Below are 72089 nucleotides of genomic sequence, written 5' to 3'. Positions count from 1 at the left end.
GTTCATATCAGCGCACACTCCGCTGCAGAGTGAAAATCTCATTCTAGCACCTATAAGAATTTTTGCACGTTGAGGTGTCATCATGAAATGCTTAGGTGTACGCAACACTTGTTCGTTCATACAACTTTCTGCGTAGTTCTTGTGAATGGTGAACAGTTAATTACATGGCGATGCAGTACTAAAGAATAAGCTATGGTGCCAGATAAGGAATTCCTTGAAGATTCGAATTCTACGTGAACATCTGTCTGTCCTGCTTCAGTTATTTCGTTCTATTTTGAACAATCTATCACGATGTTTGACGCCAAATTTCCGAGGGATGAATAGTGAAACCTTGCAGACATATTGTACGGTAGACTGTACACCTTCTCATTCCAGTGTAGCATACACTGGATAAAAATTTGAATTAAGATAGACTTTTGCATTAGTTAGATTACAATTGTTGAATATGGTAGAAACTTTTACGGAGTTTCCCTTCCTCTCAGTTTGGAAAGTTAGTATAATGATCTGAGATGTTCCTGTTTCAATCAAAGTTTTAACAAATCTGGTGTGCTTGGAGGTTGTGGTAGCATGGGATATTCAAAACCATCCCATGAACAGTGAAACGTCCCCTTAGAAAAATTATACATGACTGTGCTTAACCTGACACACAATATTTTTAGTGCAACGCAATCTGACTTTCAAAAATCCCTGCAAAATAATGGCCCTGACTAACATTAACTTATACCTTTCACAAATCACTTACCTCACCAAAAATCTTCGTTACTCGAACTACTGCAAAGCAGCGAGCGTCACTACTGCCAGCTAAATAAAAGATTCAAACTATGGAAGGCACTAACTACTGATAGGCAATAGTTAGGAAATGAAAGATTTTAGTAGAGGACAATCAATGTATTTACCTTAATAGTGTTGAAAAATCATAATATACATAACAGTTCATGACATCCAGTCTTACAAATTTCCAAATTCCGCCATCTCTCTCCCCACATCCACCACTGCTGGCGGTTCACCTCCAACTGCGCAACGCTATGCGCTGTTCACATCCAGCTGCCGCTGCCCAACACTACAATGGCAGACAACAATGCAAACTAGCCACAGACTGCACACAGCACAGCCAGTGATTTTCATACAGTGCGCTACGTAACGTTGCCAATAAGAAAACATACGTAACGTTGCCAATAAGGAAACATAAACAGCCTACTGACATAGCCCCCACGCTCCCCACAAAAAATTTTACAAATTGTTTTGGGCAGTGGCCAATAATGATTTGATAAAATTTTTCATAATTACAATAACAAATATATCAAATACACACTCTCATTGATACAATGTTGGTCGAAAGCTAAAATTTTCTCACAGTCCATAAAGACAGTCCTGATCATTCATCACAGTAAAATTGCAGTTTTTTGTTTCTCAAAGTCTGAGCAGTGAAAGAAAATGCACACGGAAGTAGTGGATTTCCATGCAGTCTTGAAGAAGTATTGTTGCCCTTCCAACGGAAAGACAGTGCTGACTCTTGTCATGCAGACAGGTAATGGTCCACAACAGAGCAAACCCACCACAGAGTCAGTCGAAGTTTTGAAGAATATTGGTAGGTAGGTCGTCACAGAGCAGACCCATTGCAGTCCTGGTAGAGATTACGGTATTGGTGGGCCACCAGAGGTGCAGACCCACTGTAGTCCTTGTAGAGATAATGGTATTGGTGGGCCATCAAAGACACAGCCCCAATGTAGTCCTTGTAGAGACGGCTAGCAGCCATCCGTTGCGACTGTGCAGGTGCACAATCACCATCGAAGAGTCTTGCAGAGAATATAGCAAGTCCATAAACCACCACTAGTGCACTCACAAAGTTTTTTTCTAATTGTCCTTAGAACCAGCAATGCTGTTATCCAGTCCCTTGCTGAATGATTAACACACGTGCAAACACTAACAGTCCCTACTTCTCACATATTGTCCATATACTATGACCAACAGAGACGTGTGCAGTGAAATGATGCTTAATATGAAGAACTGGTGTCAATTACAATATTATAACGTGAGAATACAATAACAAAGGTACAAAATACACCATTAAAAAACATAACAATACAGATAACATTTGTAGTAATACAGGCTTTACAAAAGAATAAAAATATATACATCAGTGTTACAAAAATAATGACATAAGTACATACATAAAAGATCAGAATAACTTTTGAAACATCAACTTCACACATGAGCATTAAAACAAAACAGAATAAATAATATTTAAACATCTTTACAAAGTAAATAACATATTATTAATGCCAATTATATTTGAGGATAACAGTATTCCTCATCATAGTGAATGTAGCTTAGTATTAGAAGAGAAAAAAATTCTATGAAACAGTACACAGAGACAGGAAGAAAACAAATACACAAGGGTACACAAACTCATAGGGGGATAACACAATGGAAAGGACAGGGATCGTTTTCAGTGTAACATTTGGTACTGCAGTATTTTGTGAACAAAACCTTTTTTGTTCTTCGAGATCTCCCTTCATTCATCATTATTCCCAAAAAGTCCTATCTATACCTCTTTTCTGTATTCTAACCATATTTCTTTCAAAATAATTATGGCTCATTGTACAATACTCATGTTGGCCCAAATCGTTTTCATATAACTTCTCAACGCATTCTTTCCCTATTCTCCATAGTTAGGTTCTTATATAGTCTAACTATAGTATAACTATATAGTCTAACTATAACTATATAGTCTATATACTATAGACTATAACTATATAGTCTAACTATGGTATAACTATATAGTCTAACTATAACTATATAGTCTATATACTATAGACTATAACTATATAGTCTATATACTATAGACTATAACTATATAGTCTAACTATAGTATAACTACTGGGAGATGAAGAAGCTTGCACAGGATAGAGTAGCATGGAGAGCTGCATCAAACCAGTCTCAGGACTGAAGACCACAACAACAACAATAGTCTAACTTAAATCTACTGAGCTCAGATGCTAAACTAAGGGACGAGGCAATGCAGCAGCACAAAACAATTAACACAAACAGCAATGACAAAAAATACAAATGGCAAAGCAAGCAGCATAAATTAGCAAATGCAACATTACAACTAATATAAGGCAATGTGCAGCAAACAAGAAAAATAGATCCGTAGTAAAACTGGCTTAACAGAGGAAAACAAAGTCAAATACAGTAGCACTATGCCTGGCAAACAGCAGCAGCAAATGCAATAACTTATATCTAAACGTGACATAGCTCAAGCAGAAAAAATAGTACACCTAAGACAACAACGCAGCTAAGGGAAATGTATATTCACATCTTAATATCTATGTCATTAAAGTGGTGCACCACAGCTTATTCTACGAAAAATATTACCAAGTAGTTGAAAAGAAAATTATGAATGCAGTTCCTGTGAAGGTAAATGTCTTTTTGTGCTCCCTCATTTTTTTGAAAAAAATTATTATTTACTCGATCTGTAGACAGAAAATATTAATATTAGTACATCTATAAAATTTTATTTTAACCAATGCTGGAGTGTCGCTAGAAACTAGATATTAAACAAAATGAGCAATCTCTCAACTAGAAAGACAATGGATGTAAAATGTTTCTCATCATTTCATTAGGCATTTTAGTAAATATCATAAATTAAGAGCTCCACAGTTTAATCATATGTTTTCAAGTTCGAGCATGTCGTATTTGCGATGCTTTCTACAAAGGAATGTCAATAGCGAGGATAATGGCCTCTTTTTTTTTTTTTTTTTTGCACCTAATGGCTTTCTTTTGTCAGACGTCTACCTCTCAGCTGGGAGCCCAAAACGCATTACGCCAAGGTCAGTTACCTTTCTTGCTGAAATATTTACGACAGCAGTTTCCGCTACAGTGACAGTCTCATATAAAAATATTTCACAGGTCAAGAATTTGGGTTACAAATCTGTAGAAACAAAATCCTATTGATATAACAGTGTCCAAAAAATTTTCGTCGGCATTGTAATACATTCACGCATTTACATACATTTCATAACTCTTACAGTACGATTCTTGGTTTCCAACAGCCTTTTTCACAAACCAGAGTCCCTAACCACTACTCATTATTCCTTACCTTATTTGTCGACACTTCTTCAATATTTCATCATAACATATGTAGCATAATCAAATAACTCATATAGCATCAGCTTATTGATCATAAACATACCGCAACAGCATAATACACATAGTCATCGTAATAATAACATCATAACACCTCAGTCAACTCTGAAAATCGTCGTAGCTTCCTCCAATAATTTCAAAACCTAAAAAAAATTCTCTGCTCATGTCAAAAGTGTCATCTGCATCAAACGTCCTTTAAAAATCGTGATCCCATACCAAATATATCATTCAAAGCTCTCATAATATCACAATGGGTCCAAAAAAATATGAACAGTTCACAAAGTACAGACAAAATACAATTTCGTAAGTGTGAAGTTATCCAGCGGTGTAATTACGTAAACATCTGTCACTGCCGTAGTAAAAAAGTTTGTCTCTCTCAGTTAAATGATCAGATAGCTGTGTAATTATGTGTTAGAGAAATATGGTACTGATGTGTAAAGTTGTGTAAGCAAATACCATATTAGCTAGGGCTCCTTGTGCTTGCCAAACACATGATACACAAGGCAAGCGTGTACCCACCTGACGATTAATGTAATTATACCCTCAGGTGTTTATGTAAGTAGGCTGTTTGTGTTTTCTTATTGGCAACGTTACGTATGTTTTCTTATTGGCAACGTTACGTAGCGCACTGTATGAAAATCACTGGCTGTGATGTGTGCAGTCTGTGGCTAGTTTGCATTGTTGTCTGCCATTGTAGTGTTGGGCAGCGGCAGCTGGATGTGAACAGCGCGTAGCGTTGTGCAGTTGGAGGTGAACCGCCAGCAGTGGTGGATGTGGGGAGAGAGATGGCGGAGTTTGGAAATTTGTAAGACTGGATGTCATGATCTGTTATGTATATTATGATTTTTCAACACTATTAAGGTAAATACATTGTCTGTTCTCTACTAAAATCTTTCATTTCCTAACTATTGCCTATCAGTAGTTAGTGTCTTCCATAGTTTGAATCTTTTATTTAGCTGGCAGTAGTGACGCTCGCTGTTTTGCAGTAGTTCGAGTAACGAAGATTTTTGGTGAGGTAAGTGATTTGTGAAAGGTATAGGTTAATGTTAGTCAGGGCCATTATTTTGCAGGGATTTTTGAAAGTCAGATTGCGTTGCGCTAAAAATATTGTGTGTCAGGTTAAGCACAGTCACATATAATTTTTCTAAGGGGACATTTCATAAGTACGTTTTGTGGCTGCCAGCGGTATGAGTCATTGTCTATTGTGTCTTTGTTGGCGCGCGTCGTTATTGGGATTTGGAGACCTAACTTCTACAAATTCACGTTGTCGAGAGGGCTCTGCTCTGTTTGAATCCCACCAGTTCTGATGCAATTCAGGTCTGTCACTATGATCATATCGTCTTTCGTCATGTCGGTAGATTCCATAGTTTCTTTCTTGTCGGTCACATGGTGGAGAATTTCTCCCTGAATCGTAACTGCGCGCTGGACCATTGCATCTGAAGTTATTCTGTCTCCCTTGATAATAATTATTTTAGTTCCCATATTGCCTGTTTCTCTGATTGTCTCTGTGATAGTCATTACCAAGGAGAGGTGATCTTTCCCTGTAATTATTACTACTCTGCCAACGGTTGTCATACGGGTGGTGTCTGTTTCGGTCACGATTTACATTGAAAGAATAGCCTTGTTGTATATTATTTCTGTCATTGCGGAATTGTGACGGATGTGATCTGTAATTGTTGTGCTCCTGTTTCCGCGTTCCCCGATTGTCAGTGTCAATTTCCAGTTCTTGTAACAGTCCCTGAAAAGCTTCAATGTCTTCTTTGCGACGTCCTGCTAAAATAATATGTCGTAAATGTTCAGGCAGTTTGATAAGCAAATGCGGATGAGTTCTGAGGGGCTGTATGGGTTTGACAGGTACTGATTCTTGTGCAACATGTCTTCAAAATATTTCACAAGACTGGAAAATTCAGATTGTTCGAAATGTTTCATCATTATGATGCTATGTTTTACTCGGTCTTGTGTAGCTTGAGACTAATATGCTGAGAGGAAGGCATGATAAAAATCTCCTTCACTGTGACAATCGTGAATGAGCGATCGCATTCTTACAGCTGGTTCATTCTCCAAGTAGCCACACATAAATTCTAAGCTGGGCTCCAATGACCAGTTGGGAGGAAAACAATGAGAGAATTGATGGAGCCACGCTTGTGGATGAATGTCGTTGGCAGAATTCTTAAACGTTTTGAATTTACGTGTAGTAATGAACAGCTTATAGTCAAAATCATCGTGTCGGAGAGTAGCATATCGGTCATTGTTACATCGAGTCTGTAGTGACGTAACAAGACTGTTACGCCACACGGTAGTAGCCAAAAGAAAGGCACGCTAGACTAATGCTGTGGCCGATAGTGCACGAACGGCAAATAGCAGACGGGCGTGAAGTCTGGAACATGAGAACTTATGAATGAATAAGAAGAAAAGTATGTAGATACTTTTTACTTATCTTTTATTGATTCCTTGGAATACATCTCTCTTGAATACTCGAAGCTATAGGCACTGATACAAATGGCTCCTTGCTAGTTCGTAGCCATTAACTTCTGATGGCTATTATGTCTCTCGGCTAATGAGAGAGAAAGGCTTCGTACAACTGGGCGATAGCTAGGTTCGCGTACAACTGGGCGGTAGCTTGGTTCTCGTACAACTGGGGCGAGTCCACTCTCGTATCACGAGACCTGCCTTGGTGGTGGCGCTAGGTCTGCGATCACAGTGGCGACACGCGGGTCCGACATGTACTACATGGACCGCGGCCGATTTAAACTACCACCTAGCAAGTGTGGTGTCTGGCGGTGACACCACAGAGTCGGCAGCTCCATCTCAAAATTCGGTGCACCTTGCCAATTTCTTTCATAATTTCCGAAATGCCCTGTGTTATTATTTTGTGGCTTTTCCGTATTTCTAAGTTCCTCTTCCCGTGTTGGAGCGCAAGTGTCCTCTGAAATATGAAATTTTTGTATTACTTGTGCCAACTGATCTTGTACTTCCCGGATTTCTCTTTTGTATTGCGTATTAATTTGATTCTGATTTTGTTTGAATTTCTTAATTTGTTCACACTCTTCTGTGTCAGTGATGGCTACAGGTCTCGTGTCATTCAGATCATCATCTACCTTTGCAGATAAGTTAGTGAACTGATCCGAAAGTTCGGCTACTTTCTCCAATAGTGTACTTATTTCCTCAGTGTGTTTTTCTGAACCAAGTTTCAGAGTGTCCATTTGTGTTGAAATCGTATCTACTGTGTCCTTTAAGTTTTCTTGAGTTTTAGCAAGTTGCGTAACCGAATCGGTAGATGCAACTGAGTCAATTTTAGCTTGCAAGGTGTCGTGATTTTCATGAGGAATAGTTTGTAGTTCTTTTATGGCTGCTTCGTGATTCTGTAATGCATTTTCATGACGCGAAAAAATAGGTTGGAAATGCTCACAAATTTGTGTTTTTACGTCATTACAGACTTTTTGACATTTCGATTCGATGGTATGTAACTCAGTAGTTAAATCTTCACGAGTTTGTTCAAGCGTGGTGTCTAACTTTTGAAGATTTTGTTCCATTGTGTCTAACTTTTTAAGATTTTGTTCCACTGTGTCTAACTTTTTAAGATTTTGTTCCACTGTGTCTAACTTTTGAAGATTTTGTTCCATTGTGTCTAACTGTTGCTGTGTTTGTCTCTGGTGTTGTTCCATTGTGTCTAACTTTTGAAGATTTTGTCCCATTTGTTTCTGATTTTGTTCGAGCGTTGTGTCTAACTTTTGTAGCCTTTGTCCCATTTGTTGCATTAACTGTAATAACAATGCATTAGTGTCTGGAATCTGTTCCTCTACGCTTTTCGGCAGTGCATTTGCACCGGCAACATTCACATTTTGACAAGCAGAAAATGTGTCTTGACTTATTTGAGAAAACGGTCAGAACGCAAAACCTGAATCTACAGTATTTGCAAAATTGTGTCCTGTCATTTCGGATTCCTGAGGCGAGCGGCTGCCGAGCGATCGATCGATAATGCTTCCCCGTTCACTAATTGTTTCACTGCCTACACCATTGTTTGCCGCCCGCTCCATTTCTCTATGCACTATTACCAAATTACTACGTTGAATGTCTATTACTTCATTACACAGTGGTGCTGATAAGCTACGCTCGTCGTCACTATTGTTTCTCAGTTTACTTTGGAGCCTAGTGTTACGTTTTTCACACGCCATTATTACAATATTTCACACGATAACACAGAAAGCACAATTTGAAGAGCAAAAATAAGAGAACACATTAAAATTGCACTGAAAATAATATCTCGTTGATGCAAGCGCAGCTGCGAAATACTTGGTGCAAATCTACATTCATGCCACAACTGTTTTACTGTACAAGAATGAAAAACTACAACTACAAAGGAAATTCTCTCTACAATTACGCGCTAGCAATAAACAAAGGCTGCACTAATTGCACAAACTACAAGAAAAAGTCAGAAGATTCCAGTAAGGTATCCTCGGCTAAGGGTCGACATATGAAACGTCCCCTTAGAAAAATTATACATGACTGTGCTTAACCTAACACACAATATTTTTAGCGCAACGCAATCTGACTTTCAAAAATCCCTGCAAAATAATGGCCCTGACTAACATTAACCTACACCTTTCACAAATCACTTACCTCACCAAAAATCTTCGTTACTCGAACTACTGCAAAACAGCGAGCGCCACTTCTGCCAGCTAAATAAAGGATTCAAACTACGGAAGGCACTAACTACTGATAGGCAATAGTTAGGAAATGAAAGATTTTAGTAGAGAATGTATTTACCTTAATAGTGTTGAAAAATCATAATATATATAATAGATCACGACATCCAGTCTTACAAATTTCCAAACTCCGCCATCTCTCTCCCCACATCCACCACTGCTGGCGGTTCACCTCCAACTGCGTAACGCTACGCGCTGTTCACATCCAGCTGCCGCTGCCCAACACTACAATGGCAGACAACAATGCAAACTAGCCACAGACTGCACACAGCACAGCCAGTGATTTTCATACATTGCGCTACGTAACGTTGCCAATAAGGAAACATACGTAACGTTGCCAATAAGAAAACATATGTAACGTTGTCAATAAGAAAACATAAACAGCCTACTTACAACAGGAAGATAACGACTGATGAATACCCACATTCAGGATCAGTGGAGCGAGTCATTCTCCAAATTGTTTTATCGATGATAATTTAGGGATCTTCAGGGCCTCCTTATCAGGAGAATATTAAAATGGCTGTACAAACCTTTTGCAGAAGTTGTTTGTGTCATGTATAAGCGGTTCATTTAATGTACTTCTGATTTTTTGCGCCCTCCAAATATTGTAGTAGATTAAGTTTCCTACGGTTCAGTTGTATATGCATAATTGTGAGATCCTCATCAATTCACAATATAGAGTGCCAATTTTCATTAATGTACAATGCTACTCTTCGAAATTATCAATCCGAAAGCATCCCTTTATTCCTTTTACCTCAACTTTAATGACTTGTCACTGGTGGATGAAGTGACGATGCAAGTGCTACACAGGAATATATAGATATCAGCTCTACCATATTTGTCGACATCGTTTTCCAGTGAATTCCTCAATTTAAACTGTAGCATGTTGGTTGTAAATGCGGCTTATGTATCACCTTTACTTTTTTTATATGTCTTTGAACTCGTGTTTTCAATCACTAAGTGCTCACTCACATTACATTTGTGATTCTCTTTCTGATGTACATACGAATACCTGTTTCTATGATGCTTCCAATATGCAGGACATGTACGTCATTCATTACAGTCTATTTCATCAGCTGATAGTGATGAGAATGCACATTTTAAGAGGACACGGTTTTATTGTAAATGCCATCTCATTTTACCGTTGTTATTTATATTTCATCTCGATCTGTTTCAGACGTTCTTGTATAACAGTTTTGATCATGAAGACTTGACCTTCGAAACGAGTAAAGATGAGTGTTTCTCGCATTGTAAATAGGTCTGAAAATTGGTTTTAACAAGAATAACCTCATATTCATTGTGAATGAAATCAAATATCCTTACATGGTTTCAATATCTGTAGTGGATTTAATAAACTTCATAGCCACTAGACATGTGTGATAAAGTTGGATGCTTTTCTTTATGATCCCATAAATATTTCACGTTTAATTTTGAGAAATCGTCTGAAAACTAAATTCTTCTTGCAAAACTCAATTTGTCCCTTCCATACCCATAAAAATGTAGAAGAGAAATCTGAATACTACCCAGTGTTGTAGAAAGCGGGGGCTCCACTGTAGAAAATGTAATTCCGGCATATTTTAATAGTATGCTCACTAAGGACTGAAAGTTTTAAACTTCGTTTGCCTCACTTCCGCGTGGCCTTTGTTAAAGTGACAACTTTTAGAAGTTCCGGAGCAATTATATTAATTGTAGTACTGTAGGTGTGATATCAACAGAATAAGACGCTCAGTTGGTAAAATCAACTATAAATGAGAAATATGTAATTCTTAAGTTCATATCATTTAGCATGTAATGGCTTTGTGGGTTTTAAACCTCAGTGCATCAGAGATATGGATGTGTATGGACTATTTGTATAATGGCTGAAGTAAACGACCAATTGTATCTTTCTTCATTTGTCACTTCTTTGTAAAGGGCGCTGTTAGATTCAGGGTGGACAAGGTTATTACATTAACTTTTTCTTACACACACGTAGTGAATTTACCTTACAATCAATGCATAAACAGTGTTAATTGCAACATAACATTTAACAAATTATATATTACATTTGACTGTGATTTTTACATTATTATTTCTGGAACTATGACTGACTTTAACCACAAACGTGTTACGTAACAAACATGAACACCTTATCTAAGTAGGTTAACAAACTGACAAAATCGATGTTATAAATTAGTTAACGCTACCCTTCTATGAACAGCATTACCAAGGTTCTGGTCTATCTTGTTAGAAATGGTTCAAATGGCTCTGAGCACTATGGGAGTTAACATCTGAGGTCATCAGTCCCCTAGAATTTAGAACTACTTAAACCTAACTGACCTAAGGACATCATACGCATTCATGCCCGAGGCAGGATTCGAACCTGTGACCATAGCGGTCGCACTGTTCCAGACTGAAGCGCCTAGAACCGCTCGGCACACCGGCCAGCTATCTTGTTAGACTAATGTAACAACGGTGATACCAGTATGGCTATACTAATACTCTGTTACAAGACATTGATACATATATAACTAAACGACAACCTGTAACAATGAACGATGGCAGTGTCTTGCGGGCAGGCCACTGCCGTGGTAATTCCCAGCAGGCAGCTCCCCTTTCATTTTGTTTCGATGATTATGATACAATTTCATTCATATTTGGTGTATCGAAATTTTCCCTGACTGATATTAATCTGATGGACTATTAGGGTTCATATAAACCACTGACTGACCTCACAGTACCTGCATGACTTGAGTAGCAGTAGTAAAATTAAACTCGGCTATAGAGATAGATTTTTGGACGCTGGAGGTGACCATTGTGTGAGAGGCAACTTTAGCACTTTCCCCGAGCAGCAAGCCAGTTTGTAGATTCGTTTGGAGTCACCGAAATTGGCTGTTGGCCTGGTAGGCTAGGAGTTTATGGGCCGCCATTCTGGCAGCCGGCCTTGTTCCACTAGTGGTCAAGCAAGAGGGTTGGAACGCCGTGGCTGAATGTGAAATGTCACTTCTTTAGAAACTGGCAGCGTCGGGCATCCTGGTGCCAGCCTAACTGCTATATTAGTGAGTGGACGTGATTTGGGAGCCTGGTCTCTTATCCTGTGTGCGGGTCCAGGTAAAGCGGCATCAGGCCGGCGCACGGCTAATGTGTTTATTTCAAGAACAGCGTACCCTCTGAGACGGGATGACGGATTTCTCCGGATGTCGCTTTTCTTAGATGCCGCAGCGCCCCGTCAAAACGGCACCCACTAAATCGTTTTATGGACGAGACAGCTTGTTTTCACTAGGAAGCTTCCCTCATATTGTGAAATGCTCCGGTGGTTTGGCTGCAGAACCTCCAGGCATTGTGTGCTGTTTTTTCGGAGAACAGAATGTATACAGCACTACAGTGATTGGTAGAGGAAGATCGGATCTCCTTGCTAGAAAACAGGATTGGCACAGTAACCACGTACTGGGCCATGATAGGTTTATTCTAGAACATTGGGGGAAATGGCTGTTTTTCTGAAAGTTTTGAGCAAAGGGGAGAGGGGAGGACTTGCTTCTCGATCGTCGCGGAGTACAATCGTGAGAGCTCTTCTGTTTCTAAGGAGAGCAGTTAATTGTAAAGACGTCCAGACACCCGGGCGAAACTTTATATTTGTGCAGACATGAGACAATCACCGGCAGACGTGGTATCATCTCCCACAGAACGACACTTCGGCAGTGCCTGTTCGCAGACGACAGCATCTCGTCTTTCACCAGCTATATCAGTAACGTTGCGTAGCTTCGGCAAATTCAGAAACATATCAGTCGTTTTCACGACCATCTTTCTTCATGGTAGCCTTGTGCTTGCAGTAGTCACTCGGAGTGTCCATTGCACGCTAAATTGTATCTTGGTGAGAGAGACAAATCAGTGGAACGATCGATACAGTAGCTAGTCTCATTTACACGTAAATTCCAGTTAGCTTCCCCAAGCTTATTGCCAACCAACCAGAGCTGGTTTTCAAAGAAATGTTACACAGTTGATGTTTCTGTTTATGTGTTTGTTCTCTCTTGACCCTGATATTACTTAATAAATCTTTCTTGTGATACCATAGGTCCTTGTTATTAATTTTTCAACGACACACATTCTCCTTCTCTACGATGTAATTTATTTTGTTGTGAGTTTAAAGTAATTAAATAAATTTTATGTCTAGTTAGCTAACTCAGGGTAATCCACACAGGGGTCACTGTTTAATGTCAGATTTCCTTGAGCTATTGTTAAATATGGCACCTCTTGGGTATGGTGGCTACGACTTTTTAGTCAAAAAAATATTGAAATGTGTGTGAAATCTTATGGGAGGTCAGCAGTCCCTAAGCTTACACACTACTTAACCTAAATTATCCTAAGGACAAACACACACACCCATGCCGGAGGGAGGTCTCGAACCTCCGCCGGGATCAGCCGCACAGTCCATGACTGCAGTGCCTTAACTTTTTAGTCGTTTGGCAGACGGAGAACTGCCGACACCGTAGGCTAGCTTGCAATAACTCTATTTGTTTGATTTCTTATAGTAAAAGGATTCAGCTATTATATACTGAGATTGTTGCCAGTAGCAGTTGTAATGTCTGGGAAAATGAAGAACTTACATATCAATCGTCATTTATGTCCACCCCCGGTAGCTGCAGTTCCGCTTGGGACGCGACAGCGACCGGACGTGCGGGTACTTCCGCGTGGTCGTAGCGTCGCTAGCCGTGTTTATGGAAATTCTTGGATTGTGACCTGTGATATTCTCTGCGCTTCTTCACTACCGTCGTACACACGCTTCTTAGTTAACTCACAGCGGTCTCGGCTGCTCGTATAGTGCAGTTATGGCTCCCAGTGTACCTCGTAAGAATACCCTGTGTTTTGAATTTGAGAAATCTTCCAGGAATGTGCAACCGAGTTCTCTAGAAGTCCGTGACTGAATAGTAGATATTATTGGAATCACGTCCGACCAGGTCCACACAGCATATGACAAAGCGAAATACTGTTTCTTTGTGAAGTTTTTAGATCAGATACAACTGGAGAAAAATTTGGTGAATACTGGTGGGAAAGCGGAGTTCCGACATCGTGATCAGTCGGTGAGTTCAGTTTCAATTACTAACGCTGACATAGAATACAAACAAGTGTGAGAGTTCAATTTGCCACCTAAGGATGAGAATTGTTTTCTTAGAGATTTCCTCGCAAAATACGGTGACATCTGACAGATTAGAAACGAAAAATGTTCGAGCCGTCACAAACTCCCATGTTATAGTGGAGTTCGTTCAGTTGGCATGGCCGTTAAAGTCAATATCCTATCCTATGTAATGGTTTGTGGTTATAAGGCTAATGTCATTTACGATGGACAAGTAGGCACTTGTTTTATCTGTAACAGGAGTTGCCATTTACGAGATGATTGCCCACGGCGCGTTGTCTTACATCGAAACAATTTGCAACAACGACAGAGATTAACATTGGCTGATGTTCTAACTCAAAATTAGACGCCTTCTGTGATTGACTCCCAACCCAGTTCATCTGTGTCAGAGGACAACGACCTCGGTAACGGCACCTTCCCACCCTTGCCTCAGAAACCTGTGGCCATCCATCCCTTAGCCGCCGGTGTTGCATCATCTGTCGGCAACAAACGACGCCGTACTAGTGACGGTAGTGGCTCCGGTAACCACGTCGTAAAAAATCAAACCGATGACGCGGAGTCACGGGCCTCCACACGGGACACGCATATGTCGGATGGCTCAGTTACAATCTGCCAACTTCACATTGAAGCTCCCAACGCAGAAACTGTCAATACGAGGGCAGTCGAGTGTTTACAGCAGTCCGTTCCGATGCCGCTTACCGACTCGCCACAGGTGGTCAACACACAAGAGGCGGAAGTCAGTCAACTCATCATCATCATCATTATCATTCAAGACTGATTATGCCTTTCAGCGTTCAGTCTGGAGTAAAGTCCCCCTTATAAAATTCCTCCTTGATCCCCTATTCAGTGCTAACATTGGTGCCTCTTCTGATGTTAAGCCTATTACTTCAAAATCGTTCTTAACCGAATCCAGGTACCTTCTCCTTGGTCTGCCCCGACTCCTCCTACCCTCTACTGCTGAACCCATGAGTCTCTTGGATAACCTTGCTTCTCTCATGCGTGTAACATGACCCCACCATCTAAGCCTGTTCGACTTGACTGCTACATCTATAGAGTTCATTCCCAGTTTTCCTTTGATTTCCTCATTGTGGACACCCTCCTGCCATTGTTCCCATCTACTAGTACCTGCAATCATCCTAGCTACTTTCATATCCGTAACCTCAACCTTATTGATAAGGTAACCTGAATCCACCCAGATTTCCCTCCCATACAACAAAGTTGGTCGAAAGATTGAACGGTGCACAGATAACTTAGTCTTGGTACTGACTTCCTTCTTGCAGAAGAGAGTGGTTCGTATCTGAGCACTCACTGCATTAGCTTTGCTACACCTTGCTTCCAGTTCTTTCACTATGTTGCCATCCTGTGAGAATATGTATCCTAAGTACTTGAAACTGTCCACCTGTTCTAACTTGGTTCCTCCTATTTGGCACTCAATCCGTTTATATCTCTTTTCCACTGACATTACGTTCGTTTTGGAGATGCTAATCTTCATACCATAGTCCTTACATTTCTGATCTAGCTTTGAAATATTACTTTGCAAACTTTCAATCGAATCTGCCATCCCAACTAAGTCATCCGCATATGCAAGACTGCTTATTTTGTTTTCACACATCTTAATCTCACCCAGCCAGTCTATTGTCTTCAACATATGATCCATAAATAATATGAACAACAGTGGAGACAGGTTGCAGCCTTGTCTCACCCCTCACACTACTCTAAACCATGAACTCAATTTACCGTCAACTCTAACTGCTGCCTGACTATCCATGTAAAGACCTTTAATTGCTTGCAAAAGTTTGCCTCCTATTCCATAATCTCGTAGAACAGACAATAACATCCTCCTAGGAACCCGGCCATATGCCTTTTCTAGATCTATAAAGCATAGATACAATTAACTGTTCCACTCATAACACTTCTCCATTATTTGCCGTAAGCTAAAGATCTGGTCCTGACAACCTCTAAGAGGACTAAACCCACACTGATTTTCATCCAACTGGTCCTCAACTAATACTCGCACTTTCCTTTCAACAATACCTGAGAAGATTTTACCCACAACGCTGATTAAAGAGATACCTCTGCAGTTATTACAATCTTTTCTGTTTCCATGTTTAAAGATTGGTGTGATTACTGCTTTTGTCCAGTCAGATGGAACCTGTCCCGACTCCCAGGTCATTTCAATTATCCTGTGTAGCCATTTAAGACCTGACATTCCACTGTATTTGATGAGTTCCGACTTAATTTCATCCACCCCAGCTGCTTTATTGCACTGCAATCTATTGACCATTTTCTCCACTTCCTCAAATGTGATCCTATTTCCATCATCATTCCTATCTCATTGTACATCGAAATCTGAAACATTACTGATCGTATTTTTACCTACATTGAGCAACTCTTCAAAATATTCCCTCCATCTGCCCAAGGAACCCACAGGATTCACCAGCAGTTTTCCTGACCTGTCCAAAATACTTGTCATTTCCTTCTTACCTCCCTTTCGAAGACTGCTAATTACACTCCAGAATGGTTTTCCAGCAGCTTGACCCAAAGTCTGCAACCTGTTTCCAAAGTCTTCCCAAGATTACTTCTTGGATGCTGCAATTATCTGTTTGGCTTTGTATCTTTCTTCAACATAACTTTCTCTGTCTACCTGAGTTCTAGCATGTAGCCATTTTTGATAAGCCTTCTTTTTCCTTTTACAGGCTGCCTTGACTGTGTCATTCCACCAAGCTGTTTGCTTCATCCTACCTCTACACACTACTGTTCCAAGACATTCTTTAGCCACTTCTAGTACTGTGTCCCTGTACCTTGTCCATTCCTTTTCCAATGACTGTAAATGACCACATTCAACTAACTGGTACCTTTCTGAGATCACTGTTATGTACTTGTGCCTTATTTCCTTATCCTGAATTTTCTCCACTCTTATCCTCCTACATATGGACCTGACCTCCTGCACTTTCGGCCTCACAATACCAATATCACTGCAGATTAAATAATGATCAGTGTCATCAAAGAATCCCCTGAATACACGTGTGTCCCTCACAGCCTTCCTGAATTCCTTATCTGTTATTATATAGTCAATGACAGATCTGATTCCCCAGCCTTCCCAAGCACACCGGTGAATGTTCTTGTGTTTAAAAAAGGAGTTTGTGATTACTATGCCCATACTGGCACAGAAATCCAAGAGTTGTTTCCCGTTCCTGTTGGTCTCCATATCCTCTCCATATTTACCAATAACCTTTTCATACCCTTCTGTTCGATTTCCAATCCTGGCAATAAAATCACCCATGAGCAGAACACTGTCCTTGTCCTTTACTCTAACAACTACATCACTGAGTGCTTCATAAAAACTATCCATCTTATCTTGATCTGTCCCTTCACAATGCTAATATACTGACACAATCCTGAGTTTCTTACTAGACACTTTCAAATCTATCCACATCAGTCGTTCGTTTACATACCTTATTGCAATTAGGCTGGGTTCCATTTCTTTCCTGATGTAAAGCCCTACACCCCATTGTGCTATTCCTGCTTTGACTCCTGACATGTAGCCCTTGTATTCTCCCACTTCCTCTTCTTTCTCACCCCTTACCCGAATGTCACTAACAGCTAAACCGTCCAGTCCCATCTTACTTGCAGCCTCTTCCAGCTCTACCTTCTTCCCAGAGTAGCCCCCATCGATATTAATAGCTCCCCATCTCATTACCATTTGTTTGCCAAGTCGTATCTTAGGAGTCCCTGGTTTGACAGTTAGAAGTGGGACTCCGTCACCTCCAAAGGTCCGAGGCATTTTGCTCTGATTGTTGCCAGCATCATATTTAAAGTACCAGGGAGGCAGGTTGCTAGCCTTACTTGCCCGAGTCCTATTGAGTTTTACCCCTAACGGTTGAGGGACTAACCGGTGGATTTGGTAGTCTTTGCCGTATGAGCACAAAGGCGACCACGACTCAGAATATGTCCGAGATGCCCAGTCTTATTCCAAAGTAACTGGTATCCCGACTGTCGGGACCACTTACGTGGCCACTCATACGTTGCCCGTGGTTCATGAACTAGGACACGACTACAGGAACCCACACCATGAACCAGGCAACTGCACATCGTATACACAGAGGATGATCCACTCGGTGTAGAGCATAACATTAACACTCACCACCTCGGAACTGCTACCAAACAACGCGAGGAACCTGAAAGCTGTATACAAACAGCCAGTGCGGCTCAAAAGAAACACAGTGAGCCGAATGAAGCCGCGTCTTCGGTCTTACCGTCACCCGTTCCGAAGCAAGGACTTTCACATAGTGCTTACAGCTATGACTCTCCGACTGCGCCGTCTTCTATGACACTTCGGACGACTGTGCGACAGCAGAATAAATTTAAACCAAATAACTCCGTGGCTGGAAGTAAGTCAAAGAGTAAAGTCAGCACACAACATGCTACGAAACCTGCGGATGTAGGTTCGAAGTCCGACGGTGAGATGGACTGGGCTTTCTACGCTTCCCAACACCCACACGTCTCTGATGATCATGAGTCGAGCTTATAAGTTTATGACCCTGAACATGAATAAAGTTAGGACAGATCTGAAAGTAGCAATGCTACGGCAGTTTATCTATGAGTCCGAAGCTGATACAGTTCTGTTACAGGAAGTGTCTATCTTAAGTTTTCATGTATCAGGATTTGCATCAATTGTAAACACCGTCGCGGACGGGTGTACAGGTACGGTCATTCTATCACGAGACGGAATCCCAGTGAGCAATATCGAAATGTTGGACTCCGGTAGAGGCATAGCTTGCGAAATTTTTGACGTCACCCTCGTCAATATCTATGCTCCATCTGGAACGACTCTAAAATCAGAAAGACCGACCTTCTTTAAACAAGATATCATCTACTTGTTACGCCACAACCCCACCTATTTGATAATTAGTGATGATTTTAACTGTGTGACCCACAGGAAAGATTAATCACCAAACTTTAAATACTGTAGGGGAACTACATGATCTGGTGCGTCACCTGCAACTGAAGGATGCGTGGGAACTAAAATTTCCTACCCTGGTAAAGTACGCGTACCTGACCTCCACCACATGTAGCCGTCTAGACCGTTTGTATATCTCTGAGAACATTTGCTAACATGTTCTGGACGCCGATGTCATTCCGGCTAGTTTCTCCGATCACTGCGCCCTCTGTGTCACGATAAATCTGGCCAAACAGCATACTAAATGGCATAGGATTCCTTGGAGCCTAAATGTTTCTATTCTCGCCGAAGCCGCGCTACAAGATGTCATCTCCACGACATAGGCGGATTGCCTCAGGCAATGTTGCATATATCCGAGCAACATAGCCTGGTGGAATGTTGTGGTCAAACGGAAAATGCGATTAGCCTTAAAAAACTACAGTTGGCAACGGGCGCAAGATGTCAAACGCACGATTGATTTTTACCAGACAGTGCTGCGAGATTTGCATGCGACTACGTCACCAATCAACACGCAGCTGACGACTATCAAATAAATAAAGGCGAAGCTTATAGGCATAAATCGAACGCAGCTTGAAGGCCTGAAGATCAGATCTAAAGCAAAATCGCTTCAAGAGGACGAACTTGCATCGCTGTATCACCTCATAAAACATCGTGCCCATCGCAAGTGAGCTTTTATCGGGGAGCTGGACACAGATGATGGACTCCGTTTGACCCGACAGAGTGATATTCTTACTGCAGATTACCGGTACTTCACGGATCTGTACTCGCAATGCGATACATATGGTGATGACGGCGGCGATATCGTGCGTGCTCTGCCCACCGTGGTCACGCCTGCGGAGAACTCGGCGGTCGTACACGACTTTGCTCCAGACGAAGTCCTTGAACTGATTTCTGGCTCGCCATCCGATAAATCCCCTGGCCATGATGGTCTGCCACGGGAATTTTATGTGCGTTTTTGGCCCAAAATCGGACACGCTCTTACAGATGTTCTCAATGAAGTGATGCGAAGGAGTGACGTACCGGCCGAAATTAAGGAAGGTCGAATTATATTGATACCTAAAGGAAATAACCGAAAAACCTTAGATAACTTTCGACCGATTACTTTACTCAATTTTGATTACAAAACCTTTGACAGAGCACTCAACAGCAGATTGTCTCCATTAATGAAGCAAGTGATTCACAACCATCAATCATGTTTCCCTGGTCGCACTATTATGACGCCCCTTTTGGAATATAGAGATGTAATAGCCATAGCGTCAGTCACTAACGTGAATCTCGAATTGGTGTTTTTCGACTTTTGCGAGGCATTTGATCGCGTCCACCACGAGTACCTCCTACAGCTACTGCAGTGGTGTGGTTTTGATCAACATTTCGTCACCGGCGTTACAACCATAGTCAGCGTAAGTGGACAACTTACTCAGACCATCGAGGTCCAAAGAGGAGTGCCGCAGGGGAGCCCTCTCTCCATGGTTTGTTTTATCACTCGAGCCGCTCTCATCAACCCTCCATACCGCGGTAGACGAGTACTGTCGTGCTGCCGGTGCTAAAATCAACGCCGATAAATGCACCTTTGTCAATATTTGAGGATTCAACGCCGTTATTGTACCTTGGGTGAAGCGTGTCGAAGCCCACACCACTCTGGGGATGATTATCGACAAATGCCCGCCAAAAATGAATGCAAAAAATTGGAAGCAGATCACCAACAAAATTCAAAGTGCCATCTATGAAAACAATTGGCGGCCCGTTGACATTTTCCAACGCATACGATTGCTCAGCAGTTGTATATTCAGTAAAGCGTACTATATAGCCCAAATATTTCCAGTCCCCAAGACGCAGGCCAAACACGTGATGAAACTCTCTAATAGGTTTATCTGCAAGGGCATGTTTAAAGTGAAATTCACCACGCTGACGTCTTCCAGACAGGGCGGCGGACTCAATATGCCTGATATCAACAGAAAGTGTACTGCGTTATATATTAAACGAATCACCCAGTTATTGGACAGGGAAGCTCTCAGCGTAACCAGTTGACTCATCCGAACCATACAACCCACTGACATGCCCCCACCCATTGATGTAGGTAAAATGCATTACAAACTACGACATGTCAAGCAGTTTTTTCTTGAAGTAAGCCATACAGATGGAAACTATCTCACGCAGGATTTACCGACGACACACCTGTTATTAAAAAGAAGGACATCTCTAATAGTCCGGAATCCCATTGAACTTAAACACCCGAGTGTTCATTGGAAGGCAGTTTGAGACAACGTAAGTTTAACCGTCCACACTGCTGAGGTGACGTCCACATGGTATAAAGTGCTAAATGACGTTATACCCACTAATGAAAGGTTGCATAGAATCGGCTTATGTGACAGTGACAAATGCGTCCGCTGTGGTCTGGTCGACACATTACGCATCACTTCACTTGTGGTGGTCATCTCATTAACTGGAAATGGGTGCAGCAGAGGCTGGGCCTCATTACCCGCAGCAGCCCAGACAGCCACTGCACCGACATCCTGCTCTGGCCGGACACGATAACATCTTCCTGCAACCAAGAACAACAACACGATGTGGCTGTTAGGACAGTGTGTGACACATACCATCATCCACAATAGTGAAGATACTATCATTAATTTCGAGTCTTATATGAGAACGGCACGTTGGGAGATGAAACCTTACCCAAACTTCAGGCCGACGTTTGGTAACATGTTAGACGTAATTTTTGAAAAACAAGGCGTAGGGTAATTGTTGACGCCGGTAAGAACACAAATCACATGCACGACGATGTAGCGGACAAAATACACAACGAATAAGGGGTTACACCTGTTCTCAGGACTGCTACCGACTTCTCAACGGTGTTATTAACTTCATTTGACGTTTAATTTATGTTGCCTGTGCATGTCTTTGTTATTCGTTTGTATGCTCCAAATGACTTTCTGTGAAGAGTTTGGACGGTTGTGGATCAAATGAACTGCAATTATAGTTAAGACAATCGTTTATATGTATATTTTGTAATTATCTTTAATGTGATTGTGTTTTGGTTCTATGTCTCTGTTTGGACTGGAGGTGGTATTGTCAGTTTAAAATTTTTGTTGTGTTTTGTAAGATTAAAAATGGCACTGTTCTTCAGTCTACGGTTGGAAACAATTTGTTTTGAAACAGTTCCAGTAGTTCATTATTTTGTTTTTGTGCTTATGTGCTTATATGATTGTTTAACAAAGGAAAAAAAATGTGGCGAGCGAGCGAGACTCCCGTCCGGGTGACCCTTGTTCGAGATCCTTCTATGCTACTTTTGTTTCCTTTTATTTTTCAAATGTTTTAATTTGTAATTAATCAAGAAAATTCCGCAAGGAATTGATTGGAAGGAATTGCAGGATTCTATAAATCAGAATTACACATTGAATGCCAAATTTTTGTTTCAATCTTTTGCGTTTTCTATTTGAACAGAAAATTAACCGCAATGTAATTTCAGGAAACATTTTATTATTGTTCAATTTTTTTTTAAAGAAAGTGGTCAGCGCGACAGAATGTCAATCCTAAGGGCCAGGGTTCGATTCCCGGCTGGTCGGAGATTTTCTCCGCTTAGGGTCTGAGTGTTGTATTGTCCTAATCATCACCATTTCATCCCCATCGACGTGCAAGTCGCCGAAGTGGCGTCAAATCGAAAGACTTGCAGCCGGCGAACAGTCTACCCGACGGGACTTTTACATTGATTTTTATCGTCATTTATGCCAAATATATCACATTTGGTCTAATTGCTGTGGTTTTCTGACTTTTTTTCAGAGAGGTAAAATGAGATTTTCCTGCACGGTTGTTGAGATGGACGTCATCTTTTGGAAACCCTTGACAATTTGGTGGTTTAGCTTCAGTTTCCTATTCATACGAGCTTTATCGGTATTGCTAATGATACTACCTGACAAGACTATCCGGCAATATCTTTTTTCAATAACATATCGGTTTATGTTTCGCTGCTGTTGGTAATCGCTGCTTATAAGCACAACAAACGTTCTATGAAAATGACCATCGATTCTTCAACTTTTGAAGTCCTGTCTTCCTCAGTTGGGTGTAATATTACGGTATAGTGCCCCAAAATGTAAACTAGATAGTGACAATACGTATATATTCATTGCCACCGAAGATGCTTTACAGCGAATAAAGGCGAAACGCGTATGGCACAGAAATTGTGTTTGATTCAGTTGCATTCAGACGGTCCAAAAAGTAAGAATTATCAATATACCGTAAATGACCATCGATTGTTTGTAGTAGGGGACAAAGGGAACGATGAATTCCCTCAATTTACCGTAAATGACCATCGATTGTTTGTAATAGGGGACAAAGGGAACGATGAATTCATTTTTGGGGAATCTGCAATCCGTAAGAGGCAAGTAGTTCGCTTTCACCTGTAGGTTTGCAAGTAAAACAGATATTTATGATGAGACAAAGTTTGTTCTGTCGTCACCTGTAATGAGGCGTCACACAAGGAAGTGAAAGAGAGAAAACCTCGCACAATATGTATCAATACAGGCGCGCAATTCACATCACCTGTGCAGGCACATTCTTAGGCAACCACAGGGACCCTGTCCTTGAATATAACACACAAGCTGCACTCAGCGAAGAATCAGACCATATGCACTACTCAAACTCCCCAAGAATAGCAGAGGCTCTGTAGGTTTCGCTGAGTTATCATTTTCTGAAAAAAGTAGTTTAATTATTTGCCTTACCAGCATTGATGACATCTAAAGAAAGAAAATATAGTTGATTGGAGATGTAAATAAAAACACAGAAGCGCTCATATAGGGATTTCGAGAATCAATATTTATGTATGTTGCCCAAATTGATCAACTTGTAGAACGGATCTTAAACACAGAATTTCAGCATTTACCAGGAATTTTTTTCAATGGAGAGAAACTCTAATTCATAGCATCCTTTACGTTACAGTCTACGCTATCTGACCTGTTCCAGTTTAACAAACCACCTTCTCCAGGGACATCCCATACTACATTTTTAAAAGGAACAGTAGCGCAGAGCTGGTTTTGGTACGCGATTTTTATCCATTCACAGCATTTAATGTTCGCAGCGTATTTCCATGCCAAACCATTTATTTATTTGTCCGTTAGTTTTAGATCCTGTGAAACTAAAGGGTCAGGCAAATGAAAGGGGGACAGTTGAAAAAAATTAGTAAGCAGTTTATCATTTCAAAAGTAATAGGTCATATTGTTAATACATTTATCCCACTGTGAGACAAGATGGTCAATGCCTGTATTGGAAAAATGTTTCGGGTTGCCAATGGAACTATGATTGAACCCAAGCGCGCACCTCTACGTCCTAAGCAACTCGCAGGCCGCGAATGTCTTTCTTCAAGGGTCAAGAATATGGAATCGCATAAGGAGAAATCGGGACTGAATGATGAGATGTGTAAGGATTTCCCAGTGAAACTTCTGCAAGCAGGAGTTACATCATCTCTGGGAAAGCCATGATGATTTTCCTCGGTCTGTAAAGGCCGACTTCTTATTCACCTTCTGGAATACAGCACTATAGTTCACACACAGCATGTTAGTAACGGTGGGATGCGAGAAACAGTCATCAGCACCCTGAACCCGTGACAGATTATTTTGGAATGGATACCAAGATATAGATTGTTGGTCAGAATTTGGTGTTTATTATCATAATAGTTTGCAAAATGAGCACTGATACCTAAGGGTTTGCGTGGTTGTTAATCTACACTCTCGCAGCAAATACGAACATTGCCCATGTTACCTCATTTCAAAAGTACATAAACTGTTTGTTATTTGAAGAGTAATCGGCATAACTTTTAATACTTTTATCCCACTGTGAAGCAAAACGGCCATTCCCTTCACGAAAAAATGTTTGTGGTTGGTTATGGAACCATGATTGTATCGTGACGCGCGTCTCTTCGTCTGAAGCAAATCGACGGCCGCGAAAGCCTTTCACCAAGGCTCCAAAAATATCTAAATCGCATGCGGGAAGACTGGAACAGTATGGAAGATGTATGAGGGATTTCAAGTGAAACTTCTGACCCGTAGTCGAAACTTCTCGGAAACATGTGGGCAGGCATTATGCTGCACCCGCGTACGGCAATCCTGATTTACATTTTCTGTGATTTCCCTAAATCGCTCCTGGCAAATGCTGGGATGGTTCCTTTGAAAGGGCACGGCCGACTTCCTTCCCCGTCCTTGCCAAATCCGATGAGACCGATGACTTTGCTGTCTAGTCTCCACCTCCAAACAACCCAACCCAATTATGCTGCAAGAGAATAATGCGAACACGTAAAATGGAAGGTAGGCCATCGGTACATACACAACCAACTTCGACCAATGGATTTCTTTTGCTCAACGAAATTCTTCACTAACCCGAAAAATCTTCACCGCATGTATTAATTTTGAGAACAGATATTCTACTTTGAGGCCGTCATCTTTTACGCATAGAATGTAGACTGGCAACCAGGAACAAGCTGCAACATATGTCGATTCATCTAACTATGGTGCAAAGAAATGACTTCATCTTATTTCGTTGAGTACTGTGTCCAAAATATCCAGACTCATGTCTTCGAAACGTTTTCTGGTCGTTATGAACAGATATCTTGTTTATATTCTCGACATCTAGCTCTCCTTGAACTCGCTTCATAGCATCTATTAAGCAAAACCTATGAAATCGTTTCCTATTATATGAAGTTTCTTGGTTTCAGTGATTCCGAGAGCGATTCGCTATGAACGTTCAAGACCAACTTACATTGACAAGAAAAGGTAGACGGGTGTATCTTTACGTGAACTTTCCTGTATAGCTTCTTTGCTTTTGAGAATTCGATGTTCTTTCCACAGAACTCTATATAACTTCTTTTGAAAGGTGTCTTTTGATTTGCTTGATTTCATACTCTCTGCTCTTACCAATGTACTGCGCGGAACACAGTGGGGCTTTCCGTTAGTTTCATTAACTATCATGGCTGTCAACATTGCACTATGTATTTATTACCTGTCAAAGGAAAGAGAAGATCTAGTCAAGGTAGCAACACGCTACTCACGTAGAAGAAAGAAGAGACTGATATAGTGAAAGGGTACGCTGCAGTAGTCTTCTGCGTAGTACGATCTCTGACGCATAAACTGCAACTCATTACAGTCCCTCGGTATGCACGTATTATATTCTGGTGCCGCAGAACACAGTCTTCGAGGGTGTTATATTTTTTTCCAGCAGCGTATGTACTCCGTCCGGGTTTCAGTAAAGACAGTTGCTGCGATAGTGTTTACGCCGAAAAATACACGTAGAAAATAGTGTATCAATTGTTTGCATATGTTGTTAGTACTCATTACATATATAAGAATGAGCAGGCATCCTGATGAAATGCTGTTGTAGGAAATGGTTGGCGGACGAGAAGGTTGGAGAAGTGTTGGTCTAAGACAGGGATGCACAGTAGCGGCCCGCCACTGATACGATGGCGAATCGCAGCTCACCGTTCGTTAATTTAATCTTTTTTTACTTGTCTTTGATTTCTTTCAGCAAATGAGAGAGCGACCCTGGTAGAACTTACCTCGTTCGATAATAAATTGTTGTAATTATTTTTAAATAAAGTGAACATTGGTGAAAAAAGTTATTTTAACTAATTATAGTGTGTTGCAATATGGAATTGTGGGTCCGACTTCATGCACAACACGTTTGTTTATTTTCGTCCCGTAACCAGTTTCAGCGACAATATAGCATCATCAGTAGCTCTTTTGTCTTTATTCTAAAAGCATGAAAAATCATACGGCTACAAAACAGTATTAAACGTTGTTTCATGTGTACTGTTTGGTTCTAGATCATAAATTGTGTGATTGGTTTTATAATGTCTTCTTACTGTTGAGCTGCTGCATGGTTTCCATGTTTGTTGCCATTTTCTGCATGCAGTATCTCATCAGCAACGGAATGTGAGGCTGTTATTAACAATTATGGAAATGTGAATTTACATATCGGTCAGTCAATGTTATACTATTGGGAATTACGGTAGTCTTGTGGAAACAGTTTTGGTTCAAAACTGCTCTGAGCGCTATGGGACTTAACATCTGAGGTCATCAGTCCCCTAGAACTTAGAACTACTTAAACCTAACTAACCTAAGGACATCACACACATCCATGCCCGAGGCAGGATTCGAACCTGCGACCGTAGCAGTCGCGCGGTTCCGGACAGTTTTGGTGGGCACTGGGCTGTAACGTAATCTGTCATGAACTCACGTTCGTTGGTCGGGTTGTAGTGGCTTTAGAAACACACAGAAAGATGAATTCACGTTTTGTCAGTAATTCAGAACATTATATTTGTGCAGAAAGATATAGTGAATTGAAAGATAATTTGAAAGTTGCCTATAAGTACATAGTTCCTTTTAGTATTGTTCCCAATAGCAGAAAATCCAACAAGTCAATTAATACAGAACCACCCAATACATGACGGAGTTGTAATCTTCACAATTTTTTGAAGCCAACAGGTTGTTATTTTCTCATTAGCATTTTGAATAATGCATCTTGAGATACATTTTATCACTGTTAATGTTCCTTTCACTATCTTCGTTATGTGATATGTATGAAAATTTCAATTACTTTGTGGTAAATTTCTTCTTTCGAATAAAATCACATTGTTTATGTATGACAATCCACAGCTTTGATTATCTGTGTATTACTGCAGTGTCAATTTTCACTGGTTTATGGTTCATGTATTGTGGACAAGCATGGGTGCGATGTGGCGATGTGCATACATCCGTTACCTTGAAAGGAGGACTTGTATGGCCATAATAAATACTGAAACATAATTTCAAATTCTGCTAGACTACACGAGGGATCAGAGGTGTCTAGCAGGGGCACAATGTCAGGTGCAATATTCTGTTGTTGGCTAGCCACTTCACTAGCTGTGCTTTCAGCGAAAGTATACCAGTCCTAAGTTCGGAACTTAAGGTGAAGTACTGGTGAGAATGGATTATGGAGGAGCAGACACTGCTGTTATCTCATTGATATTGGATATTTGACCACACATTTTCATACTTCTGTTCAGCTGTGACTGCATGAATCAGCTAATAGTGTGTCCTCTAGAAAAAATAATATGTTCAGTAACACGTGTGTTTTATGTGACGTTTCTAATGAGTTAAACTTTGAATGACTGTGTCCTATATGTATTTTGTCCTTCGGTTTTAGCAAGACAGTTTATACCTTACAAGACATTTAATTCTCTACTATTGGGGAGCAAGGAAGGTGTCTCCACGTGTTTATATCTTACAAGGCATTTAATTCTCTGCTATTAACATGTTGCTAAATTCTTAATTAATTCAGTTCATTTCTTTTCTCAATATTTACAATTTCTTACTATTGTTCCACATTTTATGTCAATACTCTGCATTCTAAGCAGTGTTCACACTGTACTATTTTATGTAAGTCATTCACTTTTGGAATTCATGTTGTTAAACTGCTCACAAACACAACAGTTTCAGTTCTGTTTTCAGTTATTTGTTACATTACAGATCTTGGTTGTCTACATTATGTTACCACTACTTATTCGTTATGTTTCATATGTCTACTACTTTAATAAGAAATGATTTTTTGTTCTGCTCTGTGATTATTGAATGTATAGCCTTTTGTATTTCTTTCCTTCTCTTTTGACATTTATTTACATTTCAGTACATCTATTTCTGTTGCGTATACTTGTAAAATAGTTTCTTAAACATTTCTTGCTGTATTTCTAAGCAAAATTCTTCGTAGTGAAATTCTTGACTGGTAGTTAGGAGGTGACGTAAGGTTTCTACACTATTAGAAGTGATAGATTTATTTGTTATATTCGCCAGAGAGATCGTCTTTGGATACCTAAACACGTAGATAATATACCACTCTATGGTTACTAGAAGTTCTTTTGGAAGCAGATGGTCTCACTGTGGTTCGGTCACAACCTTTTATTGTTGTATTAAACATATCATTTAATACTACAACAACACATTGTTCTTTGCCTCTGTTGAATCGGGAGATATGCGATCTGTTAATTTAAAATATGTTGATAAAATTCCTATATCATGATCGCTGAAAGTCCTTCGTTTAATAACTAGTTCCAGGTCATTGACGAGCCATCTTCAGTGTAATGAATTTCTTTTTATTATTTGATTCCATGTATACCAGCCCCCCGGCATTACACATCGTCAGAATCTGTTCAGCTGAATCGCTCTCATTTTCATGTACAAAATAAAGTATGTCGTCGTGGTTAGCCACGTTTGTCACTCGCAGTGCTACAAGAACAAGGAAGTAGCTGCATGACGGCTGTCAGAGACCTGTATGTAACCATGACGGCCTACTCTAGTCTGTACATGACAAGAAGAGCCATTCAGGTACACAGTTTATGACTATGTGTATTGCCTGGTGCCTTGTATACACGGAATCAAATAATTAACAGATTTTTTATTCAATTGAAGATGGCTCATCTATGAGCCGAAACTAATTATCTAATAAAGGAGTTTTAGAGGTCTTGACCTAGGATTTTTTATCCAAATATTTTAACTGCAATAACATATTAAAACTTAACAAACATACATGTGTATAATTACAGTATATGGACACCCTTCGCCTTTGTGATGGCTTGAACGCTGGGGACACTTTCAATGAGGTGTCAGATTGGCAGTGGAGGAATAACAGCCTATTCGGTCTCAAGAGCCAAAACGAAAGAAGGTGATAGTGATGGACGCTGGGGTCTGCGCGAAGATGACGTTCTAACTCATCATAAAGTGATTCCACTAAGTTCAGGTCAAGACTCTGAGCAGGCCAATCCCTGTCAGGAATGTTATACGATTGTCGCATAGATGCTGCTTTAGGACAGGGAGCATCGTCATACAGTCGTGGTCTAAGAACTGTTCCTCCAGTGTCCACAGTATAAAACGCTGTAAAATGTGTTCATATCCTTCTCCAATTAGCGTTTCCTTAAGTGCAATAAGGGAGTCACACCCCTATACCACAACAGCATCTCCTCCTTATTTCACTGTTGAACTATACATCGTAGGTATCGTTCTCCAGGGATTCGAGGAACTCAAACTATTTCCTTTAATTGACACAGGTTATAGCATCATTCGTCATTCCAAATCACTCGTTTCCAGTTATAGACTGTCCAGTGGCGTCACTGTTTGCATCACTTTATGTACTACTTAGCTTTAACTACAGCAGTGTGTGGTTTGTGAGGAGCTTACTCAACCGTTGCACTCTTTTTAACTCGCTATGCACAGTCATTGTCCTAATCGACTGCTGGTTGCACTGAGGAACTCTCGAGTGTTTCATTCCGCTGATTTCATGCGATTTTTGACAACCTCGCCCTCCCTCTCCCCCCGCCCACACCTCCCTAGTGATCTACGGTCCCTGTCCATCAGTACGTCAGATCTTCGTGGACTTGGTTCAGCTGTAGTTGTTTCTTCGCGCTGCCGCTTCAGTTTCACATAAGAAAAAATGGATGTGGGCAGATCTAGTGGGGTTTAAATGTCCCTGAGGGATATGTTACTCAGGTGACATCCAAAGACTAGTCTGCGTTGGAGGTCATTGAGGTCTCCCAGCTGTCTCATTCTGCCGTTACCACTTCTCTACCCGCAACACGGAGAGGCTTGTCAGATGGGTTCTGGACCCCAATGTCTGTCGAAGGACTGTTGAAGCGCATGACTTCTGTCTGAGATTGGGGGGTTGAAATGATGGGTTCAAAGGCGTAATGAGTAGTGTGTCGTGGTTGCGTGTCAGGATGATTGATTTGGTTTAGACTTGAAATTGACGTGTGACAGTCTTTTTCGGAAGTTTTGTTGTGGTGTGGTCAGGGGTGATTCCTAAGCTTCTGATGTTTTGATACTTGGAGGTTGATGCAAAGAATTTTTCTGATTTTGTTTTATGAGTTTGGTGATGGGGTCGATATTTGCCAATTTGTACAAATGTGTATTGGGAAAATAGCGGAACGCATTTGGTGGTAAGCGCAATCATCTATTGTGCACTGCTTTAACTTTCTTGATGCTCTTCTTTGATGCCAGTGACCAGAGTTCTGATACATATAATATCGGCGGTAGTACTACTGACTTGTATAATCTTAGCTTATTGTTTACAGTTAGCCCTTCTCATTTGAAGAGTGGTTGCAATGAAGATATATGCTGGGAACCTCTGCTACTGATTTGGGTAACGTGTTTCTTGAATGTATGTCTCTTATCAAATATTATGTCTAACTAGTTAACGTTTTCTTGCCATACAAAGTTTACATTGCTAAATCTAGTAACTATGCTGGGGCTCATACTCCTGTGGGTGAACATAATAGCCTGTGTCTTGGTACAATTAATGGTTATCTTCCCCAGGTTTCCCCATTTCTGAATGAACTGTAAGTGGTGCTGAAGTTTTCTGGAAATAAACAGTAGATTTCTATTGATACTGTACAGCGCAGTGTCGTCGGCGAACAGCGACAGGTGACCCCCTGGTTGCTTTGGTATGTCATTTGTATCATTTGTGCTGGGCCGAGTATGGAACCTGCGGCACTCCAGCCTTTATCTGTCTGATATTACTTTGGGCACCAGATAGTTTTATGTTTAACATTCTGTTCCCTAGAAAGGATGCCTGAATGTGAATGATGTGTTTGGGAAGCCTTGAAGATGGAGCTTGTAGATAGGGCCCAGGTGCTAGACCTTATCAAGGACTTTTCTATATGTCAAGGAAGACTGCCCCTGTAGTATGCTTGATGTTGCGAGCTCAGCATATCTCCTCAGTCAGTCTCATGGATTGGTGGGTGGTGCTATGCTCACTACTAAAGCCGAATTGCTTCTGTGTGATAATGTTGTTTTCTGTAGTGATTTTCTGTAGTGATTTTCTGTAGTTCCTTCTATGTGATTTTTTCCAGCACTTTCCCCAGAAAACTCAATAGAGAGACCGGCCTATGATTCTGGGGAAAAAGGTGGTCCTTGTTTGGCTTTGGTATTGTTATGACCTTTGCCTGTTTCCAAGCCAGAGGAAAGTACTGAAGAGTTAGACAAGCGTTGCATAGGGGCTGCGAGAAACTCAATTGCGTTCTGAGGTAGGTGTTTCAGTTGAAGAGGTAGGATGTTGTCTGGGCCAGGTGCCTTTCTCTTGTCCATGGTATATATCTGAAGCGTGTGCTGACTGTATCGGAGTCCACTGGTGAAAACATGGTGTCGCTTAGATGTCGAAGTATTATGTTCATTTGCTTTACGACATGTTCCTCGTGATCGTCACTCTCGTCATCGACAGCTGTTGGAGTGGTGAACTGCAGTTCCAGAGTGTCGGCCATTGCCTCAGCCTTGTCCTCCGCTTCGTAAACGATCCCATTTCTACCTTGGAGCGGCTTAATGACGGCTTGCTTCTCCTTTCTGGTTTTGACAAGATTCGAGAAGTTTTCCGTGTTATTTTCAGTGTCAGCAAGAACGTTTCCCCAGGTGGTTTCTCTGTGGGCCTGGAGTTCGCGTCTCACTTTTCTGGCGAGTCTATCGGCCTTGATTCGGTCTGCTGGGTCCCGATACGTTTGCCATCTCTGGCGGTAGTGTTTGTTCTCTTGCAGCAGATCTTGAATATGCTGTGGGAAAGCCCCTCTGGAGATGGTGTGGATTATAGCAGTGGTGGTTTGCTTCCCGCATTATACTACACTCCCGAAAATGGAAAAAAGAACACATTGACACCGGTGTGTCAGACCCACCATTCTTGCTCCGGACACTGCGAGGGGGCTGTACAAGCAATGATCACACGCACGGCACAACGGACACACCAGGAACCGCGGTGTTGGCCGTCGAATGGCGCTAGCTGCGCAGCATTTGTGCACCGCCGCCGTCAGTGTCAGCCAGTTTGCCGTGGCATACGGAGCTCCAGCGCAGTCTTTAACACTGGTAGCATGCCGCGACAGCGTGGACGTGAACCGTATGTGCAGCTGACGGACTTTGAGCGAGGGCGTATAGTGGGCATGCGGGAGGCCGGGTGGACGTACCGCCGAATTGCTCAACACGTGGGGCGTGAGGTCTCCACAGTACATCGATGTTGTCGCCAGTGGTCGGCGGAAGGTGCACGTGCCCGTCGACCTGGGACCGGACCGCAGCGACGCACGGATGTACGCCAAGACCGTAGGATCCTACGCAGTGCCGTAGGGGACCGCACCGCCACTTCCCAGCAAATTAGGGACACTGTTGCTCCTGGGGTATCGGCGAGGACCATTCGCAACCGTCTCCATGAAGCTGGGCTACGGTCCCGCACACCGTTAGGCCGTCTTCCGCTCACGCCCCAACATCATGCAGCCCGCCTCTAGTGGTGTCGCGACAGGCGTGAATGGAGGGACGAATGGAGACGTGTCGTCTTCAGCGATGAGAGTCGCTTCTGCCTTGGTGCCAATGATGGTCGTATGCGTGTTTGGCGCCGTGCAGGTGAGCGCCACAATCAGGACTGCATACGACCGAGGCACACAGGGCCAACACCCGGCATCATGGTGTGGGGAGCGATCTCCTACACTGGCCGTACACCACTGGTGATCGTCGAGGGGACACTGAATAGTGCACGGTACATCCAAACCGTCATCGAACCCATCGTTCTACCATTCCTAGACCGGCAAGTTAACTTGCTGTTCCAACAGGACAATGCACGTCCGCATGTATCCCGTGCCACCCAACGTGCTCTAGAAGGTGTAAGTCAACTACCCTGGCCAGCAAGATCTCCGGATCCGTCCCCCATTGAGCATGCTTGGGTCTGGATGAAGCGTCGTCTCACGCGGTCTGCACGTCCAGCACGAACGCTGGTCCAACTGAGGCGCCAGGTGGAAATAGCATGGCAAGCCGTTCCACAGGACTACATCCAGCATCTCTACGATCGTCTCCATGGGAGAATAGCAGCCTGCATTGCTGCGAAAGGTGGATATACACTGTACTAGTGCCGACATTGTGCATGCTCTGTTGCCCGTGTCTATGTGCCTGTGGTTCTGTCAGTGTGATCATGTGATGTATCTGACCCCAGGAATGTGTCAATAAAGTTTCCCCTTCCTGGGACAATGAATTCACGGTGTTCATATTTCAATTTCCAGGAGTGTATGATTTCACTGATGTTTGCTAATGCTGCATTGGCTGCTCTCTTTGTGTGTAACAGTGGAATCTCCGATTTGTTCGTCTGAAGGAGGTTACTGAACCTTTCCCAGTTGGTATATGATGTCTTAATAGTTCTAGTGCCGCGCAGGGTAGCTGCGCGGTCTGGGGCGTCTTGCACGGTCCGCGCGGCTCCCACCGTCGGAGTTTCGAGTCCTCCCTCGGGCATGGGTGTGTGTTGTCCTTAGCGTAAATTAGTTTAAGATAGATTACGTAGCGCTTAAGATTAGGGACCGATGACCTCAGTAGTTTGGTCCCATAAGACCTTACCGCAAATTTCCAAAAAAATAGATCTAATGTCAAATTGCCTTGCTGGGTCGTTCTCTAGTGACAGTAGTACCGGATTATGATCCGAGTCCAGATCATTTACTACTGTTATGGTGGGCTGGTGTCAGATTTTTACAGACAAATATGTCTAATATGTCCGGTCTCTGAGTTCAATGGTAGGGGAAGAGCGTCGATGCTATGACTGTAATGCCGCTGTGTGCTTCTAGGTATTTACGTAAGATTCTTCCGTTGGTGTTGGTGGCCCAGCAATTCCATGCACCATATTTAGAGTTTAGGTCACCACCTTTATCACATATTCGGTCTTGTTTGTCAAGTCGGTGAGGTCATCAGGATGTAGGTTTGGCTTCCGTGCAGGATGGTAAACAGCTATTAGAGCGACTGATCTCCCTGCTATTACTGTTTCTATTGCTGTGGCGTCTGCTCTTCTAAGGCGTGGTGTGTTTAGTTAACAGTGCGGCAGTCTGTTCTTGACTAACACGGCTGTACCGCCCCCTTGTCGATTCGGCCTGTCAGTCCTATACGTTATGTAGATTCGTACGTTAAAGTTGTCATCCGGTGTTATACGCGTCTCTGTGATTCACACCACGTCGACTTTATATGAGTCAAGGAATTCTTGGAGGGCGTTCCTTTGAAACAGAATGCTACCGACATTTCAGGTCATGATCGTGCACCTTCGATTAAGGCCCAAGAAGCCTGAAAACTGCATTGCATATTATCGTAAATTTCGTGATCGGATCAGAAGCTTGCCTCAGCTGGGCTACTGTGTTCTGAATTGTTCCTAGAATTTTCGGGACGTTGAACTGGCTGATAGGACTGAGAATTTCTTTTACGTCTGTGTACAGACTTGCAATTCCAGAGCGTGGAGGGGGGGGGGGGGGGGGGGAGCGGTGGCGCCTTCCTTTTGTGCAGCTGGTGCCACGATTTTGACAACACAACACTCCCTGCCTCCTTTAATACTGGCGGGTTTGCCTCTAGTAATATCTGGTGGTCAATTCCGAAATACAAAGGGCTACGTTTGATCAGATAATGTAATTAAGTGGCTTCTGTTAACGAATCCTTGGTTTACAACGGGTTGCGAGTTTTACAGTAGTGAATAAATCTAAACTTTCTGCAATATGTACACTCCGAGACTGCGATTTTCCTCGGTGAAATTGGTCGTTTTCTATCTGAAAGGTTTCTAAGCGCCCGGTTTTAAGTTCACGACTTTGAGAGTCAACACGGAGGCATGGGAGAGAGCGCGAACATAGTCCACTGGGAAAACGTGTCCCGAGTCTACATCTCTGTCAAAAGTGGATTTCCTTTCCTTTAATTAAGGCACTACGACGATGTTCGCGACGAAATTATGTGTACTGGGTTTTTGGCCAATGTGTGGGAGCCATGAAGACTACAGTATTTCTCATCGTGGGAGACATCCCACGTTGGTGATCTTGCAGATAAAAGTGTGTTGCCCGCGCAGACGTTTTCTAACGTTAGCTGTGGTTCACATTTGAAAAGTTTGGCTCTGTGTTATCAGAGCTTGAGCTTGTAACAGGAATATTCAGAAATCAAACTCTAGTTATTTCTATCACACATTTTTATTCAGAATTTCCGATTGGCGTCGCATCATTACAGTACATCTGTTAGGACAAAGAAGCTGATGAATGTTCCCCCGCGCTGGCGTCGAATTTAACGTCTGCTGCTCGTGTTGTTGCTGCTGGCGGCTACCAGAGAATCCACCAGTGACGTCACAGTGTCCACAGACTGAAACACAGCATCAGTGTCCTCTACCTGAGTAAATGAGCTGATTAGAGTTTGCGTGCAGATGCGAAAACACATGTTTTCTTAACTTTCTTAATTGCAAAGTATTTTGATTCTGTTCTCCTTCACTGTCTACACCGCTCTTAATCTTTGAATATCTAGCTGCTGCTGGTTTTAGTTGCAATACGGTCCACAGCCACGCTAAACTTCTTGTATGATAACAGTTTGCTGCACTAACAATTACTGCTGGGATTGAAGCATCCTTATATTTTATGTTGTTCACTGTTATATATTTTTGTCTCTGTAGTCATTTTCAAAGTATAGTGTGTAACCTCTTAAATGTTCGTATTTGGGTTGGGGTCAGTGTACTCATCTGCGTCACCGAATTTTAGAAGCAACGTGTGGCTAGCTGGGTTTTATAATTACAGGCATATCACAGGGTACTACGAAAGTAAAAGTTACTCAGTGTCACAAGTGTAAGGATGTGTGGTACTTAACGCATCATGAGTTGCACTAGAGACGCGCCACACAGCTGAAACTATGTATCACTCAACTACGTAATATAAAATAAATCGTGTAATCGTATCGATAACAGCTAGTGCGAAAACTGATATCATTCACGAAAATTTCTGCTCTGTTTACTACTAATATCTGTCTCCTCCATTAATTTTTAATTATATTTCTTCTTTTTTCGCTATGTTAAATGTTCGTAGATGCCTTAGCAAATATCCCTCTAAGCTATTGGTAGTCACCCTGGTCCCTACAGCTCACTAGTGGGCGTTCCAGCTACAAGGGTGGGTAGTAGGCGTTTGGGGTTAAACATATTTTCATTACACTTTACAAAATTTTGACAGAATATTTGGTGAGACATTATTATTAAATTATCTAACTTGATATAACTATGCTTCGTAAATTTTATGAAGTTATTTCCCCACTTTCTGTGAACTGTTGGGCGGTTAGAAAATTTTACTACTAACAGAGGTACCTAAGTAGACGGTGGGTAAAACAGTTTGACTACCCCTATTCAACCTGTTCCTTCTTGTGTTTAAATATATCCGTAGTTCTGTTTCTTGACTAAGATTTCGTGTGTAACCCAGTGAAACGATATGCAAGAGAATAAGCAAATTAAATTAGTTGTAGTAAGTATAGTTCGGCTTTCGTACCTGAAGCCTCGACGTGTGTTCCAGTCCCTTTATGCTTACTTCGTAGGAAGATGGGAACGGGATGCAGACGACACTGAGTCGATGAATGCGGACCTACTTCAAGGTGAACTAGAGCATTCGGTTTGCAACTAACGCCCAAACAAGTACATGGTAAGCACGAGATCGTCATTGCTGATGTCAGCTGTATTCCTAACTGTATTCTGTTAACTGTGTTAACTGTATTTTTAAGCCAAAGTTTCAGAGTAATTCAGCGAAGGAATTTTTAAAACGCAGCCTTTTCTCTTGCAGTCGCAACCTAGAGATTTTTACTTCTCAGTAGTGCGGTAACCCATTTGCTGCTTCGATCATGTTTTTCGTTCGTGTTATTTAATCTTCAATATATAGGAGCATATTAAGAGCAGTAGCCACAAATATATAGGGACACAAAAACTAAAACTGCATTGCCGGCCTTAAAGACACTTTTCATAACCGAATACAAAAAAAGATGGAGCAACTGTTAAAGGCAGCAGTAGCTGTAGCCCATTGTATCGTGAAAATTACGAAGGCAAGTGAGTCACCTTGTGAGAAGTAAATGTTTCAGAATAAACTGCTGCTCAACTCTATATAACGAAATTGGCATCCCAAGTTTCATTTTTTATCCAGCAGGCTGCTACTCTTACCCCTTTGAGTGAGGACACGATCATGTTAAGCTTCGCGTCGCCCACTGCCTGTGCAAGGTCCACCAGCTGGTTCAAGGAGGTGGTGGCGTCGGCCGTCAGCTGGACGATGGCGTCGACGCTGTCTTCGGCCGCGTTGTCGAGCAGGTCGATCACCTGAGCCACGTCGCTGCCGATGCCGTTGGCCAGTGAAGACACAGAGCTCAGAACGCCAGACGAGACGCTGCCGGTCAGGTTCTAGAAGAAGGCACGGGAACACACTAATAAGTGGGGCGGAGGATTACAACTAAACGACTGGAAACGAATTAGGGGATGTATTCCCTTCTTGTAACAGAAGCTGATTTGAGACAAATATGCTGAAGTAACGCCGGGTGCTACTGATGTCGTCTTTGTATCTGCATGAAAGTGTCCGTTGCACCAGCGAGATTTAGCAACCAGTGTTCTTACCTGAAGGTGGTCGCCAGCGGGCCTCCTGAAATATCGCGTCAAGAAGGTCATTTGATCCGGCTGCGGATACATCAAGAATGTAGTCAGGTAGTAAGCCGGTGACGTCTACGTAGTGTTGTTGTTGTTATGTGTGGAGTGCAGAGCAATTTTTACGCGAGCATAGCATTAGCAATGGAACAAATGTATGACCACTGGTTTCGCTCAAAAAATCTATTTTCTTAGGGGCTATAGAGAACTAAACAGATTGGGATTTATGTCACCAATCTGTCACCTCAGTTACAGATGAGTGTCCAACACACTCGTCTGTAAGCATAAGGGAGAAACAATAGCCATGAAACCTGGGAACGTTGTTAGGAAAAATAAATAATATGAAACAGATACCATCTTCATCTGTTAATGTAATACAGTCTATCAAAATCTACGTGTAAATCCAATTTATGATTTAAGTTACAATGAAATCACTACGCTTAGCTCCATACAGGCGACGATGTACGTCAACGGGGACGATCGAAAATGTGCGCCCCGACCGGGACTCGAACTCAGGATCTTCTGCCTCCATGGCAGACGTTCTATCCTCTTTTTTGTCCGTTGTTGATTGTTGTGTTTGGTCGTTGCGGATGTCACATGACATCCGTTCAAGTTCGTTTGTTGTTCCTTCCACTCAGTTTTTTTATTAGAGATGCCAACCAGCTCTCTGACCGAACACGCTGAACTACCGTGCCGGCATCCATCTGAGTCACCGAGGACACAGAGGATAGTGCGACTGCAGGGGTTTATCTCTGGCACGCATGCCGTGAGACCCTCATTCCCAGCTTATTGTCCCGCACTATATTCATAGTGCCCCTGCCCATTATACTCAATACTCGCTGCTTTTTGCCGATTCCCGTAAGAGTTTGGGCACTGTTCGTGCATCCGCATAGAAGAAGCTGGTCAAATGGCCGATGAGCCTTAACTATATATGTGTATGAAGATGGTATCTGTTCTTTCGGACATGTCTGAAGAAACAGATACCATCTTCATATATATATTCTGATTTAAGGTTATTTCTCGATATTTGTTGGAAAAAGAATTGACAATGAAGGTGATTATCTGGGGTTCACACAATACTGCACTATTTAATTTCTTTACTTGGTAGGAAAACACAAGATTGCAACTAACTCTGATATTGTATTTCAATTTCTGTACTACAGCTGTAATTTACGTCACTTTATGTAACTGTAGCCAAATACTCTGTATGTGTGAAAGGCACTGAGGAGAACTGATGAGGAGTCAAAGCTACAGTTGAGATGTGAATCGTTTCACAAGTTACCGTAGGACTGAAGTTCTACTTCTTCGGTGATAAGTTACGCATCTCTTCATTTTTGTGTAGATTTAACAACCAAAACCTTTCTTCTCAAATCTCTATTGACACCTTATAAATATTGGGAACATGGTGTCATCTGTAGCAACTTTCCTGAGGCCCTTATATAATAAGCTTATTTCCGTAGTATGAGTAATTACAGAGACGACATAACCAGCTCATCTTTTTTCATATACAACTATAATTCTTGTTGGCTCTAGAATATCAGTTCTTAATCGAACGGAGTAGTTTGTGCAATGATTTTGTTAGTGTTTTGGAACGTGATAATCAGAAGAAACCATTAACAGCTTGGCTCAGTGTTTAGTGTAGGAAAGCCAAAACACATTCTGTAACGGAGTTTAGTTCTCCCTTTAGAATAATCACCGCTGCCACTGTAACGTGCAAAAAAGAAGTGTCCTTTATGTACTGTACACGTTCCCGTAAATCAGTAAAACTCAAGAAATCCAAAGGAAGTAGGAGCACTCTGGGATCAGTTAGAGGACGAACTACACAAAACTTAAACAACACTGTAATAATTCCAAGGGACGATTTCAGTCTACAAGCAGAAAGAAAATGATAGTTTTGGAAAAAACTTTACTCAACCCACAACAGAGTAAACGCAAGTGTTAAAGGATGGGCGAAAATTTTGACTGTAAAATTAGGTCCACTTTCTATATAACACTTTTCAGGAAAAGGAAAATATAATGTTTGCCGTGCAGAGGCCTCAGAGAATATCATCTGTGCCATATTGCCATCTTAGTACGAATCACCAGCGTCATTGTTAACGTGGAAGTTCCCAAAGACACCAATCGAGATTTATCATTTCTTGACGCGCATGAAACTATTCATATTCCTGTAAATAAGAAATATCTGTGTCTCAATAAGGCAATGAAAGTGGACTGTGAGAAGCTGCAAGGAGGCAGAAGCGAGTTTCACAAACTACTACTGGAAAAGAAAATGGACTCCTGGGATAATATCCTGTAAATTTTGTCAAATCATTACAGGTAACACTTAGACACAGGTAGTGAACTGAAGACTGCGATCGCGTTACTGAAAAAGTTCAGGCATCCATAAAGCTTGTTACGTAGAAAAATGTAAGATACATTTGACGCAACAGAAAAAACATGCTTACTGACAGCGAAATTGCTATGCCAGTCCAAAAGAAGTACTATCTCCCAGAAATATAAGAAAAGCCTTATATGACTGAAAAACTGTATTCGGTTTGAAGCCAACCACAGATCATGAGTTTTCGAAGAGAAAAAGAAAGAGAAACTGTCAGTGAACAAGGATGAACATGGTGAGATCTTAGTCAAATACTTCGAGAACTTGTTAAATTGTGAAGAACCTTGAAGATAAGTGGCCAAGAAAAATTATGGAACAAAGGAAGGAATATTTAGTTCCAGAAGACGGAAAAGAAGTACGTAAAACATTAGCGTGACTGAGAAATAACGAAGTCATCAGGTAAAGGCATAATCACAGCAAATATGCAGATATGGGAAGACAAAATCACGACTAAAGTTTTGCAGCAAGAAACAGAAAATTTATGGGATTATGAAGTAATACATATTCGCTGAAAACTGTTCTTACACATCCTTTACACACAAAAATGTTAAAGAACATATTTAGTGAAATAATTATTTCAGATGTTTGGCGTGAAATAACAAAGTGAAAAAATCTTATGTTTGCTATGTTCTGTAGTTCGCGCTGTGGGTTTAAATGATACAGCAAACGGAAATATGACAGGTAAGTTGAGCTTAACCAGTTCTGTGTTGCATTAGGGGGATTTGTATGGAGACGAATGTAATCTCTTTTTTCTTGTGGGGTGTGATACTTCTTCACATTATTTGACCCTCTGCCCCTTTCACTCACCATAAAAAATGTATTACCTTGATGAAAAGTTCATGGACTTACACAGGCGTTAAATATCATCTAAATCTCAAGGGAACGACATGTGAAAGTGGTGGTATTTATGTTTACGAAAACGAAAGGAAACTAAGAAATTATCCTGTAAAAACTGTTGTTTTTATGGTTTCATTGGAAACACTTTTACTGCAGATGCGTTGTGCCTCGTAAAATCTCTTGTCTTCCGAGATCTTATGTCAGCATTTATGTACGACCTGTAACTGTTCTACAATTTTCCTCACTGTAAAATACCGTTAATGATGTGTCTGTTATTTAGGTGGCGCACACGTCCGTTTACAGCGAGAGACACGTTTTGCTGTTACGTGTTTCTTTTCACCAAATCAATTACAGAACACTTGATATTTTAGACAATTTCTTTTTTATTCCTTGGATTCTTGTACGAAAAGCGACTCATCAAAAAATGCTTGTGGAACCGCAAGACAGTGCAGTTCACATGACAAAACAAAGTTGCTACATTTATGTCGATGGTCAGTAAGTTTAGGAAAACAAGTCGACCCCTCTTTTATGACCTGCTGTGTGATTATTCGGCTGGTAAAGAACAAATTATCAATATCCTAACCAAACCAAACGATAGTTATAGGCTTGAAAGGAAAATTGTGTTCAAAGTGTAGACGACGACGTGGTTATTAGACACCGAACCAAAAGTCGGTTTGTACATAATACGATGAGAAATTGGCCTCGGCCGTTTCAAAGGCCCATCAGGAGCCTCGCGTTTTATCGCTGTTCAGAAATTTTGGACCTCCACATGGCGATTTCAGGAAGTTAGCAATAGCGCTACATCGTTTGATTTTTAAGCTGAAAGTTACCTGCCCGGTTTGCGGTCTAATGCACTGCTTTCCGAGCGGTAAGGCGTGCCGGTCCCCGACACGAATTCGCCCGGCGGATGAAATTTGAGGTCCGGTGTGCCGGCCAGTCTGTGGATGCTTTTTAAGGCGGTTTTCCATCTGCCTCGGGGAATGCGGGCTGGTTCCACTTATTCCGCCTCAGTCGGCGATTGCTGCGCAAACACTTTCTCTATGTACGCGTAAACCATCATAACGCTACCACGCCAAAATTGGGATAACACTCGTCTAGTGCGTGACGTTCCGGGGGGGGGGGGGGGGGGGTGTCCACTGCAGGCCGAGCCGCATAATAACCCTGGGTTCGGTGTGGGGCGGTGGTGGGGTGAGTAGACAGCTGTAGCCTGTTGTGGGGCTGTTTACCACTGAGGGCTATGGCGGGGACGAAGCCTCTCCATCGTTTCTAGGTCCCCAGTTCCGTACAATACAATACAAGCTGAAAAGTTACACGTTCTTTCTCTGTATAGAAAACTCCGGAGAGATTGGAGCAGTTTATCCGAGTGCAGCTCCAGTCCACTTACTTCGGACGTTGGTTACGAGAGTGGCACAAAAATACGGCAGTTTGAGTTGTATGTTACTTTCTAGAAACATTAGCTTCATACAGGTTGTCAAAAACGTATATTCTGACACGATGTAAGAACTTAGCGTGTGAATATGAATGTCTACCTTCGCCAAAAACTATGCAGCACTACAACAATATAACATCACGTCTAGTACTTAGTTGCTTACCATAACTCCTTCTACCGCTGTCTCAACTTGGTCTTGGACATCCGCCTGCAAACAATGAAAGAAAATGAATCCAATATTGTAACTCCTCTTATAGATCGTGACCGTCTTTCACGCACTGTTTATAATCCCACCTGTATGTCGGACACGACGTTAGCAGTCGTGTTAAGGGCGTCCACGAGAAGATCCTCGCCCGTCTGGATAGCAGTGTTGACAGTATTCTCGATCCCCGAGACGACTTCGTGGGTGGCGTTGACCATCGTACCTACGGCCTGTCCCAACGAGCCAAGCACGTCCCCCAGGCCACCGATAAGGCCCCACGTGGGGGTAGATGTGCCAATCTGTGAAGTAACAAGAGACTATAAAGTCACTCTATCCATAACATGCAGTGTGCCTGGAACGCTTTGTTTCCACTAGAACTAATGATATATTAGAATGGTTGTACCATGAAACAGTGAGTTTTCCTTCAACATTGATTAAGACTTCAATCAAAATGAAAATGCGACACCTCCCAAATGTTTGCACATTATACTGAGTGTAAGCTGCTATGTGCCGCTGAGGAAAATGTTGTGTTTTAGTTTGGGGATGAATTTAAAACAACACTGGACTACTGTTGTTAGTGAATATCCTCAGACTGTAAGAGGAAGTCTGTATCACTAGGCTTCTGGTGGTCGTGGAGAATTAGCTTAACCACTGTTCTATATCAGCTTATCATGTCCTGCAACAGTCTGGTTTTCAGTTTGTCTATATCGATTTTTTTACTGTTGGGAATCCGAATTTTTAACGTGAAAATGTGTTCCAAATGTGGATATTAAATGACTTCCTACATCGTCAGGTTTCATTCCGGAATAGTGTGGACTGAGTCACACTCGGGGTAAATGTGTATTCGAGGCTCCCTTAGGTTATCAAAGTGAAAACAGTTAATCCTCGTGAGTGTGAGCGTTATTTCAGAAATGATATAGTTAAAATATCAGGAAACTTTCATGCACAGAAAATTTCCTAAGTCAGTATTGAATGTGGCACCTTGTGCAACAGCCGAATTTTTGTACGTTCAATGCACAAATGAGGGATGTACAGGAAATAAAGCAAGACATAAGTATGGCTTGTGAGAAGAATCCCAGTTCAACGAAAAGAGAAATGGGAAATTGATTGAAAAGTCACGTCGAAAGAAACGCGGTGATATTGAAGACTGCAAAAGAGTTCTTTGCGGAAAGACATTAGGAGAAAGCAGGGAAGATGGATAGGGAGAAGGGGAAGAAGAAAAAGGAAAAGAAGAAGAATAAGAGAACGATGGTGGTGACTGCACGACAATGCAAGTAACGCGATAATCATTTGTTGAAGATGTGGATGCCAGATACATTATACTGCAGATTGCAGGTTGCTGATATTGAGACCACCCTCCAACTACCTTTTCACTACCCTTGTAGTTCCATATCTTAATAGAATAACTGGAAAGAAAGAGTATCGGTCTAGTAACGATCACACGAGATCAACTGTCAACTTTGTAAGTGAACCATCAACAAAGGGTCAGTCTCCACAGTATTGAGAATGGCTACGTTGTGGGATCCGAGAAGAGCACTTTCAAATGGGGGTGCTCCAGAGGTTAGTGCTAGGGCCACTCCTGTTCCTTATTTATGTAAGTGATGTGCCTGTTAGTATTACAGGTGATTCTAAAGTATTTCTGTCTGCTGATGACACTAGCTTTGTGGAAAAGGATGTTGTGTGGAGCACTGTCGCTTTTTCAATTAGTGCAGTACAAGACATAAGTTGGTGGCTTGTAGTAAATTAACTAACGCTAAATCGCAGTAAGACACAGTTTCCGCAGTTTCTAACACACAGTTCAACAAAGCCTGAAGCTATAATTACACAGATTGGGCATATGGTTAGTAAGACTGAACAGTTCCAATTTCTGGGTGTTCAGATAGATGTTAAACCGTCGAGGAATGCCTATGTTCAGGATCTCGTCCAAAGACTAAATGCTGACATTTTTACTATAACATCAGTATCTGTAGGGGGTGATAGTTCGACACGAATAGTAATCTACTTTGCTTATTTTCACTCGCTTATGACGTATAGTACTGTATTTTGGGGTAACTCTTCTCATTCTCAATGGGTATTTTCGGCTCAGAAACAGACGGTTCGAGAAGTAAGTAGTGTAAATTCGCGAATCTATTGCGGACTCTTGTTCATCAGTCTTAATATTTCGAAACAGATTTCTCAATGTATACACTCTTTAATGTCAGTTTTTGTTAACAGTATCAGATTTCACACAGTGCATGCTAGGCAGAAGTCCAATCTGCATTTTGATCCTACCTCTTTGACTCTTGAGCATCCATTTTCAATAAAGAATAAAATTCAAAACTCTTTAATACACGTGCTTGGAAATCTAAACTGGAGAGTTTCCTTATGGGTCAGTCCTTCCAGTCTGTCGAAGAATTCCTTGAAAAATTGAGCTAATTCCTGTGTTACATTATCGATTGCGTTTATATAAAATGATAGCTTGTCATCTTTTTGGATTCATAAACATTTTATTTTTATGTTTTCACTTTTCTGTTGAATTTCATATGCTCACACGTTCCATGACCATGGAGATTTGCTCCTCAATTTAGTCCTACGGAACTAGAGGTGTAAAATAATATATATATATATATATATATATATATATATATATATATATATACACACACACACACATATATATATATATATATATATATATATATATATACACTCCTGGAAATGGAAAAAAGAACACATTGACACCGGTGTGTCAGACCCACCATACTTTCTCCGGACACTGCGAGAGGGCTGTACAAGCAATGATCACACGCACGGCACAACGGACACACCAGGAACCGCGGTGTTGGCCGTCGAATGGCGCTAGCTGCGCAGCATTTGTGCACCGCCGCCGTCAGTGTCAGCCAGTTTGCCGTGGCATACGGAGCTCCATCGCAGTCTTTAACACTTGTAGCATGCCGCGACAGCGTGGACGTGAACCGTATGTGCAGTTGACGGACTTTGAGCGAGGGCGTATAGTGGGCATGCGGGAGGCCGGGTGGACGTACCGCCGAATTGCTCAACACGTGGGGCGTGAGGTCTCCACAGTACATCGATGTTGTCGCCAGTGGTCGGCGGAAGGTGCACGTGCCCGTCGACCTGGGACCGGACCGCAGCGACGCACGGATGCACGCCAAGACCGTAGGATCCTACGCAGTGCCGTAGGGGACCGCACCGCCACTTCCCAGCAGATTAGGGACACTGTTGCTCCTGGGGTATCGGCGAGGACCATTCGAAACCGTCTCCATGAAGCTGGGCTACGGTCCCGCACACCGTTAGGCCGTCTTCCGCTCACGCCCCAACATCGTGCAGCCCGCCTCCAGTGGTGTCGCGACAGGCGTGAATGGAGGGACGAATGGAGACGTGTCGTCTTCAGCGATGAGAGTCGCTTCTGCCTTGGTGCCAATGATGGTCGTATGCGTGTTTGGCGCCGTGCAGGTGAGCGCCACAATCAGGACTGCATACGACCGAGGCACACAGGGCCAACACCCGGCATCATGGTGTGGGGAGCGATCTCCTACACTGGCCGTACACCACTGGTGATCGTCGAGGGGACACTGAATAGTGCACGGTACATCCAAACCGTCATCGAACCCATCGTTCTACCATTCCTAGACCGGCAAGGGAACTTGCTGTTCCAACAGGACAATGCACGTCCGCATGTATCCCGTGCCACCCAACGTGCTCTAGAAGGTGTAAGTCAACTACCCTGGCCAGCAAGATCTCCGGATCTGTCCCCCATTGAGCATGTTTGGGACTGGATGAAGCGTCGTCTCACGCGGTCTGCACGTCCAGCACGAACGCTGGTCCAACTGAGGCGCCAGGTGGAAATGGCATGGCAAGCCGTTCCACAGGACTACATCCAGCATCTCTACGATCGTCTCCATGGGAGAATAGCAGCCTGCATTGCTGCGAAAGGTGGATATACACTGTACTAGTGCCGACATCGTGCATGCTCTGTTGCCTGTGTCTATGTGCCTGTGGTTCTATCAGTGTGATCATGTGATGTATCTGACCCCAGGAATGTGTCAATAAAGTTTCCCCTTCCTGGGACAATGAATTCACGGTGTTCTTATTTCAATTTCCAGGAGTGTATATATATATATAAGAAAAAACGTAAACAGAAATTTCTTCCGTAGCTCAGTGGTCAGTGTGTATGCGACACATATATAGAAATAACATACAGGTGCTGGTGTTTTTATTGGTTTTTGTTTGGCAACAACGGATCTCCTCGGTGGCGAAAACGCTTTCCTGATTACATGTTTCCTCAGTACCGCGATGGTACACACTACAGGCAGAATCGGACGTAATGGTTGATCTTCAGGTCAGTTACATATGTTAGTGGCTGAACCACGTAGTTTCACTTTAGATGAAACACCTCCAAATCCCAATATAAAAAAGACACAGAGCACTCCAGGTGCTACAGCCATGATGCTACCCTGCAGTAGACTTGAGAGTAAAGACTGCACGTACCTGGAGCACAGAGGCCAGAGCGAGAAAGATGATCAGTTTGGACGCCATGTCGGTAAATGCTGCTGCTGCTGGTTCTGCTGCTGCTGAGGAGTGCGACTATGATGCGGAATCAACGCATTTTATACCATTTTTCGTCTGAAGAAACAGCTTCTGCATTTTTTTGCAATGATACCAGATGTAACCTCTGCAAACAGGTTGCGTCAGGTCATGAAGTTTGAGCAGGTGCAGAGGAGGACCTTGAACCAGTGGTTTGCTCGGAAATGCGTCAGGACTGGCGTGACAGATGTGACACACCTGCAGCCCCCACTAGGAACCAGGTGAACGGTGTATCACAAGCACGCGTTGGGGTACCCAAGGCCGGCAGTTGTGATAGAGCGGTTCTAAGCGCTTCAGTACGGAACCACCCTGCTGCTACGGTCGGAGCTTCGAATCCTGCCTCGGGCATGGACGTGTGCGATGCCCTTAGGTTAGTTAGGCTTAAGTAGTTCTAAGTCTATGGGACTGATGACATCAGAGGTTAAGTCCCATCGTGCTTAGAGCCATTTGAACCATTTGAATTTGGGTACCCGGTTTTTCGCCTTCCTGGAAACAAGAGTTTCACCAGAGTCCTTATTCATTCATCTTACACTCCGAGGCTGCTCTTTAACATCATCAGTCTTTTTAGTTTTACTATCATTCTTTTTACTTAATCGCCAAACTAGAACCCATATTTTTCCTCAGCGGTACAAAGCAGCTCATACTTAGCGTGTCGTCCATGGCTCAAATGCCGAAACAAGCTCTTCATGAGCTTATTTAAAAACAACAAGGGATTAACTATTTGCAGTTAATTTTGTAAAAGTATAAAGAAGATACCATATTATGAAGTTATGCAAGCTGTGGGTCCAGCAGAGAAGAAGCCATATGCATTGCAACTAAATTTGTGCTAGATGAATAACTGTTAAGAGTGAAGCAGCACGATGTTTCATACAATAACTTTTCTGCCCAACTAACTTGGGGATGAAGTTTCGGAGCAAAAGATGCACTTGGCTCTGAGTGAAACGTAGTCAATATACTGTTATGTTGATGGCAGAATTTAGGGCAACTGCCTAGCCGTTAGTTACAATTCAAGTATTGCAACACAGTGTCGTGATCATCCGTCAGACATAAAGGCAAACTGAATTTTGTTCAATACAGTTTCGCAATGCAGAGTGTCAAGTCCTCATCACAGTCATGTTTATGAGCGTGATGACAGAGTGTGCATTGCAATGTATCCCACAAAATAATTTACATGAGAAAGAAAAATTTTGAATATTAATTTTTCGGAAGGTGAGACATATCACTGAGAGGACAGCAGAAGCATTTTAATGACACAGAATAGTAGAATTCTGAGATAGAATGAAATTAAGACTTCTACAATCGAAGACAACCATATTACCCGGATAATTCTTGTAAATTTAGGGACAGAATCGTCCTTGGAGGGATAAGGTTGGTGACTACCAGACCGTAATAACATGAAATTCAATTTAATAATGTCTTGTATTACAACAGCAATAGTAATCGGACTTCCAAAAATAATTTTATACTGCAGGTTCGACTTACAGCAGTACAAATATCCATTTGACAGCGTAGTGATGGCGTGAGAAGGTCACTTCACCAAACCATTCGCTCCCAATGTATTTATATGGCTGAAACATAAATAGAAGCTGTAGGTATTATTAGAAAAGGGTATTAATCACTTCTCCGATAAGTAATACTATTATTTGTAATCAAATTACAGATAAGAAAATAACAGGTTCTTACAACGTGGCAGCCTGGAGACTGAAGGTAACATGAAGGAGACTTACCGTGTACCATTTCTTTTCAAAAGATAAGATAAGCGAAATTTATGAACGAATATTTTCCTACGTCAGAGGTATAAGTTCAGCTATAAACTCAAAATGATCTGAAAGTTGATAGTTTGACCACAGAGAGGTTTTACACCGAGATATGCTTTCAAGAATGTAACAATGCGGCGGAACTTGCGCTCAAGTGAAACTTCCTGAAAAATTAAAACATTTTGTTAATCCAGGTCTCTTATCTGCAGCACTGGTGTTCGTGAGCAGTTGCCCCACTAGCTGAGTTATCCAAGCGCACCACACCATCTATCTCAAACTTTCATTCTACCCATTTATTTCTTCTAGCTTGTGATCTACATTGAGGCTTTCCAGCCTACTCCTTAAATACAACATAATATATAGCAAAGAATTACGTAAATAATACAAGGGAAGAACTGTAAAGTATGTTACAGTTGTTAAAACATCTGTCACTGCGGAACACACTTTCCCAGTATAAGGTCGATGCGAGGGAAAATTGCACGCTCAAGTTCTGTGATGTAAAATGCTAAACGTCTTTCAGTTCCATGAGGTCAGCGTCTCATACTTTATGGAGGGATGCTGACTCAGTTTTTCATACAAACCTTTGGGACAACACACAGAACTATGAAAGGGAAACGGTATCAATATGGTCGTTATCTAAGCAGACAGAGGTGTCACTGAATCCTGTAATATTTGTTTCGGAATTAATTAGACCTCTACTTAATTATACTCTTGCAAGTTTGTTGATTTTTAATTTTGATTTATTGTTTTATTACGTGGCATGTCTAACACCATTGTTAAATAATCTGTGAATGAAACACTAACTATCATACTTGCTGCAATAGCAACCCTCAAGAGAGAGGATGTTGTGGAAAATGACTATAAGAAAGTTTAAGTGTTGTCGATTTTGAAGAATCATTGTCAATCCACGAGACCTTCCTGAAAAGATCGAATACTGAAATCAAGGCAAGGGTCAAGATTGCCCTTCTGCTCCGTCACACAGTTATAAAATATCGGAAAGTATGCATTTGGCTTTTCCGATAAACATCCACCTTGTAATTTATTTCTTGTTTGTTGATAACGTTGTTTTTTTGGGCAATTAAATGTCTTACTGATAGTTCTCAGTCGAAGAACAATGGGGAAAATTTTTGGAGCGGCGTACTTCCAGTACCATATCTTCAGTCGCTTGAAGTTATTTGGGGAAACCACAGAAAACTTAAAATTGTTAGATGGACGGGGATTTGAAAGGCCTCCATACGAATTTCAGTCCACTGCGCTGGCTCCATTGGTCGACAGTCTAAAATGTTGTGTAAGAAAGAAATGAACAAGATTTCGCTAAGTAGCAAAGTTGTACTGTATTCCACAGTCTCCTAACACATACACTCGCGACACTTCCTGTTGATCCGTGTGACATGTGGAGCAACACTAGCTGTCCAAGGGATGAAGAGCGTACCATCTCATAGTGCCAAAGACACAATCTCATCAGAAGTAACCGGACACCCCTATGTAATGGGTAATTGCTCACTAGATGCCACAAGAGGGGGACCACTATAAACGGAGGCGGGGTCAGTCAGTACAAGAACAAAAAACTGATGGTTCAGTGAGGAGGGCTCAGTAACTTACAATCTGGCCTAGTCATTAGATGCCAACTAACAAATCCGTCAGGGACATTTCAGAATTATTATATAGTAACTATGGAGTCAGCAAGCAATCGGCAATGTTGTGCTTTTGTTACAAATATGCGTCACGTAAAGAAAAATGGAATTCCCTTTATGTAAATTTAGTTTAGGGTCAAAGCGTTTGTTGTTAGGTGTTAGGATCGACTTTGCTTCGGTAATCGATAATTACATTATCTCCAACCTCCCTTTCACTTTCTCAAGCCGACAACACTGAAGAGTCGTATATAGGCTCTCTAAAGTAACGAAATCTGAATGGTGAAAAAAATTTTATTTCCCTTCAGTTCGACAGTTGGCGCGCGTAATTGAAAACTGATCTTCTTTTAAGTTTATGACGTGAAGTGTCTTGAATCCAAAACTATATTTTCCAGAAGACATTCACAGAAGACACTTTATATACTAAAATGCTGTGACGCATCGAGATTGTATGGGAACGGGAGAGTGACAATTTTTTTCAAGTCTCCACAGTCCAGCATTGCGTCAGCACCAAGCATGTATCAACATAAGCGAGTCACAAGGGATAAAGTTTTAGCCATGGGTAATCAGTCACCAGAGTACGACATCGACACTTCTGTGTGGGAGTTAGAGTGAGCTTATCGGAAAAGTGTAAGACAAACACACACCGAACTGCCTTACTTGCTGTTGTAGTATTAAGTAAGATGCAGCAGATGGTACTCAACAACACCTGTTGGTGACCTGGTGGAGAAGTTATGTTACTGAAACAAACCCATTTAGCAAACTAGAACTAGAGACCACTGACCATTCCTAATAGACTGGACCGAATTGGTCATTATTAATGACGTTAGACGGCAAAGCCTCTCCTCATTTCAATATAAATACCATGATCAGCTACCTTAGTAGCTGTCTATCAGTAGGATCAACGGTATTCATGTCGTTCACACTCGATCTCTCATTAGCGTATTGTAACACCTTGTGTGAGGATGTTCCAGTATTGTCAACCTGTGCCAGTAATACTTTCAGTGCCTGGTGTAATGCCATTAGTTTCGTAACCACTGATAACTGATGCTGGAGTCCAGGATGGAAGCTACTACTGATGAGTGTTCGATGGGCACAGTAACGCCATTCCAGTTTAGAGCCTGCACCGCTCTGTTAATATCGTATCTTTTGGACCAGAAGGCCTAGAAAATGGGCAGGTCAGGATAAGGGTAATCCATGACATCAGACATGACAGCACTCGACACCAAGGTCCATTTAGTGGGAAAATGCGGGCAGTGGAGAGAAAGGCACAGAGAGCTCTCAGGGCGACGTGTGAATCAATGACATACGCAGCACAGTGACCCCTCCTTCATAGCGGATCTGCTACATGACAAGCGCCTACGGACCATTGTGCGGGCAACCCGCCAGACCGCAATTCAGCGGCCTGGGCTTCAGGCTAACACAGCGATCTCTGGGAAGCTTGAGTCTGCCAGTGATGACACTGTGGCATACACAGCAGCTGACCACCACTGAGGCCACAGTGATGAACATTGAACATTAAACTGAGTAATAACCAATCGTTTTATTTGCGTCAAATGATGCCTCACAGATCATGAGGTCACACATACTGACGAAATGGGAGTAGTTTACAGCTTGGGAGTGGGCGACTTCTGCAAAAGGTGCGACAATCTAGTATCCATTTGGTCAGTGCAGAAGCAGAAGAACCCTGGTCTCTTGCAGGAATCCGAAATGTCAAGTGAGGCGTTGATGGGTAGGTGACACAATGCGAATGAAGGTTAACAGGGCAGGAATTTGGGTTGGATGGAGAGCGTGCTCTGAAGGCCGAGGCAGCTTTTAGGAACCACTCACATTAAGAGGGTCTCTGTCTGGCACAAATTTTCTTATGTTACCATCGATTCCTTTCGATGGCCAAATGTGGCTTACGTCATTGAAAACCTTTCAGTTGTATTTGTATGACTGCCGACCTCTCCGTGGGACACCACCTTGAAGTAGCACTGTCCGTGTGGGTGGAGAGGCTTGTACGTTCACGTGAAGCTGAGGGGTGTGTCGCCTGTGGGAACCTATGTTCAGTAAGGTCTTGGCCAATGGACCAGACTAAGTGTGGCCCACAACAACCTGTCGCCCCATATCCATTCCCTGTCCTTTCCCAACTCCTCAATAACGAACTCAGGGCGTGATGAGATGCATGAATGTCGCGAATGGAACCTCAGGGATACCAGGCGACCTCCCTGAGTAATTAGCCTTGCAACATATGGGGTTCCCGTGGTGTGGACAGATTAGATCCCCAAATCTCGTGGGACAAAAATGGACACAAAAGAAAACTGCAAGTTTGAGGGGAAAGTTGAGACCTCAGACACCCAAACATGTGGGGTGGAACTGATGGAAAATATCCGCTCAGCTCAACAGGGGGACAGACCTTTTCAAGAAATGGGAATGGTTACTAAGACGTTTGACCATATTAAGATGAAAGGCTTGTCTGAGGCTCAGAGGAGAAAACTTCTTAGAGAAAAAAGCTAAAGGAGAGGTTTGAGCCCTAGACCTCCAAGAAAAGACTATTCCAGGGCGAAGAGGGTGTACAAACTCTTTCTACATCGAGAGCAGGAAGTAGGAGAACAAGGGAGGAATCTAAGACTCCCACTTCTCAGGATAAGCGTATCCTGAGAAAGCTGAGGCAAGGGAAAATATCTGTATCACAGTGGTCTTATCTTTGTCTGTGAGGTGGTCGATACAGTGAACTAGCTTAAGGAAAAGGTGCCCATAATATCACCGTGGGAGGATGCAAAGCTGCTGGTAAAGACAGTGTCGGAGCTCTTCAAGACTGCAAAGATATTAATCTGGGTGCAAAAACTCCTTAAGGATACCTCTCCATACACTCTGATTGAGAAAATAGGGTCTAAAAACCTGAAAGTCTCGACAGAGGGTTGGAAGGCAATCAACCGGAAGGTTGCACCAAACGGCCAAACCCTTGAGGAGGAAGTCGGAGTGAAGTCCCTGAAGGCAATGCGGGAGCAGGAACTGAGACTATTATTGGGGTTCTCACAGGTTGCTGTCAGAAGCGACAATGGTGGCCAGATGTAGACTGTATTTGGTGCAGATAAATCTGCAACACGGTAAAGGGCTGCCCTGAGTCGTCTTCTGGGAAGACAAGAAGTGGACTCGACCCTGACTCAGGTACCATATTTCTATACAGGGGGTGTATTGGGTCTCGGCGGCATTGGAGGTAAGCTGTTTCATGCTAGAAATATAAGAAAATTTAGAACGTGCATTTATGTAGAAAATGGTATCTCCTTCATCCTAATAGCGGACTTTTGTTCTAGGGACTTAGTGACCATTACGATGCGGAAACGTGAGGAAGGTATCACGAGGGAGTTTTTAATGGCCTCGGCATACCTTCCTTACAAGGACGATACCCTTTCTTCTCAGGAGGTGAGGAGACTGACGGAAGCCTGTGCACAACAGGGCGACCAACTATTGATTTGATGCTGTGCTAATGTCCACAGCTTAGCGTGGGGCAGCACAGACACCAACAGCAGAGGTGAATAACTTCTAGGATTTCTTCTAGCTAATAACTTAGACGTTCTCAATAGGGGCAAGGAACCTACATTTAGGAATATAAGAAAGGAAGAGGTAACTGACATAACCTTCGGCTCCACTTTGATGGGTAGTTATGTCAAACAATGGCATGTAGCTTTAGAGCCATCCTCATCAGACCATATGCATATTAAGTTTGAGGCTGAAATGGGCATTACACAGACCATGTCCTATCGGAATCCCTGGAAAATGAACTGGGAGGTGTATAGGAGGGACCTCGACTCAAGGCTATTGGAAGCCAGTAGAGATTAAGGAGGTAGCAGACGACGTGACCTCTGCCATCATGACCTCATACCATGACAACTGCTCAGTCACCAAGAAGTGCACGAATAGTGATGTATCTTGGTGGAACAACAACCTGGAATCACAGAGGAAACAGGTACGAAGACTGTTTAGCCTCGTGGGAAGGGAAGGTCAATGGGCAGAATATTGGGAGGCCCTTGACAAATACAATCTTGCAACTAAGCGAGCAAATCAGGCGTCCTGGAAGGTATTCTGTGAAGAGGTTCAGGCCAGACTTCACAAAATCCCCCCTAGGATACCAACTAACCCAGGAGGAACTTTATGGATAGAGGATTGGGAGCACAAGGACAGCACACGAAAAGATGGAACTACTACTCTGGACTCATTTTTTTCAATGTACGCTGATAGACGACATAGACCACAACGCGATCCCTGTCAGGTATCGATTTTCAGGTATTCGGAGGGAGAACTGGGAATCTGCTAGAGAATGTGTCGACCATAGTAAAATCCAATGGGCTGTGGGCACATTCAAACTGTTCAAGTCACCTGGCCCAGATCGAATTTTTCCAGCACTCCTGCAACAAGCAGGAGTGAACTTATTAAGATTCCTATGCAGGTTACTTAGGGTTGGCCTAGCAGCAGGAATCATTCCTAACGTTTGGAGGGCAGTGAAGGTTATCTTCATTCCAAAGCCAGGGAGAACTGATCATATCTAGTCCAAGGATATGAGACCAATCACTCTGTCCTCCTTTCTTCTTAAAACATTATAAAAACTGATCAGTGTGCATGTTAGGGAGAGGAGGTTAACTAGGATCCTTCTACACATAAATCAACATGCATACCAACCAGGAAAATCGTGTGAAACTGCACTCCACCAACTTATTGGGAAGGTGTAGAAAGCACTACACTTTCAGCAAATAGCCCTCTGCATATTCTTGGACATCGAAGGTGCTTTTAGCAACAACAACTTCGACTCGATGGTTAAGGCAGCACAGGTGCATGGCCTGGAGACCACCATTTGGAGGTGGATTAGCGCCATGCTTAGTGTTTGAAAGGTAGAGGCCACCATGATTCAAGAAAAAATGTAATCAACACCACCTGAGGCAATCCACAAAGAAGGGTCCTGTCTCCTCAACTGCAGAACTTTGTGGAGAATGAACTCATTCTAGAATTAAACTCTAGACAGTACTTTTTCCAGGGATACTCAGACGACCTTATCATAGTAATACTTTGAAAATTTTCAAGTATAGTCAGAGCTGTGGCACAAGGAGCATTGAACATTGTGTAAAATTGGTGCAGGAAGCAGGATCTAAGGGTCAGTCCTAAGAAGCCTATTGTAGTAACATTTACAAGGAAGTAAATCCAACACACTTACTGGAATCTCAAGCTTCTCGATGAAACTCTACCACTGAAGGGGATAGTGAAATGTCTAGAGGTAACCCTGGATGAGAAGCTATCGTGGACCCCTCTCATAAGGAGTACCTGCTCCAAGGCGAAAGGTATTCTAATGAGCAGCAGGAAAGCTTGTGGTAAAAACTGGGGCTTAAGCCCCAAGAGTATGTACTGGATATACACCACAGTAGTAAGACCTATGACCACCCATGGGGCTACAGTGTGGTGGAAAAAAGGTAGAACAGCAGGTAGCTGCTAAGGAGACTGGTAAGGTGCAGAGATTAGCCTGCTTAGCCATTGCAGGCGGAATTAGCAGCACATCCACTGCTGGGATGGGAACCATGCTGGACATGCCACCATTACACCTGTGGATAAAGACGGAGGCAGCGGCTGGAGCACACAGATTAAAGACTGGCAAAAACTGGAACTCACTGGAGTATCCAGGAACTCACACTAAAATACTGAGTGAGGTAGACATAGGTATGGTTGGGGAAATGCTGCTTCAACAAGCCATTCATTGTAGTAATTGGAAGTAGAGAGCTCTGGGAGAACAAAATTCGACACCATACTGGGAACGTACTCTGGTTTACTGACGGTTTGAAAACAGACCAAGATGTTGGGGGCGGGGTATACGGAGTGCAACCAAGGCTGGGGAGTGCAATATCTCTAGAGAAGATGGCCACTGTGTTTCAAGTAGAAATATCTGATGTCAGGGTGTGCTTGGAGAAGAATTTGCGGAGGTGCTACAGAGGTCGTAGCATTTTCATTTATTCAGACAGCCAAGCAGCCCTGAAAGCACTGACAGCCCCTACAACAAGAAAAATGTCCTCGTGAAGCTAGCAGAAAGCAATAGGGTAAACCTATTGTGGGTCCCTAGTCACTCAGGGATTAGGAGTAATGAGCAAGCCGATAGGTTGGCCAGGATAGGGGCGATGACACCATATATTGGACCAGAACCTGTCCTGACAATCACCAAGGCGATAATAACAATAAAACTACGAGACTAGGTAAGAAGACAGCATGTAGAATGTTGGGCTAAGGTCCAAAACCAAAAAACATGTCAAGATACTGATGCTGAAGCCATGTTTTAAGAGAAGTGTTTCAATCCTGGACTTGAACAGGAGAGGAATCAAACTCACAGCTAAACTATTGATTGGCCATGAGAATTTCAAAAAACACCTACATACAATGGGGATAATAAAAGAAGACCCCAAATGTATGATTTGTGGTATGGGCGAGGAAACCGCACCACATTTGATCTTCGAGTGCGAGGCATTGGAGATTAAAGGACACAGAATATTCTGATCAACCAGACCTGAAGAAACTGTGTCTAGCAAAGCACTGGTAAAGGATCTCCTTGCACTTCCAAGGACATTGGTTGGCTTTATTAGAGACACAGTGTAAGACATCGTGGTCTCCTGACCTTCATTGCTTACATATTCCGCCCTCACAATCATATTCCGCATATCAAGACGCTTCATTCGAACCCAAACTCGATAAGATAAAGTCAATGTTGTATGAATTCCTGTAAACGATACGCAAATAACAAGTGTGCATCGGGGTTGAGATACTGAAGGCTGGCATACACACACACATTCAAGATACGACGGTCACAAGAGCTTTTAGTTCGGGAGAGGCGGACCACATGCCGAGAGGCCGGTCCCTTCAGAGGACGATTCAGCCTATCTACGTCGGACGGCGACCGCCCATGGAGCGGACAGCATTTGCCCGAGTGAAAGGGGAAAACGACCCTGTGTTCGGCTTAAAAGCAAATTCCGCTACACTGTGTGGGATCGCCCAGCCTACGCATTCTTTACAAACACAGTACACAGTTTCAGAGGTTTTCACAGGGAGACAGCAAACGCCAGACGCCGATGCTACAGATTTCCGGATTGGTCACCTTAAACGAAACGTCATTCTCCCGTTTTAGAAGAGCAATGCTGATTGGCAGACAATATTCCTGACGCCTTGAGCTGAAGGAGTAATGGAAGAGACCAAAAGATATACCCCTTCATGACTGGCGTGGAGAGGGGCCATTCCGTTGTCGCTCTTGGAGCAAGAACACGTAACGAGAGTGTGTGCACTCATGCGTGTACTCAAAGATCGAGGAACAAGTCTCTCATCAGTACTTCACTGGGAGAGCGCCTCTGTCGAGAGCGAATCAGAGTGTGACTCTGTATTGAGTCCTTGTGATTAAGCGTTGTTCACTGTGTTGGCCGCCACACTTATTGTGTGGTGTGAATGGACAGAGTTATAGTTACATGCCTGCGAGAGGATTTTTGAGTGGCATTGCGGTGGACTGGTTATCTGACCGGTGTACCACGCCAATACTTAGACTAGGGGCGAATAGGAGTCTTTGAGTTCATCAAGGCGTAGGGAGAGTTTGATTGGCAAAGCTCAATCCAGACAGAACGAGAGTTATCTTATTTGTCAGCAGCGAGCGGCGCATACAGCAGTCATCGAAGCTTACGGTATTGTGCGCTACAGCTCTTGCATTCCCCATATTTCCTCCACAACAGTACACTTCACTGCATTTCTCATGCGACAGCCTCAACCGTACCTAGCAACATTCTAACGGATAATTATTCAAGTTGAGTAGGCGCGGCTCTCAGTCATTCTGCCAAGTCAATAACAATCTTAAACTTTGTATAGAAATTTTATTAGGGAGTCCTATCCTTAAGAGGTAACTTCACATTCCGAAAAGAGCCCGGAAATAACTTGTTCAGTTCATAATTAAAAGTGCCATTGTGATTTCTCAGAATTTTTGCAAAATAAATAATAATTTTCGTTAGTTTCATGTTTTTCTTGCACTAACTAGTACTACTCCAGTACCCAAGTATCCCACTAGTTACGTAAGAAATGTTGTGAATTTTTGTGTTATTACCTTACAGCGGACGACTCCAGAAGATATTTATTGCTGAAAGCTTTTCAGGCATTTCTCTTTAGAACGTTAGAAGCGTCTGTCTGACTTCCGTAATAGTGTGGGGGTGGAAATTGCATCTTGCAGGAGCCACAGGTTAAAGGGTACATCTCAGATTAATTCGTTGCCCAGAATGACAGAATGACACCCACACGCTCACAACAGGTAACTATACAGCACAATAAACTCTTTTTCGCTGTGGGTAGCAGTGGGCTTGACCAATGTTGTTTTTGCTTCCATGATAAAATCAAATCAAATCATATCAAATCAATGGCTGCCTGACATCATAAGTTTTACCAATAGATGGCGCTTGGGTCAGCTACAAATGACAGATTAGATGCAGTATGACGACTATGGTTTGAGTTGCACGTTACGCCATCTGTACTTACCGATGTGCGACTGCACAAATTTTGCAGTCAATAGTTGTGGCACTGTTAGGTAAGCCAATCCACCAATGCAAGGTTGTACTACATCGGATAGATAAAATCGCTATTTAATGGACTTGAGGCCAGAAGGTTCAAATGGCTCTAAGCACTATGGGACTGAGGTCATCAGTCCCCTAGACTTAGAACTACCTAAACCTAACTAAGCTAAGGACATCACATACATTCATGTCCGAGGCAGGATTCGCACTTGCGACCGTAGCAGCAACACGGTTCCAGACTGAAGCACCTAGAACCGCTCGGCCACAGCGGGCGGCCATTGAAGCTGGAAACAGCATGAAACGCAAAATGACATCGTTTTCTAGTTACAATGACACTGGAGCAAGACATATTCACTATGCTGTTCACTGTTTTCTGCCACAAGTTGAAATCCAGAAACAGCCACGATCAGAATGCATGCCTTCATTTCAGTTATTTTCATAACTGAACACATCTGTCAGATAATCCCACAGCCAGAGGCCACACCGATTTAGATCAAGTGACCTGGATGGCCAGGCAGTAGGGAAATGACGGTTTATAATTCTAGTATTTCCGAAATGCCTCCTACCAGCACTGGCTGTGAAATGTGAGGAGGAACGCAATCTTCCATATAAATGATCGTACTCACATTCCACGCTGTTGAGGGGTTGGAATGAAGTTGCCGCGCAAAGGACTCTCATAGCATCTTCGAGAAACGGTACGGCTAGCAGGCCCCTTTGGACTTATCTCCTCGAAAAAATGTGGACCTACGATGAACGATGCCGTCAACCTGCACCACACAGTCATCTCGTAGAACCAAGTGGTACCGGGTGATGTTCGTGTGGATTTTCAGTTGCCGACATTCTGAAATTCTGCCTATTGATATGTTCTTGAGGATTGAAATGGGCTTCGTCTGTCCACAGAATGTTCCAAGACCATTCATTGTGCACTTCCATGCAAGCAAAAAATTTCAGATCGTACGTTTGTCTTGCTCGCTGATCGGAAGGAAGCATTTCCAGAACACGGGTGATTTTGTGTGGGTAGCAATGCAGAGTATTTCGTAGGATTTTATGTACCATGCTCGCAGGAATATCCAACGTTCGGGCAGCTCGCTGTGCACTGCATGTTTGTTTACTACCAACCGACCCCTCCCTCAGTGCTGTGCCCACATGTTGCACAGATTTCGTATCAATTGCTTTGCCCCCTCAGCGACATTTCAATTCAAAAGTACCTACGTTTTCGAATTTTGTAACCATTTTCTCCAGACCTTTAGCAGACATCGGACCAATACCTTTTTTCGTACCCCTGAGTGTCTGGAACTTCTCCAGGACTGCTGACGTCTAGTCCCCGTTCTTGCACAAACTGGACGCAAACTGAGGAAAAGACGTGTGCCGCCCGTCTGTTTGGCGTGCATATCTTGACGCTTACAGCGCCATCTATTGGTAAATTTTCGTTACTTTTTCTTTTTTCCATGAAGTTACTCCATTGGCGAATAACACGCTGCTCAAATTTGACGTAATTATGGTTTTTCTTTCTACAGCGTTTTGAAACAGGAACTTTTATTATGGACATCCTGTACATGATTGTATATGGCAGCTGGTTTAATGGAATTACAGCAGTAAGATAGGTCGACGTGGTCAAATGACAGAGTGTCGGACACGGTGGCGCACTTGTCAGCACACTGGACTCATATTAGGGAGGACAACTGTTGAAATGCCCATACAGCCATCCAGATTTACGTCTCTCGTCGTTCCCCTGAATCGCTGAAGCATTTAATTTTACAATGACACGATCTATTTCCTTCTCCATCCCTTCCTAATCCGAGCTTTTCTTCCGTCTCTAATGACTTCGTTCTCGACAGGGCGTAAATCTTCCTTCCTTCATTCCGTCTTTACGTGACAGAATGGCAGAAAGGAGCTATTGTGTTACACCGTAGCCATGACGATACCGTGAATGAATTTCTCCGATTTGTTGATGTACCAACATGAACCGCCCAAGGTGTTTGGGGACGTCCATTAATTACGTGAGAGGTTTCCTTGATAATTTGTAATTTGGACCTCCCCTCCCCCCACCGTCTCACCTTGGTGAGATTTGCTGAAATGTAACGGGACCCCCTCCCCATTAAGTGAGGGTTACCCCTTACTTGGGTAAAAATACTTAAAAATGAACTTTATAAATTTATTTTAAACATTAGTTAAAACACATTAATAAACTCATGTTTTATTTCTAAAGCTTATTAAACAGTGTTTTTACACATGATTAAAACAGTTTTTTTAAATATTCCGACCAAAAGTAGTATTTCACTTTTTTGAGTTGTAGGCGTTGGTTTTTTGATATCGATATCTGCGGTTGGGCTATTTAGGTCAAGGGAAATGTCTGATTCCACTTGCTTTTTGTCATTGGTAGCTGTGGTTGAGCTATATATGTCAAGGAAAATGTTCGATTCCTGTGTTTTTCTTGGTGTAGCGGAATGCTGTACCTCAAAAGTTTCTTGGATATTATTTATTTTGAGATGGTACGGTGTTTTTTTATTATTGTCTACTCAGCTTGTCCCCGCCCTAAACCCCCAATTTTCCAAGGTTGTCCCATTAGTTTCATTTTGTTTTTGGAGTGAGACGTTATTGTGCCATTTTTAGTTTTATTCGCGTTTGGTTGGTTCAAATGGCTCTGAGCACTATGGGACATAGCGGTCTCTCGGTTCCAGACCGTAGCGCCTAGAACCGCTCGGCCACTTCGGCCGTATTCGCGTTTGTTGGCGTGTGTCTGTAGTGACGCCATTGTCATTTTGAATACGCTGGAAATAGCCGTTTCCGCCATATTGTTGACGTCATGAGTAAAGCAGACGGGTGGAATCGGACGCTCCTGTAATGTCTTTTACTGTTACCACTTTTTCGCTGTATGAAACAGATACAGCAGAAAATCTACAACATGGTACTTACTCTCCCCTGAAAAAGATGTACCGCTAGGTGACTGAATCATAAGCCACCCCATATTTCCAGAAGCACAACATAGTCATAATTTACTTCTCCTATCACTTCCTTTTTTAATTTCATTATTATAAACAGCAACTACCATCTCCATTTCTTTTCTCAGATTGCAGTGTTGCCTCCCAATTCAACCATCAATAAACCTTTTGGTTCATGGTGTGGGTTCCTGTAGCCATGTCCTAGTTCATGAACCACGGGCAACGTATGAGTGGCCGAGTAAGTGGTCCCGACAGTCGGGATACCAGTTACTTTGGAATAAGGCTGGGCATCTCGGACATATTCTGAGTCGTGGTCGCCTTTGTGCTCATACGGCAAAGACTACCAAATCCACCGGTTAGTCCCTCAACCGTTAGGGGTAAAACTCAATGGGACTCCGGGCAAGTAAGGCTAGCAACCTCCTTCCCTCGTACTTTAAATATGATGCTGGCAACAATCAGGGCAAAATGCCTCGGACCTTTGGAGGTGAAGGAGTCCCACCTCTAACTCACAAACCAGGGACTCCTAAGATACGACTTGGGAAACAAATGGTAATGAGATGGGGAGCTATTAATATCAATGGGGGCTACTCTGGGAAGAAGGTAGAGCTGGCAGAGGTTGCAAGTAAGATGGGGCTGGACGTTTTAGCTGTTAGTGACATTCGGGTAAGGGGTGAGAAAGAAGAGGATGTGGGAGAATACAAGGTCTACCTGTCAGGCGTCAAAGCAGGAATAGCACAATGGAGTGTAGGGCTTTACATCAGGGAAGAAATGGAACCCAGCGTAGTTGCAATAAGGTATGTAAACGAACGACTGATGTGGATAGATTTGACAGTGTCTAGCAAGAAAATTAGGATTGTGCCAGTATATTCGCGCTGTGAAGGGACAGATCAAGATAAGATGGATAGTTTTTATGATGCACTCAGTGATGTAGTTGTTAGAGTAAAGGACAAGGACAGTGTTCTGCTCATGGGTGATTTTAATGCCAGGATTGGAAATCGCACAGAAGGGTATGAAAAGGTTATGGGTAAATTTGGACAGGATATAAAGGCCAACAGGAACGGCAAACAACTCTTGGATTTCTGTGCCAGTATGGGCTTAGTAATCACAAATTCCTTTTTTAAACATAAGAACATTCACCAGTATACTTGGGAAGGCAGTGGAATCAGATCTGTCATTGACTATATAATAACAGATAAGAAATTCAGGAAGGCTGTGAGGGACACACGTGCATTCAGGGGATTCTTTGATGACACTGATCATTATTTAATCTGCAGCGAAATTTGTATTGTGAGGCCGAAAGTGCAGGAGGTCAGGTCCATATGTAGGAGGATAAGAGAGGAGAAACTTCAGGATAAGGAAATCAGGCACAAGTACATAACAATGATCTCAGAAAGGTACCAGTTAGTTGAATGTAGTCAATTACAGTCATTGGAAAAGGAATTGACAAGGTACAGGGACACAGTACTAGAAGTGGCTAAAGAATGTCTTGGAACAGTAGTGTGTAGAGGTAGGATGAAGCTAACAGCTTGGTGGAATGACACAGTCAAGGCAGCCTGTAAAGGAAAAAGAAGGCGTATCAAAAATTGCTACATACTAGAACTCAGGTAGACAGAGAAAGTTATGTTGAAGAAAGAAACAAAGCCAAACAGATAATTGCAGCATCCAAGAAGAAATCGTGGGAAGACTTTGGAAACAGGTTGGAGACTTTGGGTCAAGCTGCTGGAAAACCACTCTGGAGTGTAATTAGCAGTCTTCGAAAGGGAGGTAAGAAGGAAATGACAAGTATTTTTGACAGGTCAGGAAAACTGCTGGTGAATCCTGTGGATTCATTGCGCAGATGGAGGGAATATTTTGAAGAGTTGCTCAATGTAGGTGAAAATACGATCAGTAATGTTTCAGATTTCGATGTACAATGGGATAGTAATGATGATGGAAATAGGATCACATTTGAGGAAGTGGAGAAAATTGTCAATAGATTGCAGTGCAATAAAGCAGCTGGGGTGGATGAAATTAAGTCGGAACTCATCAAATACAGTGGAATGTCAAGTCTTAAATGGCTATACAGCATAATTGAGGTGTAGCAAAGCTAATGCAGTGAGTGCTCAGCTACGATCTACTCTCTTCTGCAAGAAGGAAGTCAGTACCAAGACTAAGTTATTTGTGCACCGTTCAATCTTTCAACCAACTTTGTTGTATGGGAGCGAAAGCAGGGTGGATTCAGGGTATCTTATCAATAAGGTTGAGGTTACGGATATGACAGTAGATAGGATGATTGCAGGTACTAGTAAATGGGAACAATGGCAGGAGGGTGTCCAAAATGAGGAAATCAAAGAAAAACTGGGAATGAACTCTGTAGATGTAGCAGTCAGGGCGAACAGACTTCGATGGTGGGGTCATGTCACACGCATGGGAGAAGCAAGGTTACCCAAGAGACTCATGGGTTCAGCAGTAGAGGGTAGGAGGAGTCGGGGCAGTCCAAGGAGAAGGTACCTGGATTCGGTTAAGAATGATTTTGAAGTAATAGGCACCAATGTTAGCACTGAATAGGGGATCATGGAGGAATTTTATAAGGGGGACTATGATCCAGACTGAACGCGGAAAGGCATAATCAGCATTAAATGATGATGATGATGAACCTTTTGTTTCATCCCTTCAGTTGCACAGCTGCCTGCCTGTACCAGTCTCCACCCTCAATTCTGCCTCAATTGTGCCTAATCTGGCAAACACATTCTTTTCAACCTCCCCAAATATGATCGATAATTCTCCATCTTGTCTAGTTAATCTCTCAATTTTACCACTCAATTAATCTTTTGAGCTCCCCTCACAACGCCCTATATTGCCAATATCCATTCACTGATTTACCATCTCGGTCATCGATGACCTGAGCGTGTCCATCATGATTGTATGCCTTACTTTTTCGTGTCTCTGTGGGCTCAGAGGCTTGCTTCTACTAGCTGTGGATTCACATTGACTAGCTGATCTCTTGATTTCCTAAATTTCGTGCTCCACCGCTCTGGCTGGCACAAAAGGTGAAATTACATAGGTTATTGCGCCCTCTGCACACTTAATTTTTAACTACGACTCCGCCACTGCTGCTGACGAATGCTCCATTGCTATTTTGCTGCTGCTGTAGGGTGTAGAGCAGCTTTTCGGCGGCTGAATGAGCGCCGGCCAGGACCTCTGGGTGCAGCAGGCGATCCCGGCACTTGACGCGTCGAACGGCGAACTGTGTAGTGCTGGCGGCCATGGGTGGCTGCCACGGCCGGTACTTCCGCGGCGCGGCGGCAGTCTCGGCGCGCTGGCGTGTAGCGAAGTTGGATGAAACTGTTCTGCTGTCGAGGCACTGTTTCACACGATGCAGTACTGCATTGACTTCCGAATCTGTTAACTCTGAGCTGTCTCGAAAACGAGCCCACATATGTGACCGTACGGTTGTAAATGCGAATGTGCATGAGGAGGACGAATCTCTCTCATCAACTCGCCGAAAATTTTAATTCTGAACTGTTCACAAGTTCTATATCAGCTCTGAGCCCCCACACACTATTGTACGAAAAGATTTATCAATACATTACACAGCACAAACACATTAGTGGGCCCCCGTTAAGGGTGGTTGGACTTAAAAGTTTGAATACGTTTCGCCTATGGGACGACATTCGTCACAGTGTACCCAGTGTTCCACAGAAGTATTTAGTATAAATGCAGGCAGCACTTGCCATGAATACGCACTCACATAGTTTTAAAGTATCACAAATTCGAGTTTGTTTCCAATAAGAATATAGAAAGTAACAAAACAAAAAATTCATAGCCTGACCGAGTTTCTTAAGAGATTATTGGCGGTGGTTGAACAATTCCACAATATCTCAAACTACAAATTTCACAACGTCTACACACTGAAACCTAAGTGCGGCTTGTATCATACGCAACCCGAAAAATAACAAGTCCATCAGATGCCGAAAAATTCCACTATCCGAAAGTAGGAACTCTGAATAATTCACATACGCCAACTAGCGGTTATTTCACTGCTCTGCAGGTAAAACGTTCTCGAAGCACAGACTAACATAGCCTGACCGCCTCCAACGGTGTCCGAACATTGACTCACCCCCAAAATACCGCTATTCACTCGGGAAATCTCAGTCAAGCACCACTGAAGCCAGTTAAGCTACTGAACATGAAAATTAGTGAAATTCTTAATTTTAACCTTTTATTCACATATGATACATCAACCACATGGAAATTTTCCCAGAAATATCGTGCTGTTATTAGTTTTCTTCTATCTGCCATAGTGTATTTGTAAACAATTATTTCTATGGTTTTCCTCTGTTTTCGGATCTGTAAGCGTAAATATTAAGAAACAATAGAAACTACACATTAAATAATTTCCTATATATCTACATTTTAGAGTACTGCCTCTACTTTTAATGTTTTTCTACATCTTTAGTACGAAAAACTGTTTTTAATTGTGCTAAATCTACTTTTCGGCTTCTCATTTAAATATGTGAATAATCTCAGTAAATCTTCTATCACACTCCGATACAGCTGTATGAGATATATCCGTAGACACATCGTTTGTTGCAATCGCTTAATGCGTTGCCGAGGTACTCCCTTTTACAGTACAGTAATTTTTTATAACATTTAACTCACAATATGAAACTTCCTGGCATATTAAAACTGTGTGCCGGATCGAGACTCGAATTTCCCGCTTATCGCGAGCGGTCACCTTACCATTTTCTTTTTAGTGGTCCCCTTACCAATTTTTTTCCGACTTTTTTCTGTTTAAGAATAGATTTTTTCTTTAATTGAAAAAAAGAGAGGTTTTGTCCGTTTCAAGGAAAAAGTAATTACTGCATTTCTTCTACCTCTTGCATACGGAAACGGAACAATAAATTAAAAACAAATGGATCGCCCAGAATTTGACCAGGGCTTCCCACCAAATGTTTGTTTTATTAATTTTTTTTTATTGCACAGTCAGTGGCAGGTTGGAAGAGGCAAGGCGGGTAGGGGTCGAATTTCGAGGCCTAGAGGCCTAGCCACGATGTCTCTCCCCTCCCACCACTTCAGTGCACCAGCACTTTTTATTTATTTATTTAATCGTTTGATGTAAGAAGTAACAAAAACAAGGGAGCGAAAAGCCAAAAATTATGCCGAAAATGTGAACGAAAAGGGCCATCTTGCCCGCCGGGTTCACCTTATCGAAGCGGGCGGCCAGTAACAGGCGGTCGACATCACCAGTCATCAACCGTCGGAGTGTCTGGGGCCGCTGCACACAGTCACCAATTGAGCTACCCATGCACGACTCACAACCCGTCCTCACACCTTCAATTCTGCTTGTAACTCACAATAACTTATAAACTAACACGGATATCGAAGACACTTCTTCACAGGGGGTATTCTTTCATATTTTCTGCGTCTAATGAGCCCTCTGGCTCATGAGTGACACATATGGTTCGATATTTATTAATTTTGGGGTATGCTTTAATTTTGCGCTGGATGGGAAAAGTGGCCATGAGGAAAGAGCAGCCGTTGTGCTGCCCAACGGACGGGTTTTCTCTGTCACGCGGTCACCTTAGCGGCCGGTGGAAGTCCAGAGACAACCTCATCTGGGGAGCAACTGGCTCTCCACGCATTGCTGTCAAACTGTTTTCAGCTGTCGACACGAATATGACCCTATAATAGCCGCTGCCTGTGGGTCTGCTGTCGCGTGTTTGTGATTGATTAAAGTGTCCCTTCCCCTTACAGTAAACTGTCGTCTTACAGCTGCTATTTCCAGATAGTTTCTGTAGTGAATTTAACTGCACAGAACGAAGATTTAGAGTCGGGTGCATCGAAAAAGGCCAGTGGTGACAGCGGAATATATAGTTGTACGTCGTCAGTGGACCAAACAACACAGAAACAGGACATTAGCTGACTGCAGGCGTGTAGTATGGTCCTGCGAGTCGCAGTTTTACCTCATTTCAAGTGATGCAAAGCGTCGAGGCACCGATGACCGAGTGACGCGTTTAACCGATACTGTGTGAAGGATGTAGTTTAGGCTGGAGATAGTTCTCTGGTGTTTTGGCTGTGGCTTCCATACCATGACTTGGGCTCACTCATCCAAGTTACCCTCAACATGAAGCAGGTTGTTTATTTTAACACTCACTGCGATAAAGTGTTGCCTTTCCTTCAGTATTGGCAATTCATGGTGAATAAGCTGTGGACACTCCCACCTTCCAACACAACAATAGCCACGTTCACAGGGCTGTGTGCATACGTTCCTGAACTGGCGTACACTCGGCACCTCTTTATCGCTTGACTGACCTGAACAAATAACCTGATATTGACCGTCTAAGAGGGGCGTTGAATAAAAAATGCAACACATTTTTTCCTATACATTTTAACTGCAACACTCTATTTTTCAACATAATCTCTGTTTAATGCGACAGCCTTGCGCCACCTTACTAGGAGGACCTGTGTGCAACTGTAGAGCCGCTCTACTGGTCGACGTTGGAGTCAACGTCTTGCTGGAATAATCACCTCCTCATAATCCACACACTGCTTCCTGCGGAGTGCATCCTTCGTTGAGCCAAACGAAATTCGGAAAGTGCGATATCTGAGTTGTAGGGCGGACGAGGAGGAACAGCCGTATGAAGTTTTGGGAGCTCCTCTGGGATGCGCAGAATTGTATAAGTCCTTGCTCCGTTGTCGAGAAGTGGAAGTTCGTTTATATCCGTTGATTACCTAGAATGAGAGTGATCGCAGATTCCAGCATTGCAAGAGTCACAGCTGTGTGCGGCCGCCCGGCACGCGGGAGATGGGAGAGCTTTGGGTTGTTGGGTTGTTTTTGGGGGAAGAGACCAAACTGCGGGGTCATCGGTCTCATAGGATTAGAGATGGACGGGGAAGTAAGTCAGCCGTGCCCTTTTAGAGGAATCATCCCGGAATTTGCCTGGAGCGATTTAGGGAAATCACGGAAAACCTAAATCAGGATGGCCGGACGCGGGATTGAACCGTCGTCCTCCCGACTGCGAGTCCAGTGTGCTAGCCACTGCGCCACCTCGCCCGGTGGAGAGCTTTGCGCAACCTTGTTGCGATAATGACAGACGCCACGCCCAACTACTCACCGTGCTTTTGGTCACTGCCAGGTCTCCGTAGACATTCTGCAAGTGCCTGTGAATATCAGCGATCCTCTGATTTTCTGCCAAAAGAAACTCAGTGACAGTCTCTGCTTCGAATACACATCCGTTAGAGACGCCATTTGGAAGGCCATCTAAAACGCCACCACCTATCGAAACTTCACGAAACTGTAGGTGCTGAAGTGGGAACATTCAACTATGTCCCCCAAAAATCCCGCAATTTTTCAGCCGAAACTGGACGAAGAAAAAATGTGTTTCATTACTTATTGAACGCTCTTCGTACATACGTCATATTCCGAAAGCCGCCTTAGGTGTGTGGTGGACGCTACTTCTGGTACCATTATCTGATCCTCCCTTCTCTGTTCCAATAGCGAAAGGCGCATGGGAAGAACGATTTTCGGAAAGCTTCTGCATTAACTCTAATTTTTCGAATATTCTCACCGAAATCATATCGTGAGATGTATATTGGAGGAACTAATACCTTGCCTGTCTCTTCCCGAAAAGAACTCACTCGTAATTTCAGTAGTAAACCTCTCCTTGATGCGCAACGCCTCTATCGTAACTTCTACCACTGGAGTTTGTTGAGTGTCTCTGTAAGGCTCTTGTGCCGAATAAACGAACTCTACAACGAAACGAACCATTCTTCGTCGGATCTCCTCTCTCTCTCTCTCTCTCTCTCTCTCTCTCTCTCTCTCTCTCTCTCTTCTATCAATCCTATCTGGTGAGGATCGAAGCTTGGTGAACAATACCCAAGAATCGGTCGAACAAGCGCCTTGTAAGCCATCTTCTTCCTTTTTAGTTTTTAGCAATTGACAGATCGTTCCTTTTGTCTTCGCAAAATGAGAAAACTCAGTCTTAAATTTATTGACGTTGAGAGTCAACTGCCACAGCTTGCGCCACTCGTCAATCCTATGCAGGTAATTCTGCAAATCGATATTGTCTTCTGACACTGCTTCTTTCTTACAGAAAACCGCATCATCTGCGAGCTGTCTTAAAGAGCTTCTGACGCTTTCTACTAGCTCATTTATATACATCGTAAATAGTAACGATGCTGTTATGGTACCATGGGGTGTTCCGGAAATTATCTTTGCATCTGTTCATTATGTTCTATTAAGAGCGAATGTTCTATCAGCAAGAAAATCGTGAATCCAGACGCAAATTTGGCCCGGTACCCGGTAAGCTTCCATTTTTTTCACTAGGTGGCAGTTCGGGATTGTGGCAACTGCCTTCCTAAAGTCAACCTGAGCGCCGTTTCTATAGCGCTATGGATTTCATGGAGGAACAGAGGGATCCGAATTTCACGAGATCTCTGTTTGTGGAATCCATGACGATTTTTGTAAGACAGCTTTCTGTTTTTCAAAAACGTGTTATTCTTGAGCATGAAATATGTTCCATAATCCTGCAACAGAATGATGTCAACGATATAGGACTTTAATTATGTGTATCTTTCCCACGACCCTTCGTGAAAACGGTAATAGCCTGCACTTTTTTCCAACACCCAAGTACCAATCGTTGCTCCAGCGATCTATATTAATACCTGGAACTGTTTGGAATGGCGGCTGAATGGAGCAATAAACATTAGCGCAATTTGGCAGCTATACGGAATCTGGAAATCAACGGGTGGCCTTACTTGGGTGTGGCATAACAGAAGAAACTTGTGGATCTAGTGCCTCGCCGAAATAAGGTCATAATCAGTGCCAAAGGTACTGTTTAACCAGCTGTTTTCTCGGTAGTGATTAACTTTTTATCCAATTTCCGTTTTACCAGTTATCAAATTCAGAGATTAAGAAGAGGTGTTATGTTTAGTTTCGACAAAATCTCTACTAAAATCCAATAAGAAACAAGGTATTTACTGTACACGTCAATAGTACAGATTCCATTATACGTCAACTGGCCAAAGGGAAAATTAGAATTGAAGATGGAGTCATCTTAGAAGACTCCATAATACAAAATCTGATATTAGCAGTTTTAATCTTCATGTCTTTCAACTGTGAAAGTAGAGGAAGAGTGCTTGTTAATGCAACACTCCAGTAACACACGCGTTTCCATGATGACGTTCCACAGTCTGCCTCTAGTCTGTACGAAGTTTTAGCCATAAAAGAACGCAAGAGCAAGCATGTAAGTAGGTCTGAAAATAAATTGCAATAAAACTAAAATGGCATATCATCAAAAATACTCAAAGAAATTAGTGCACATGAAAATGAAGTCATAAAAATTTTTGATAAGTTTTTGTAGGTCTGTTTAAGAGCAAATGAATACGGTGGCTGGATGGATTACTGGAAAATGAAATGGAAGAGTAAAATTGGCCTGCAAATTAAAATACAAATTTCAGAACGAAAG

At 42.6% G+C, this 72089-nt stretch overlaps 1 protein-coding gene across 1 annotated transcript; it reads right to left on the bottom strand.

Annotated features, from left to right (window-relative positions):
* Positions 1–35860: 35860 nt before the first annotated feature.
* Positions 35861–47801, bottom strand: LOC124712042. The gene is made up of 5 exons (XM_047242333.1): positions 47663–47801; positions 43267–43473; positions 43136–43180; positions 37862–38095; positions 35861–36042 (listed from the first exon to the last, which is right to left on the bottom strand). Exons 1-5 carry the CDS (start codon positions 47708–47710, stop codon positions 35968–35970), a joined length of 609 nt encoding a protein of 202 aa, XP_047098289.1. The 5' UTR covers positions 47711–47801; the 3' UTR covers positions 35861–35967.
* Between the last annotated feature and the right edge of the window lie 24288 nt (positions 47802–72089).

This window comes from Schistocerca piceifrons, chromosome 8 (genome assembly GCF_021461385.2).
Source record: "Schistocerca piceifrons isolate TAMUIC-IGC-003096 chromosome 8, iqSchPice1.1, whole genome shotgun sequence".
NCBI classification, from domain to species: Eukaryota; Metazoa; Arthropoda; class Insecta; order Orthoptera; family Acrididae; genus Schistocerca; species Schistocerca piceifrons.
This window is presented reverse-complemented; position numbering and strand designations above follow the sequence as displayed.

Bases quoted from the DNA above. Each gene is read 5' to 3' on its own strand.
- LOC124712042 (XM_047242333.1), bottom strand. From the start codon at position 47,710: ATGGCGTCCAAACTGATCATCTTTCTCGCTCTGGCCTCTGTGCTCCAG. The intron at 38,096-43,135 runs GTAAGCAACTAA...GCCTTCTTCTAG, and splicing joins CAGCGGTAGAAGGAGTTATG to AACCTGACCGGCAGCGTCTC. The intron at 36,043-37,861 runs GTAAGAGTAGCA...GCTGTGTTTCAG, and splicing joins TCGTGTCCTCACTCAAAGGG to TCTGTGGACACTGTGACGTC.